Raw genomic sequence first — 56,979 nt, forward strand, 5'->3', positions numbered from 1 at the left:
TATGTAATAAATGTAACCTTGTGTATTTTACTGTCTTTTTACTGCCATGTGCTTAATGGAGTTTTGCATCTGTCCTTGGAGATAATTGGATTACTTCCCAATTATCTCCAGGATAGAAGACTCTGTAGAACTGGTTTTGGGCAGAAAAGCCATGCTTCATTTGGTCACAAAGGACTACGATCTATCTTTTGAACCACTGGACCAATTTGTATGATTTTGACGTATGTTTGTATTTGGAGTATGCTGATTCTAAAAATGTAAGTTTTATGTGAATGTGATGCATACTTTTAAAGTTATGAATAATGTGGAAAAACTGTATTTCTCTGCTTGTGATAATTACATTACCCATTTTGTAATGGCACCCCTTTATGCCCAGGGTGCCATTACAAAAGATGAGAGCGGAAAAGTGGGGGATTAGCTCAAATGGTAGAGTGCTCGCTTAGCATGTGAGAGGTAACGGGATCGATGCCCGCATTCTCCAGTGGCTGCTTCTTCTTTTAAATGAAGGGTGCTTAGTTGAACTTTTTGTTTACCTGGATGTCATTGCCACAGCAGCATGTTGCAAAATGTTTAACTGCTTACCTGATTCTTCAAAAATGTCCTACTTTGACATTGAGTGAACTCACGAATTACCTTCGATAGCTCAGCTGGTAGAGCGGAGGACTGTAGTTGGTATATGATAGCAATCCTTAGGTCGCTGGTTCAATTCTGGCTCGAAGGACATGTGTTTTTCTCTCTTGTAGAGCAGAGGACTGTATGTTGCATGTCTGTATTTTATGTAATAAATGTAACCTTGTGTATTTTACTGTCTTTTTACTGCCATGTGCTTAATGGAGTTTTGCATCTGTCCTTGGAGATAATTGGATTACTTCCCAATTATCTCCAGGATAGAAGACTCTGTAGAACTGGTTTTGGGCAGAAAAGCCATGCTTCATTTGGTCACAAAGGACTATGATCTATCTTTTGAACCACTGCACCAATTTGTATGATTTTGACGTATGTTTGTATTTGGAGTATGCTGATTCTGAAAATGTAAGTTTTATGTGAATGTGATGCATACTTTTAAAGTTATGAATAATGTGGAAAAACTGTATTTCTCTGCTTGTGATAATTACATTACCCATTTTGTAATGGCACCCCTTTATGCCCAAGTGCCATTACAAAAGATGAGAGCGGAAAAGTGGGGGATTAGCTCAAATGGTAGAGTGCTCGCTTAGCATGTGAGAGGTAGCGGGATCGATGCCCGCATTCTCCAGTGGCTGCTTCTTCTTTTAAATGAAGGGTGCTTAGACTGTATGTTGCATGTCTGTATTTTATGTAATAAATGTAACCTTGTGTATTTTACTGTCTTTTTACTGCCATGTGCTTAATGGAGTTTTGCATCTGTCCTTGGAGATAATTAGATTACTTCCCAATTATCTCCAGGATAGAAGACTCTGTAGAACTGGTTTTGGGCAGAAAAGCCATGCTTCATTTGGTCACAAAGGACTACGATCTATCTTTTGAACCACTGGACCAATTTGTATGATTTTGACGTATGTTTGTATTTGGAGTATGCTGATTCTAAAAATGTAAGTTTTATGTGAATGTGATGCATACTTTTAAAGTTATGAATAATGTGGAAAAACTGTATTTCTCTGCTTGTGATAATTACATTACCCATTTTGTAATGGCACCCCTTTATGCCCAGGGTGCCATTACAAAAGATGAGAGCGGAAAAGTGGGGGATTAGCTCAAATGGTAGAGTGCTCGCTTAGCATGTGAGAGGTAACGGGATCGATGCCCGCATTCTCCAGTGGCTGCTTCTTCTTTTAAATGAAGGGTGCTTAGTTGAACTTTTTGTTTACCTGGATGTCATTGCCACAGCAGCATGTTGCAAAATGTTTAACTGCTTACCTGATTCTTCAAAAATGTCCTACTTTGACATTGAGTGAACTCACGAATTACCTTCGATAGCTCAGCTGGTAGAGCGGAGGACTGTAGTTGGTATATGATAGCAATCCTTAGGTCGCTGGTTCAATTCTGGCTCGAAGGACATGTGTTTTTCTCTCTTGTAGAGCAGAGGACTGTATGTTGCATGTCTGTATTTTATGTAATAAATGTAACCTTGTGTATTTTACTGTCTTTTTACTGCCATGTGCTTAATGGAGTTTTGCATCTGTCCTTGGAGATAATTGGATTACTTCCCAATTATCTCCAGGATAGAAGACTCTGTAGAACTGGTTTTGGGCAGAAAAGCCATGCTTCATTTGGTCACAAAGGACTACGATCTATCTTTTGAACCACTGGACCAATTTGTATGATTTTGACGTATGTTTGTATTTGGAGTATGCTGATTCTAAAAATGTAAGTTTTATGTGAATGTGATGCATACTTTTAAAGTTATGAATAATGTGGAAAAACTGTATTTCTCTGCTTGTGATAATTACATTACCCATTTTGTAATGGCACCCCTTTATGCCCAGGGTGCCATTACAAAAGATGAGAGCGGAAAAGTGGGGGATTAGCTCAAATGGTAGAGTGCTCGCTTAGCATGTGAGAGGTAACGGGATCGATGCCCGCATTCTCCAGTGGCTGCTTCTTCTTTTAAATGAAGGGTGCTTAGTTGAACTTTTTGTTTACCTGGATGTCATTGCCACAGCAGCATGTTGCAAAATGTTTAACTGCTTACCTGATTCTTCAAAAATGTCCTACTTTGACATTGAGTGAACTCACGAATTACCTTCGATAGCTCAGCTGGTAGAGCGGAGGACTGTAGTTGGTATATGATAGCAATCCTTAGGTCGCTGGTTCAATTCTGGCTCGAAGGACATGTGTTTTTCTCTCTTGTAGAGCAGAGGACTGTATGTTGCATGTCTGTATTTTATGTAATAAATGTAACCTTGTGTATTTTACTGTCTTTTTACTGCCATGTGCTTAATGGAGTTTTGCATCTGTCCTTGGAGATAATTGGATTACTTCCCAATTATCTCCAGGATAGAAGACTCTGTAGAACTGGTTTTGGGCAGAAAAGCCATGCTTCATTTGGTCACAAAGGACTATGATCTATCTTTTGAACCACTGCACCAATTTGTATGATTTTGACGTATGTTTGTATTTGGAGTATGCTGATTCTGAAAATGTAAGTTTTATGTGAATGTGATGCATACTTTTAAAGTTATGAATAATGTGGAAAAACTGTATTTCTCTGCTTGTGATAATTACATTACCCATTTTGTAATGGCACCCCTTTATGCCCAAGTGCCATTACAAAAGATGAGAGCGGAAAAGTGGGGGATTAGCTCAAATGGTAGAGTGCTCGCTTAGCATGTGAGAGGTAGCGGGATCGATGCCCGCATTCTCCAGTGGCTGCTTCTTCTTTTAAATGAAGGGTGCTTAGACTGTATGTTGCATGTCTGTATTTTATGTAATAAATGTAACCTTGTGTATTTTACTGTCTTTTTACTGCCATGTGCTTAATGGAGTTTTGCATCTGTCCTTGGAGATAATTGGATTACTTCCCAATTATCTCCAGGATAGAAGACTCTGTAGAACTGGTTTTGGGCAGAAAAGCCATGCTTCATTTGGTCACAAAGGACTACGATCTATCTTTTGAACCACTGGACCAATTTGTATGATTTTGACGTATGTTTGTATTTGGAGTATGCTGATTCTAAAAATGTAAGTTTTATGTGAATGTGATGCATACTTTTAAAGTTATGAATAATGTGGAAAAACTGTATTTCTCTGCTTGTGATAATTACATTACCCATTTTGTAATGGCACCCCTTTATGCCCAGGGTGCCATTACAAAAGATGAGAGCGGAAAAGTGGGGGATTAGCTCAAATGGTAGAGTGCTCGCTTAGCATGTGAGAGGTAACGGGATCGATGCCCGCATTCTCCAGTGGCTGCTTCTTCTTTTAAATGAAGGGTGCTTAGTTGAACTTTTTGTTTACCTGGATGTCATTGCCACAGCAGCATGTTGCAAAATGTTTAACTGCTTACCTGATTCTTCAAAAATGTCCTACTTTGACATTGAGTGAACTCACGAATTACCTTCGATAGCTCAGCTGGTAGAGCGGAGGACTGTAGTTGGTATATGATAGCAATCCTTAGGTCGCTGGTTCAATTCTGGCTCGAAGGACATGTGTTTTTCTCTCTTGTAGAGCAGAGGACTGTATGTTGCATGTCTGTATTTTATGTAATAAATGTAACCTTGTGTATTTTACTGTCTTTTTACTGCCATGTGCTTAATGGAGTTTTGCATCTGTCCTTGGAGATAATTGGATTACTTCCCAATTATCTCCAGGATAGAAGACTCTGTAGAACTGGTTTTGGGCAGAAAAGCCATGCTTCATTTGGTCACAAAGGACTACGATCTATCTTTTGAACCACTGGACCAATTTGTATGATTTTGACGTATGTTTGTATTTGGAGTATGCTGATTCTGAAAATGTAAGTTTTATGTGAATGTGATGCATACTTTTAAAGTTATGAATAATGTGGAAAAACTGTATTTCTCTGCTTGTGATAATTACATTACCCATTTTGTAATGGCACCCCTTTATGCCCAAGTGCCATTACAAAAGATGAGAGCGGAAAAGTGGGGGATTAGCTCAAATGGTAGAGTGCTCGCTTAGCATGTGAGAGGTAGCGGGATCGATGCCCGCATTCTCCAGTGGCTGCTTCTTCTTTTAAATGAAGGGTGCTTAGACTGTATGTTGCATGTCTGTATTTTATGTAATAAATGTAACCTTGTGTATTTTACTGTCTTTTTACTGCCATGTGCTTAATGGAGTTTTGCATCTGTCCTTGGAGATAATTGGATTGCTTCCCAATTATCTCCAGGATAGAAGACTCTGTAGAACTGGTTTTGGGCAGAAAAGCCATGCTTCATTTGGTCACAAAGGACTACGATCTATCTTTTGAACCACTGGACCAATTTGTATGATTTTGACGTATGTTTGTATTTGGAGTATGCTGATTCTAAAAATGTAAGTTTTATGTGAATGTGATGCATACTTTTAAAGTTATGAATAATGTGGAAAAACTGTATTTCTCTGCTTGTGATAATTACATTACCCATTTTGTAATGGCACCCCTTTATGCCCAGGGTGCCATTACAAAAGATGAGAGCGGAAAAGTGGGGGATTAGCTCAAATGGTAGAGTGCTCGCTTAGCATGTGAGAGGTAACGGGATCGATGCCCGCATTCTCCAGTGGCTGCTTCTTCTTTTAAATGAAGGGTGCTTAGTTGAACTTTTTGTTTACCTGGATGTCATTGCCACAGCAGCATGTTGCAAAATGTTTAACTGCTTACCTGATTCTTCAAAAATGTCCTACTTTGACATTGAGTGAACTCACGAATTACCTTCGATAGCTCAGCTGGTAGAGCGGAGGACTGTAGTTGGTATATGATAGCAATCCTTAGGTCGCTGGTTCAATTCTGGCTCGAAGGACATGTGTTTTTCTCTCTTGTAGAGCAGAGGACTGTATGTTGCATGTCTGTATTTTATGTAATAAATGTAACCTTGTGTATTTTACTGTCTTTTTACTGCCATGTGCTTAATGGAGTTTTGCATCTGTCCTTGGAGATAATTGGATTACTTCCCAATTATCTCCAGGATAGAAGACTCTGTAGAACTGGTTTTGGGCAGAAAAGCCATGCTTCATTTGGTCACAAAGGACTATGATCTATCTTTTGAACCACTGCACCAATTTGTATGATTTTGACGTATGTTTGTATTTGGAGTATGCTGATTCTGAAAATGTAAGTTTTATGTGAATGTGATGCATACTTTTAAAGTTATGAATAATGTGGAAAAACTGTATTTCTCTGCTTGTGATAATTACATTACCCATTTTGTAATGGCACCCCTTTATGCCCAGGGTGCCATTACAAAAGATGAGAGCGGAAAAGTGGGGGATTAGCTCAAATGGTAGAGTGCTCGCTTAGCATGTGAGAGGTAACGGGATCGATGCCCGCATTCTCCAGTGGCTGCTTCTTCTTTTAAATGAAGGGTGCTTAGTTGAACTTTTTGTTTACCTGGATGTCATTGCCACAGCAGCATGTTGCAAAATGTTTAACTGCTTACCTGATTCTTCAAAAATGTCCTACTTTGACATTGAGTGAACTCACGAATTACCTTCGATAGCTCAGCTGGTAGAGCGGAGGACTGTAGTTGGTATATGATAGCAATCCTTAGGTCGCTGGTTCAATTCTGGCTCGAAGGACATGTGTTTTTCTCTCTTGTAGAGCAGAGGACTGTATGTTGCATGTCTGTATTTTATGTAATAAATGTAACCTTGTGTATTTTACTGTCTTTTTACTGCCATGTGCTTAATGGAGTTTTGCATCTGTCCTTGGAGATAATTGGATTACTTCCCAATTATCTCCAGGATAGAAGACTCTGTAGAACTGGTTTTGGGCAGAAAAGCCATGCTTCATTTGGTCACAAAGGACTATGATCTATCTTTTGAACCACTGCACCAATTTGTATGATTTTGACGTATGTTTGTATTTGGAGTATGCTGATTCTGAAAATGTAAGTTTTATGTGAATGTGATGCATACTTTTAAAGTTATGAATAATGTGGAAAAACTGTATTTCTCTGCTTGTGATAATTACATTACCCATTTTGTAATGGCACCCCTTTATGCCCAGGGTGCCATTACAAAAGATGAGAGCGGAAAAGTGGGGGATTAGCTCAAATGGTAGAGTGCTCGCTTAGCATGTGAGAGGTAACGGGATCGATGCCCGCATTCTCCAGTGGCTGCTTCTTCTTTTAAATGAAGGGTGCTTAGTTGAACTTTTTGTTTACCTGGATGTCATTGCCACAGCAGCATGTTGCAAAATGTTTAACTGCTTACCTGATTCTTCAAAAATGTCCTACTTTGACATTGAGTGAACTCACGAATTACCTTCGATAGCTCAGCTGGTAGAGCGGAGGACTGTAGTTGGTATATGATAGCAATCCTTAGGTCGCTGGTTCAATTCTGGCTCGAAGGACATGTGTTTTTCTCTCTTGTAGAGCAGAGGACTGTATGTTGCATGTCTGTATTTTATGTAATAAATGTAACCTTGTGTATTTTACTGTCTTTTTACTGCCATGTGCTTAATGGAGTTTTGCATCTGTCCTTGGAGATAATTGGATTACTTCCCAATTATCTCCAGGATAGAAGACTCTGTAGAACTGGTTTTGGGCAGAAAAGCCATGCTTCATTTGGTCACAAAGGACTATGATCTATCTTTTGAACCACTGCACCAATTTGTATGATTTTGACGTATGTTTGTATTTGGAGTATGCTGATTCTGAAAATGTAAGTTTTATGTGAATGTGATGCATACTTTTAAAGTTATGAATAATGTGGAAAAACTGTATTTCTCTGCTTGTGATAATTACATTACCCATTTTGTAATGGCACCCCTTTATGCCCAGGGTGCCATTACAAAAGATGAGAGCGGAAAAGTGGGTGATTAGCTCAAATTGTAGAGCGCTTGCTTAGCATGTGAGAGGTAGCGGGATCGATGCCCGCATTCTCCAGTGGCTGCTTCTTCTTTTAAATGAAGGGTGCTTAGACTGTATGTTGCATGTCTGTATTTTATGTAATAAATGTAACCTTGTGTATTTTACTGTCTTTTTACTGCCATGTGCTTAATGGAGTTTTGCATCTGTCCTTGGAGATAATTGGATTACTTCCCAATTATCTCCAGGATAGAAGACTCTGTGGAACTGGTTTTGGGCAGAAAAGCCATGCTTCATTTGGTCACAAAGGACTACGATCTATCTTTTGAACCACTGGACCAATTTGTATGATTTTGACGTATGTTTGTATTTGGAGTATGCTGATTCTAAAAATGTAAGTTTTATGTGAATGTGATGCATACTTTTAAAGTTATGAATAATGTGGAAAAACTGTATTTCTCTGCTTGTGATAATTACATTACCCATTTTGTAATGGCACCCCTTTATGCCCAGGGTGCCATTACAAAAGATGAGAGCGGGAAAGTGGGGGATTAGCTCAAATGGTAGAGCGCTCGCTTAGCATGTGAGAGGTAGCGGGATCGATGCCCGCATTCTCCAGTGGCTGCTTCTTCTTTTAAATGAAGGGTGCTTAGTTGAACTTTTTGTTTACCTGGATGTCATTGCCACAGCAGCATGTTGCAAAATGTTTAACTGCTTACCTGATTCTTCAAAAATGTCCTACTTTGACATTGAGTGAACTCACGAATTACCTTCGATAGCTCAGCTGGTAGAGCGGAGGACTGTAGTTGGTATATGATAGCAATCCTTAGGTCGCTGGTTCAATTCTGGCTCGAAGGACATGTGTTTTTCTCTCTTGTAGAGCAGAGGACTGTATGTTGCATGTCTGTATTTTATGTAATAAATGTAACCTTGTGTATTTTACTGTCTTTTTACTGCCATGTGCTTAATGGAGTTTTGCATCTGTCCTTGGAGATAATTGGATTACTTCCCAATTATCTCCAGGATAGAAGACTCTGTAGAACTGGTTTTGGGCAGAAAAGCCATGCTTCATTTGGTCACAAAGGACTACGATCTATCTTTTGAACCACTGGACCAATTTGTATGATTTTGACGTATGTTTGTATTTGGAGTATGCTGATTCTAAAAATGTAAGTTTTATGTGAATGTGATGCATACTTTTAAAGTTATGAATAATGTGGAAAAACTGTATTTCTCTGCTTGTGATAATTACATTACCCATTTTGTAATGGCACCCCTTTATGCCCAAGTGCCATTACAAAAGATGAGAGCGGAAAAGTGGGGGATTAGCTCAAATGGTAGAGCGCTCGCTTAGCATGTGAGAGGTAGCGGGATCGATGCCCGCATTCTCCAGTGGCTGCTTCTTTTTTACTGTCTTTTTACTGCCATGTGCTTAATGGAGTTTTGCATCTGTCCTTGGAGATAATTGGATTACTTCCCAATTATCTCCAGGATAGAAGACTCTGTGGAACTGGTTTTGGGCAGAAAAGCCATGCTTCATTTGGTCACAAAGGACTACGATCTATCTTTTGAACCACTGGACCAATTTGTATGATTTTGACGTATGTTTGTATTTGGAGTATGCTGATTCTGAAAATGTAAGTTTTATGTGAATGTGATGCATACTTTTAAAGTTATGAATAATGTGGAAAAACTGTATTTCTCTGCTTGTGATAATTACATTACCCATTTTGTAATGGCACCCCTTTATGCCCAGGGTGCCATTACAAAAGATGAGAGCGGAAAAGTGGGTGATTAGCTCAAATTGTAGAGCGCTTGCTTAGCATGTGAGAGGTAGCGGGATCGATGCCCGCATTCTCCAGTGGCTGCTTCTTCTTTTAAATGAAGGGTGCTTAGACTGTATGTTGCATGTCTGTATTTTATGTAATAAATGTAACCTTGTGTATTTTACTGTCTTTTTACTGCCATGTGCTTAATGGAGTTTTGCATCTGTCCTTGGAGATAATTGGATTACTTCCCAATTATCTCCAGGATAGAAGACTCTGTGGAACTGGTTTTGGGCAGAAAAGCCATGCTTCATTTGGTCACAAAGGACTACGATCTATCTTTTGAACCACTGGACCAATTTGTATGATTTTGACGTATGTTTGTATTTGGAGTATGCTGATTCTAAAAATGTAAGTTTTATGTGAATGTGATGCATACTTTTAAAGTTATGAATAATGTGGAAAAACTGTATTTCTCTGCTTGTGATAATTACATTACCCATTTTGTAATGGCACCCCTTTATGCCCAGGGTGCCATTACAAAAGATGAGAGCGGGAAAGTGGGGGATTAGCTCAAATGGTAGAGCGCTCGCTTAGCATGTGAGAGGTAGCGGGATCGATGCCCGCATTCTCCAGTGGCTGCTTCTTCTTTTAAATGAAGGGTGCTTAGTTGAACTTTTTGTTTACCTGGATGTCATTGCCACAGCAGCATGTTGCAAAATGTTTAACTGCTTACCTGATTCTTCAAAAATGTCCTACTTTGACATTGAGTGAACTCACGAATTACCTTCGATAGCTCAGCTGGTAGAGCGGAGGACTGTAGTTGGTATATGATAGCAATCCTTAGGTCGCTGGTTCAATTCTGGCTCGAAGGACATGTGTTTTTCTCTCTTGTAGAGCAGAGGACTGTATGTTGCATGTCTGTATTTTATGTAATAAATGTAACCTTGTGTATTTTACTGTCTTTTTACTGCCATGTGCTTAATGGAGTTTTGCATCTGTCCTTGGAGATAATTGGATTACTTCCCAATTATCTCCAGGATAGAAGACTCTGTAGAACTGGTTTTGGGCAGAAAAGCCATGCTTCATTTGGTCACAAAGGACTACGATCTATCTTTTGAACCACTGGACCAATTTGTATGATTTTGACGTATGTTTGTATTTGGAGTATGCTGATTCTAAAAATGTAAGTTTTATGTGAATGTGATGCATACTTTTAAAGTTATGAATAATGTGGAAAAACTGTATTTCTCTGCTTGTGATAATTACATTACCCATTTTGTAATGGCACCCCTTTATGCCCAGGGTGCCATTACAAAAGATGAGAGCGGAAAAGTGGGTGATTAGCTCAAATTGTAGAGCGCTTGCTTAGCATGTGAGAGGTAGCGGGATCGATGCCCGCATTCTCCAGTGGCTGCTTCTTCTTTTAAATGAAGGGTGCTTAGACTGTATGTTGCATGTCTGTATTTTATGTAATAAATGTAACCTTGTGTATTTTACTGTCTTTTTACTGCCATGTGCTTAATGGAGTTTTGCATCTGTCCTTGGAGATAATTGGATTACTTCCCAATTATCTCCAGGATAGAAGACTCTGTGGAACTGGTTTTGGGCAGAAAAGCCATGCTTCATTTGGTCACAAAGGACTACGATCTATCTTTTGAACCACTGGACCAATTTGTATGATTTTGACGTATGTTTGTATTTGGAGTATGCTGATTCTAAAAATGTAAGTTTTATGTGAATGTGATGCATACTTTTAAAGTTATGAATAATGTGGAAAAACTGTATTTCTCTGCTTGTGATAATTACATTACCCATTTTGTAATGGCACCCCTTTATGCCCAGGGTGCCATTACAAAAGATGAGAGCGGGAAAGTGGGGGATTAGCTCAAATGGTAGAGCGCTCGCTTAGCATGTGAGAGGTAGCGGGATCGATGCCCGCATTCTCCAGTGGCTGCTTCTTCTTTTAAATGAAGGGTGCTTAGTTGAACTTTTTGTTTACCTGGATGTCATTGCCACAGCAGCATGTTGCAAAATGTTTAACTGCTTACCTGATTCTTCAAAAATGTCCTACTTTGACATTGAGTGAACTCACGAATTACCTTCGATAGCTCAGCTGGTAGAGCGGAGGACTGTAGTTGGTATATGATAGCAATCCTTAGGTCGCTGGTTCAATTCCGGCTCGAAGGACATGTGTTTTTCTCTCTTGTAGAGCAGAGGACTGTATGTTGCATGTCTGTATTTTATGTAATAAATGTAACCTTGTGTATTTTACTGTCTTTTTACTGCCATGTGCTTAATGGAGTTTTGCATCTGTCCTTGGAGATAATTGGATTACTTCCCAATTATCTCCAGGATAGAAGACTCTGTGGAACTGGTTTTGGGCAGAAAAGCCATGCTTCATTTGGTCACAAAGGACTACGATCTATCTTTTGAACCACTGGACCAATTTGTATGATTTTGACGTATGTTTGTATTTGGAGTATGCTGATTCTGAAAATGTAAGTTTTATGTGAATGTGATGCATACTTTTAAAGTTATGAATAATGTGGAAAAACTGTATTTCTCTGCTTGTGATAATTACATTACCCATTTTGTAATGGCACCCCTTTATGCCCAGGGTGCCATTACAAAAGATGAGAGCGGAAAAGTGGGGGATTAGCTCAAATGGTAGAGTGCTCGCTTAGCATGTGAGAGGTAGCCATGTGCTTAATGGAGTTTTGCATCTGTCCTTGGAGATAATTGGATTACTTCCCAATTATCTCCAGGATAGAAGACTCTGTGCAACTGGTTTTGGGCAGAAAAGCCATGCTTCATTTGGTCACAAAGGACTACGATCTATCTTTTGAACCACTGGACCAATTTGAATGATTTTGACGTATGTTTGTATTTGGAGTATGCTGATTCTGAAAATGTAAGTTTTATGTGAATGTGATGCATACTTTTAAAGTTATGAATAATGTGGAAAAACTGTATTTCTCTGCTTGTGATAATTACATTACCCATTTTGTAATGGCACCCCTTTATGCCCAGGGTGCCATTACAAAAGATGAGAGCGGAAAAGTGGGTGATTAGCTCAAATTGTAGAGCGCTTGCTTAGCATGTGAGAGGTAGCGGGATCGATGCCCGCATTCTCCAGTGGCTGCTTCTTCTTTTAAATGAAGGGTGCTTAGACTGTATGTTGCATGTCTGTATTTTATGTAATAAATGTAACCTTGTGTATTTTACTGTCTTTTTACTGCCATGTGCTTAATGGAGTTTTGCATCTGTCCTTGGAGATAATTGGATTACTTCCCAATTATCTCCAGGATAGAAGACTCTGTGGAACTGGTTTTGGGCAGAAAAGCCATGCTTCATTTGGTCACAAAGGACTACGATCTATCTTTTGAACCACTGGACCAATTTGTATGATTTTGACGTATGTTTGTATTTGGAGTATGCTGATTCTAAAAATGTAAGTTTTATGTGAATGTGATGCATACTTTTAAAGTTATGAATAATGTGGAAAAACTGTATTTCTCTGCTTGTGATAATTACATTACCCATTTTGTAATGGCACCCCTTTATGCCCAGGGTGCCATTACAAAAGATGAGAGCGGGAAAGTGGGGGATTAGCTCAAATGGTAGAGCGCTCGCTTAGCATGTGAGAGGTAGCGGGATCGATGCCCGCATTCTCCAGTGGCTGCTTCTTCTTTTAAATGAAGGGTGCTTAGTTGAACTTTTTGTTTACCTGGATGTCATTGCCACAGCAGCATGTTGCAAAATGTTTAACTGCTTACCTGATTCTTCAAAAATGTCCTACTTTGACATTGAGTGAACTCACGAATTACCTTCGATAGCTCAGCTGGTAGAGCGGAGGACTGTAGTTGGTATATGATAGCAATCCTTAGGTCGCTGGTTCAATTCCGGCTCGAAGGACATGTGTTTTTCTCTCTTGTAGAGCAGAGGACTGTATGTTGCATGTCTGTATTTTATGTAATAAATGTAACCTTGTGTATTTTACTGTCTTTTTACTGCCATGTGCTTAATGGAGTTTTGCATCTGTCCTTGGAGATAATTGGATTACTTCCCAATTATCTCCAGGATAGAAGACTCTGTGGAACTGGTTTTGGGCAGAAAAGCCATGCTTCATTTGGTCACAAAGGACTACGATCTATCTTTTGAACCACTGGACCAATTTGTATGATTTTGACGTATGTTTGTATTTGGAGTATGCTGATTCTGAAAATGTAAGTTTTATGTGAATGTGATGCATACTTTTAAAGTTATGAATAATGTGGAAAAACTGTATTTCTCTGCTTGTGATAATTACATTACCCATTTTGTAATGGCACCCCTTTATGCCCAGGGTGCCATTACAAAAGATGAGAGCGGAAAAGTGGGGGATTAGCTCAAATGGTAGAGTGCTCGCTTAGCATGTGAGAGGTAGCCATGTGCTTAATGGAGTTTTGCATCTGTCCTTGGAGATAATTGGATTACTTCCCAATTATCTCCAGGATAGAAGACTCTGTGCAACTGGTTTTGGGCAGAAAAGCCATGCTTCATTTGGTCACAAAGGACTACGATCTATCTTTTGAACCACTGGACCAATTTGAATGATTTTGACGTATGTTTGTATTTGGAGTATGCTGATTCTGAAAATGTAAGTTTTATGTGAATGTGATGCATACTTTTAAAGTTATGAATAATGTGGAAAAACTGTATTTCTCTGCTTGTGATAATTACATTACCCATTTTGTAATGGCACCCCTTTATGCCCAGGGTGCCATTACAAAAGATGAGAGTGGAAAAGTGGGGGATTAGCTCAAATGGTAGAGTGCTCGCTTAGCATGTGAGAGGTAGCGGGATCGATGCCCGCATTCTCCAGTGGCTGCTTCTTCTTTTAAATGAAGGGTGCTTAGACTGTATGTTGCATGTCTGTATTTTATGTAATAAATGTAACCTTGTGTATTTTACTGTCTTTTTACTGCCATGTGCTTAATGGAGTTTTGCATCTGTCCTTGGAGATAATTGGATTACTTCCCAATTATCTCCAGGATAGAAGACTCTGTGCAACTGGTTTTGGGCAGAAAAGCCATGCTTCATTTGGTCACAAAGGACTACGATCTATCTTTTGAACCACTGGACCAATTTGAATGATTTTGACGTATGTTTGTATTTGGAGTATGCTGATTCTGAAAATGTAAGTTTTATGTGAATGTGATGCATACTTTTAAAGTTATGAATAATGTGGAAAAACTGTATTTCTCTGCTTGTGATAATTACATTACCCATTTTGTAATGGCACCCCTTTATGCCCAGGGTGCCATTACAAAAGATGAGAGCGGAAAAGTGGGGGATTAGCTCAAATGGTAGAGTGCTCGCTTAGCATGTGAGAGGTAGCGGGATCGATGCCCGCATTCTCCACTTGCTGCTTCTTCTTTTAAATGAAGGGTGCTTAGACTGTATGTTGCATGTCTGTATTTTATGTAATAAATGTAACCTTGTGTATTTTACTGTCTTTTTACTGCCATGTGCTTAATGGAGTTTTGCATCTGTCCTTGGAGATAATTGGATTACTTCCCAATTATCTCCAGGATAGAAGACTCTGTGCAACTGGTTTTGGGCAGAAAAGCCATGCTTCATTTGGTCACAAAGGACTACGATCTATCTTTTGAACCACTGGACCAATTTGTATGATTTTGACGTATGTTTGTATTTGGAGTATGCTGATTCTAAAAATGTAAGTTTTATGTGAATGTGATGCATACTTTTAAAGTTATGAATAATGTGGAAAAACTGTATTTCTCTGCTTGTGATAATTACATTACCCATTTTGTAATGGCACCCCTTTATGCCCAGGGTGCCATTACAAAAGATGAGAGCGGGAAAGTGGGGGATTAGCTCAAATGGTAGAGCGCTCGCTTAGCATGTGAGAGGTAGCGGGATCGATGCCCGCATTCTCCAGTGGCTGCTTCTTCTTTTAAATGAAGGGTGCTTAGTTGAACTTTTTGTTTACCTGGATGTCATTGCCACAGCAGCATGTTGCAAAATGTTTAACTGCTTACCTGATTCTTCAAAAATGTCCTACTTTGACATTGAGTGAACTCACGAATTACCTTCGATAGCTCAGCTGGTAGAGCGGAGGACTGTAGTTGGTATATGATAGCAATCCTTAGGTCGCTGGTTCAATTCCGGCTCGAAGGACATGTGTTTTTCTCTCTTGTAGAGCAGAGGACTGTATGTTGCATGTCTGTATTTTATGTAATAAATGTAACCTTGTGTATTTTACTGTCTTTTTACTGCCATGTGCTTAATGGAGTTTTGCATCTGTCCTTGGAGATAATTGGATTACTTCCCAATTATCTCCAGGATAGAAGACTCTGTGGAACTGGTTTTGGGCAGAAAAGCCATGCTTCATTTGGTCACAAAGGACTACGATCTATCTTTTGAACCACTGGACCAATTTGTATGATTTTGACGTATGTTTGTATTTGGAGTATGCTGATTCTGAAAATGTAAGTTTTATGTGAATGTGATGCATACTTTTAAAGTTATGAATAATGTGGAAAAACTGTATTTCTCTGCTTGTGATAATTACATTACCCATTTTGTAATGGCACCCCTTTATGCCCAGGGTGCCATTACAAAAGATGAGAGCGGAAAAGTGGGGGATTAGCTCAAATGGTAGAGTGCTCGCTTAGCATGTGAGAGGTAGCCATGTGCTTAATGGAGTTTTGCATCTGTCCTTGGAGATAATTGGATTACTTCCCAATTATCTCCAGGATAGAAGACTCTGTGCAACTGGTTTTGGGCAGAAAAGCCATGCTTCATTTGGTCACAAAGGACTACGATCTATCTTTTGAACCACTGGACCAATTTGAATGATTTTGACGTATGTTTGTATTTGGAGTATGCTGATTCTGAAAATGTAAGTTTTATGTGAATGTGATGCATACTTTTAAAGTTATGAATAATGTGGAAAAACTGTATTTCTCTGCTTGTGATAATTACATTACCCATTTTGTAATGGCACCCCTTTATGCCCAGGGTGCCATTACAAAAGATGAGAGTGGAAAAGTGGGGGATTAGCTCAAATGGTAGAGTGCTCGCTTAGCATGTGAGAGGTAGCGGGATCGATGCCCGCATTCTCCAGTGGCTGCTTCTTCTTTTAAATGAAGGGTGCTTAGACTGTATGTTGCATGTCTGTATTTTATGTAATAAATGTAACCTTGTGTATTTTACTGTCTTTTTACTGCCATGTGCTTAATGGAGTTTTGCATCTGTCCTTGGAGATAATTGGATTACTTCCCAATTATCTCCAGGATAGAAGACTCTGTGCAACTGGTTTTGGGCAGAAAAGCCATGCTTCATTTGGTCACAAAGGACTACGATCTATCTTTTGAACCACTGGACCAATTTGAATGATTTTGACGTATGTTTGTATTTGGAGTATGCTGATTCTGAAAATGTAAGTTTTATGTGAATGTGATGCATACTTTTAAAGTTATGAATAATGTGGAAAAACTGTATTTCTCTGCTTGTGATAATTACATTACCCATTTTGTAATGGCACCCCTTTATGCCCAGGGTGCCATTACAAAAGATGAGAGCGGAAAAGTGGGGGATTAGCTCAAATGGTAGAGTGCTCGCTTAGCATGTGAGAGGTAGCGGGATCGATGCCCGCATTCTCCAGTGGCTGCTTCTTCTTTTAAATGAAGGGTGCTTAGACTGTATGTTGCATGTCTGTATTTTATGTAATAAATGTAACCTTGTGTATTTTACTGTCTTTTTACTGCCATGTGCTTAATGGAGTTTTGCATCTGTCCTTGGAGATAATTGGATTACTTCCCAATTATCTCCAGGATAGAAGACTCTGTGCAACTGGTTTTGGGCAGAAAAGCCATGCTTCATTTGGTCACAAAGGACTACGATCTATCTTTTGAACCACTGGACCAATTTGAATGATTTTGACGTATGTTTGTATTTGGAGTATGCTGATTCTAAAAATGTAAGTTTTATGTGAATGTGATGCATACTTTTAAAGTTATGAATAATGTGGAAAAACTGTATTTCTCTGCTTGTGATAATTACATTACCCATTTTGTAATGGCACCCCTTTATGCCCAGGGTGCCATTACAAAAGATGAGAGTGGAAAAGTGGGGGATTAGCTCAAATGGTAGAGTGCTCGCTTAGCATGTGAGAGGTAGCGGGATCGATGCCCGCATTCTCCAGTGGCTGCTTCTTCTTTTAAATGAAGGGTGCTTAGACTGTATGTTGCATGTCTGTATTTTATGTAATAACTGTAACCTTGTGTATTTTACTGTCTTTTTACTGCCATGTGCTTAATGGAGTTTTGCATCTGTCCTTGGAGATAATTGGATTACTTCCCAATTATCTCCAGGATAGAAGACTCTGTGCAACTGGTTTTGGGCAGAAAAGCCATGCTTCATTTGGTCACAAAGGACTACGATCTATCTTTTGAACCACTGGACCAATTTGAATGATTTTGACGTATGTTTGTATTTGGAGTATGCTGATTCTGAAAATGTAAGTTTTATGTGAATGTGATGCATACTTTTAAAGTTATGAATAATGTGGAAAAACTGTATTTCTCTGCTTGTGATAATTACATTACCCATTTTGTAATGGCACCCCTTTATGCCCAGGGTGCCATTACAAAAGATGAGAGCGGAAAAGTGGGGGATTAGCTCAAATGGTAGAGCGCTCGCTTAGCATGTGAGAGGTAGCGGGATCGATGCCCGCATTCTCCAGTGGCTGCTTCTTCTTTTAAATGAAGGGTGCTTGGTTGAACTTTTTGTTTACCTGGATGTCATTGCCACAGCAGCATGTTGCAAAATGTTTAACTGCTTACCTGATTCTTCAAAAATGTCCTACTTTGACATTGAGTGAACTCACGAATTACCTTCGATAGCTCAGCTGGTAGAGCGGAGGACTGTAGTTGGTATATGATAGCAATCCTTAGGTCGCTGGTTCAATTCTGGCTCGAAGGACATGTGTTTTTCTCTCTTGTAGAGCAGAGGACTGTATGTTGCATGTCTGTATTTTATGTAATAAATGTAACCTTGTGTATTTTACTGTCTTTTTACTGCCATGTGCTTAATGGAGTTTTGCATCTGTCCTTGGAGATAATTGGATTACTTCCCAATTATCTCCAGGATAGAAGACTCTGTGGAACTGGTTTTGGGCAGAAAAGCCATGCTTCATTTGGTCACAAAGGACTACGATCTATCTTTTGAACCACTGGACCAATTTGTATGATTTTGACGTATGTTTGTATTTGGAGTATGCTGATTCTGAAAATGTAAGTTTTATGTGAATGTGATGCATACTTTTAAAGTTATGAATAATGTGGAAAAACTGTATTTCTCTGCTTGTGATAATTACATTACCCATTTTGTAATGGCACCCCTTTATGCCCAGGGTGCCATTACAAAAGATGAGAGCGGAAAAGTGGGGGATTAGCTCAAATGGTAGAGTGCTCGCTTAGCATGTGAGAGGTAGCCATGTGCTTAATGGAGTTTTGCATCTGTCCTTGGAGATAATTGGATTACTTCCCAATTATCTCCAGGATAGAAGACTCTGTGCAACTGGTTTTGGGCAGAAAAGCCATGCTTCATTTGGTCACAAAGGACTACGATCTATCTTTTGAACCACTGGACCAATTTGAATGATTTTGACGTATGTTTGTATTTGGAGTATGCTGATTCTGAAAATGTAAGTTTTATGTGAATGTGATGCATACTTTTAAAGTTATGAATAATGTGGAAAAACTGTATTTCTCTGCTTGTGATAATTACATTACCCATTTTGTAATGGCACCCCTTTATGCCCAGGGTGCCATTACAAAAGATGAGAGTGGAAAAGTGGGGGATTAGCTCAAATGGTAGAGTGCTCGCTTAGCATGTGAGAGGTAGCGGGATCGATGCCCGCATTCTCCAGTGGCTGCTTCTTCTTTTAAATGAAGGGTGCTTAGACTGTATGTTGCATGTCTGTATTTTATGTAATAAATGTAACCTTGTGTATTTTACTGTCTTTTTACTGCCATGTGCTTAATGGAGTTTTGCATCTGTCCTTGGAGATAATTGGATTACTTCCCAATTATCTCCAGGATAGAAGACTCTGTGCAACTGGTTTTGGGCAGAAAAGCCATGCTTCATTTGGTCACAAAGGACTACGATCTATCTTTTGAACCACTGGACCAATTTGAATGATTTTGACGTATGTTTGTATTTGGAGTATGCTGATTCTGAAAATGTAAGTTTTATGTGAATGTGATGCATACTTTTAAAGTTATGAATAATGTGGAAAAACTGTATTTCTCTGCTTGTGATAATTACATTACCCATTTTGTAATGGCACCCCTTTATGCCCAGGGTGCCATTACAAAAGATGAGAGCGGAAAAGTGGGGGATTAGCTCAAATGGTAGAGTGCTCGCTTAGCATGTGAGAGGTAGCGGGATCGATGCCCGCATTCTCCAGTGGCTGCTTCTTCTTTTAAATGAAGGGTGCTTAGACTGTATGTTGCATGTCTGTATTTTATGTAATAAATGTAACCTTGTGTATTTTACTGTCTTTTTACTGCCATGTGCTTAATGGAGTTTTGCATCTGTCCTTGGAGATAATTGGATTACTTCCCAATTATCTCCAGGATAGAAGACTCTGTGCAACTGGTTTTGGGCAGAAAAGCCATGCTTCATTTGGTCACAAAGGACTACGATCTATCTTTTGAACCACTGGACCAATTTGAATGATTTTGACGTATGTTTGTATTTGGAGTATGCTGATTCTAAAAATGTAAGTTTTATGTGAATGTGATGCATACTTTTAAAGTTATGAATAATGTGGAAAAACTGTATTTCTCTGCTTGTGATAATTACATTACCCATTTTGTAATGGCACCCCTTTATGCCCAGGGTGCCATTACAAAAGATGAGAGTGGAAAAGTGGGGGATTAGCTCAAATGGTAGAGTGCTCGCTTAGCATGTGAGAGGTAGCGGGATCGATGCCCGCATTCTCCAGTGGCTGCTTCTTCTTTTAAATGAAGGGTGCTTAGACTGTATGTTGCATGTCTGTATTTTATGTAATAACTGTAACCTTGTGTATTTTACTGTCTTTTTACTGCCATGTGCTTAATGGAGTTTTGCATCTGTCCTTGGAGATAATTGGATTACTTCCCAATTATCTCCAGGATAGAAGACTCTGTGCAACTGGTTTTGGGCAGAAAAGCCATGCTTCATTTGGTCACAAAGGACTACGATCTATCTTTTGAACCACTGGACCAATTTGAATGATTTTGACGTATGTTTGTATTTGGAGTATGCTGATTCTGAAAATGTAAGTTTTATGTGAATGTGATGCATACTTTTAAAGTTATGAATAATGTGGAAAAACTGTATTTCTCTGCTTGTGATAATTACATTACCCATTTTGTAATGGCACCCCTTTATGCCCAGGGTGCCATTACAAAAGATGAGAGCGGAAAAGTGGGGGATTAGCTCAAATGGTAGAGCGCTCGCTTAGCATGTGAGAGGTAGCGGGATCGATGCCCGCATTCTCCAGTGGCTGCTTCTTCTTTTAAATGAAGGGTGCTTGGTTGAACTTTTTGTTTACCTGGATGTCATTGCCACAGCAGCATGTTGCAAAATGTTTAACTGCTTACCTGATTCTTCAAAAATGTCCTACTTTGACATTGAGTGAACTCACGAATTACCTTCGATAGCTCAGCTGGTAGAGCGGAGGACTGTAGTTGGTATATGATAGTAATCCTTAGGTCGCTGGTTCAATTCTGGCTCGAAGGACATGTGTTTTTCTCTCTTGTAGAGCAGAGGACTGTATGTTGCATGTCTGTATTTTATGTAATAAATGTAACCTTGTGTATTTTACTGTCTTTTTACTGCCATGTGCTTAATGGAGTTTTGCATCTGTCCTTGGAGATAATTGGATTACTTCCCAATTATCTCCAGGATAGAAGACTCTGTGGAACTGGTTTTGGGCAGAAAAGCCATGCTTCATTTGGTCACAAAGGACTACGATCTATCTTTTGAACCACTGGACCAATTTGTATGATTTTGACGTATGTTTGTATTTGGAGTATGCTGATTCTGAAAATGTAAGTTTTATGTGAATGTGATGCATACTTTTAAAGTTATGAATAATGTGGAAAAACTGTATTTCTCTGCTTGTGATAATTACATTACCCATTTTGTAATGGCACCCCTTTATGCCCAGGGTGCCATTACAAAAGATGAGAGCGGAAAAGTGGGGGATTAGCTCAAATGGTAGAGTGCTCGCTTAGCATGTGAGAGGTAGCCATGTGCTTAATGGAGTTTTGCATCTGTCCTTGGAGATAATTGGATTACTTCCCAATTATCTCCAGGATAGAAGACTCTGTGCAACTGGTTTTGGGCAGAAAAGCCATGCTTCATTTGGTCACAAAGGACTACGATCTATCTTTTGAACCACTGGACCAATTTGAATGATTTTGACGTATGTTTGTATTTGGAGTATGCTGATTCTGAAAATGTAAGTTTTATGTGAATGTGATGCATACTTTTAAAGTTATGAATAATGTGGAAAAACTGTATTTCTCTGCTTGTGATAATTACATTACCCATTTTGTAATGGCACCCCTTTATGCCCAGGGTGCCATTACAAAAGATGAGAGTGGAAAAGTGGGGGATTAGCTCAAATGGTAGAGTGCTCGCTTAGCATGTGAGAGGTAGCGGGATCGATGCCCGCATTCTCCAGTGGCTGCTTCTTCTTTTAAATGAAGGGTGCTTAGACTGTATGTTGCATGTCTGTATTTTATGTAATAAATGTAACCTTGTGTATTTTACTGTCTTTTTACTGCCATGTGCTTAATGGAGTTTTGCATCTGTCCTTGGAGATAATTGGATTACTTCCCAATTATCTCCAGGATAGAAGACTCTGTGCAACTGGTTTTGGGCAGAAAAGCCATGCTTCATTTGGTCACAAAGGACTACGATCTATCTTTTGAACCACTGGACCAATTTGAATGATTTTGACGTATGTTTGTATTTGGAGTATGCTGATTCTGAAAATGTAAGTTTTATGTGAATGTGATGCATACTTTTAAAGTTATGAATAATGTGGAAAAACTGTATTTCTCTGCTTGTGATAATTACATTACCCATTTTGTAATGGCACCCCTTTATGCCCAGGGTGCCATTACAAAAGATGAGAGCGGAAAAGTGGGGGATTAGCTCAAATGGTAGAGTGCTCGCTTAGCATGTGAGAGGTAGCGGGATCGATGCCCGCATTCTCCAGTGGCTGCTTCTTCTTTTAAATGAAGGGTGCTTAGACTGTATGTTGCATGTCTGTATTTTATGTAATAAATGTAACCTTGTGTATTTTACTGTCTTTTTACTGCCATGTGCTTAATGGAGTTTTGCATCTGTCCTTGGAGATAATTGGATTACTTCCCAATTATCTCCAGGATAGAAGACTCTGTGCAACTGGTTTTGGGCAGAAAAGCCATGCTTCATTTGGTCACAAAGGACTACGATCTATCTTTTGAACCACTGGACCAATTTGAATGATTTTGACGTATGTTTGTATTTGGAGTATGCTGATTCTAAAAATGTAAGTTTTATGTGAATGTGATGCATACTTTTAAAGTTATGAATAATGTGGAAAAACTGTATTTCTCTGCTTGTGATAATTACATTACCCATTTTGTAATGGCACCCCTTTATGCCCAGGGTGCCATTACAAAAGATGAGAGTGGAAAAGTGGGGGATTAGCTCAAATGGTAGAGTGCTCGCTTAGCATGTGAGAGGTAGCGGGATCGATGCCCGCATTCTCCAGTGGCTGCTTCTTCTTTTAAATGAAGGGTGCTTAGACTGTATGTTGCATGTCTGTATTTTATGTAATAACTGTAACCTTGTGTATTTTACTGTCTTTTTACTGCCATGTGCTTAATGGAGTTTTGCATCTGTCCTTGGAGATAATTGGATTACTTCCCAATTATCTCCAGGATAGAAGACTCTGTGCAACTGGTTTTGGGCAGAAAAGCCATGCTTCATTTGGTCACAAAGGACTACGATCTATCTTTTGAACCACTGGACCAATTTGAATGATTTTGACGTATGTTTGTATTTGGAGTATGCTGATTCTGAAAATGTAAGTTTTATGTGAATGTGATGCATACTTTTAAAGTTATGAATAATGTGGAAAAACTGTATTTCTCTGCTTGTGATAATTACATTACCCATTTTGTAATGGCACCCCTTTATGCCCAGGGTGCCATTACAAAAGATGAGAGCGGAAAAGTGGGGGATTAGCTCAAATGGTAGAGCGCTCGCTTAGCATGTGAGAGGTAGCGGGATCGATGCCCGCATTCTCCAGTGGCTGCTTCTTCTTTTAAATGAAGGGTGCTTGGTTGAACTTTTTGTTTACCTGGATGTCATTGCCACAGCAGCATGTTGCAAAATGTTTAACTGCTTACCTGATTCTTCAAAAATGTCCTACTTTGACATTGAGTGAACTCACGAATTACCTTCGATAGCTCAGCTGGTAGAGCGGAGGACTGTAGTTGGTATATGATAGCAATCCTTAGGTCGCTGGTTCAATTCTGGCTCGAAGGACATGTGTTTTTCTCTCTTGTAGAGCAGAGGACTGTATGTTGCATGTCTGTATTTTATGTAATAAATGTAACCTTGTGTATTTTACTGTCTTTTTACTGCCATGTGCTTAATGGAGTTTTGCATCTGTCCTTGGAGATAATTGGATTACTTCCCAATTATCTCCAGGATAGAAGACTCTGTAGAACTGGTTTTGGGCAGAAAAGCCATGCTTCATTTGGTCACAAAGGACTACGATCTATCTTTTGAACCACTGGACCAATTTGTATGATTTTGACGTATGTTTGTATTTGGAGTATGCTGATTCTAAAAATGTAAGTTTTATGTGAATGTGATGCATACTTTTAAAGTTATGAATAATGTGGAAAAACTGTATTTCTCTGCTTGTGATAATTACATTACCCATTTTGTAATGGCACCCCTTTATGCCCAGGGTGCCATTACAAAAGATGAGAGCGGAAAAGTGGGTGATTAGCTCAAATTGTAGAGCGCTTGCTTAGCATGTGAGAGGTAGCGGGATCGATGCCCGCATTCTCCAGTGGCTGCTTCTTCTTTTAAATGAAGGGTGCTTAGACTGTATGTTGCATGTCTGTATTTTATGTAATAAATGTAACCTTGTGTATTTTACTGTCTTTTTACTGCCATGTGCTTAATGGAGTTTTGCATCTGTCCTTGGAGATAATTGGATTACTTCCCAATTATCTCCAGGATAGAAGACTCTGTGGAACTGGTTTTGGGCAGAAAAGCCATGCTTCATTTGGTCACAAAGGACTACGATCTATCTTTTGAACCACTGGACCAATTTGTATGATTTTGACGTATGTTTGTATTTGGAGTATGCTGATTCTAAAAATGTAAGTTTTATGTGAATGTGATGCATACTTTTAAAGTTATGAATAATGTGGAAAAACTGTATTTCTCTGCTTGTGATAATTACATTACCCATTTTGTAATGGCACCCCTTTATGCCCAGGGTGCCATTACAAAAGATGAGAGCGGGAAAGTGGGGGATTAGCTCAAATGGTAGAGCGCTCGCTTAGCATGTGAGAGGTAGCGGGATCGATGCCCGCATTCTCCAGTGGCTGCTTTTTCTTTTAAATGAAGGGTGCTTAGTTGAACTTTTTGTTTACCTGGATGTCATTGCCACAGCAGCATGTTGCAAAACTGGTTTAACTGCTTACCTGATTCTTCAAAAATGTCCTACTTTGACATTGAGTGAACTCACGAATTACCTTCGATAGCTCAGCTGGTAGAGCGGAGGACTGTAGTTGGTATATGATAGCAATCCTTAGGTCGCTGGTTCAATTCCGGCTCGAAGGACATGTGTTTTTCTCTCTTGTAGAGCAGAGGACTGTATGTTGCATGTCTGTATTTTATGTAATAAATGTAACCTTGTGTATTTTACTGTCTTTTTACTGCCATGTGCTTAATGGAGTTTTGCATCTGTCCTTGGAGATAATTGGATTACTTCCCAATTATCTCCAGGATAGAAGACTCTGTGGAACTGGTTTTGGGCAGAAAAGCCATGCTTCATTTGGTCACAAAGGACTACGATCTATCTTTTGAACCACTGGACCAATTTGTATGATTTTGACGTATGTTTGTATTTGGAGTATGCTGATTCTGAAAATGTAAGTTTTATGTGAATGTGATGCATACTTTTAAAGTTATGAATAATGTGGAAAAACTGTATTTCTCTGCTTGTGATAATTACATTACCCATTTTGTAATGGCACCCCTTTATGCCCAGGGTGCCATTACAAAAGATGAGAGCGGAAAAGTGGGGGATTAGCTCAAATGGTAGAGTGCTCGCTTAGCATGTGAGAGGTAGCGGGATCGATGCCCGCATTCTCCAGTGGCTGCTTCTTCTTTTAAATGAAGGGTGCTTAGTTGAACTTTTTGTTTACCTGGATGTCATTGCCACAGCAGCATGTTGCAAAATGTTTAACTGCTTACCTGATTCTTCAAAAATGTCCTACTTTGACATTGAGTGAACTCATGAATTACCTTCGATAGCTCAGCTGGTAGAGCGGAGGACTGTAGTTGGTATATGATAGCAATCCTTAGGTCGCTGGTTCAATTCCGGCTCGAAGGACATGTGTTTTTCTCTCTTGTAGAGCAGAGGACTGTATGTTGCATGTCTGTATTTTATGTAATAAATGTAACCTTGTGTATTTTACTGTCTTTTTACTGCCATGTGCTTAATGGAGTTTTGCATCTGTCCTTGGAGATAATTGGATTACTTCCCAATTATCTCCAGGATAGAAGACTCTGTGGAACTGGTTTTGGGCAGAAAAGCCATGCTTCATTTGGTCACAAAGGACTACGATCTATCTTTTGAACCACTGGACCAATTTGTATGATTTTGACGTATGTTTGTATTTGGAGTATGCTGATTCTGAAAATGTAAGTTTTATGTGAATGTGATGCATACTTTTAAAGTTATGAATAATGTGGAAAAACTGTATTTCTCTGCTTGTGATAATTACATTACCCATTTTGTAATGGCACCCCTTTATGCCCAGGGTGCCATTACAAAAGATGAGAGCGGAAAAGTGGGGGATTAGCTCAAATGGTAGAGTGCTCGCTTAGCATGTGAGAGGTAGCGGGATCGATGCCCGCATTCTCCAGTGGCTGCTTCTTCTTTTAAATGAAGGGTGCTTAGTTGAACTTTTTGTTTACCTGGATGTCATTGCCACAGCAGCATGTTGCAAAATGTTTAACTGCTTACCTGATTCTTCAAAAATGTCCTACTTTGACATTGAGTGAACTCACGAATTACCTTCGATAGCTCAGCTGGTAGAGCGGAGGACTGTAGTTGGTATATGATAGCAATCCTTAGGTCGCTGGTTCAATTCCGGCTCGAAGGACATGTGTTTTTCTCTCTTGTAGAGCAGAGGACTGTATGTTGCATGTCTGTATTTTATGTAATAAATGTAACCTTGTGTATTTTACTGTCTTTTTACTGCCATGTGCTTAATGGAGTTTTGCATCTGTCCTTGGAGATAATTGGATTACTTCCCAATTATCTCCAGGATAGAAGACTCTGTGGAACTGGTTTTGGGCAGAAAAGCCATGCTTCATTTGGTCACAAAGGACTACGATCTATCTTTTGAACCACTGGACCAATTTGTATGATTTTGACGTATGTTTGTATTTGGAGTATGCTGATTCTAAAAATGTAAGTTTTATGTGAATGTGATGCATACTTTTAAAGTTATGAATAATGTGGAAAAACTGTATTTCTCTGCTTGTGATAATTACATTACCCATTTTGTAATGGCACCCCTTTATGCCCAGGGTGCCATTACAAAAGATGAGAGCGGAAAAGTGGGTGATTAGCTCAAATTGTAGAGCGCTTGCTTAGCATGTGAGAGGTAGCGGGATCGATGCCCGCATTCTCCAGTGGCTGCTTCTTCTTTTAAATGAAGGGTGCTTAGACTGTATGTTGCATGTCTGTATTTTATGTAATAAATGTAACCTTGTGTATTTTACTGTCTTTTTACTGCCATGTGCTTAATGGAGTTTTGCATCTGTCCTTGGAGATAATTGGATTACTTCCCAATTATCTCCAGGATAGAAGACTCTGTGGAACTGGTTTTGGGCAGAAAAGCCATGCTTCATTTGGTCACAAAGGACTACGATCTATCTTTTGAACCACTGGACCAATTTGTATGATTTTGACGTATGTTTGTATTTGGAGTATGCTGATTCTAAAAATGTAAGTTTTATGTGAATGTGATGCATACTTTTAAAGTTATGAATAATGTGGAAAAACTGTATTTCTCTGCTTGTGATAATTACATTACCCATTTTGTAATGGCACCCCTTTATGCCCAGGGTGCCATTACAAAAGATGAGAGCGGAAAAGTGGGGGATTAGCTCAAATGGTAGAGCACTCGCTTAGCATGTGAGAGGTAGCGGGATCGATGCCCGCATTCTCCAGTGGCTGCTTCTTCTTTTAAATGAAGGGTGCTTAGTTGAACTTTTTGTTTACCTGGATGTCATTGCCACAGCAGCATGTTGCAAAATGTTTAACTGCTTACCTGATTCTTCAAAAATGTCCTACTTTGACATTGAGTGAACTCACGAATTACCTTCGATAGCTCAGCTGGTAGAGCGGAGGACTGTAGTTGGTATATGATAGCAATCCTTAGGTCGCTGGTTCAATTCCGGCTCGAAGGACATGTGTTTTTCTCTCTTGTAGAGCAGAGGACTGTATGTTGCATGTCTGTATTTTATGTAATAAATGTAACCTTGTGTATTTTACTGTCTTTTTACTGCCATGTGCTTAATGGAGTTTTGCATCTGTCCTTGGAGATAATTGGATTACTTCCCAATTATCTCCAGGATAGAAGACTCTGTGGAACTGGTTTTGGGCAGAAAAGCCATGCTTCATTTGGTCACAAAGGACTACGATCTATCTTTTGAACCACTGGACCAATTTGTATGATTTTGACGTATGTTTGTATTTGGAGTATGCTGATTCTGAAAATGTAAGTTTTATGTGAATGTGATGCATACTTTTAAAGTTATGAATAATGTGGAAAAACTGTATTTCTCTGCTTGTGATAATTACATTACCCATTTTGTAATGGCACCCCTTTATGCCCAGGGTGCCATTACAAAAGATGAGAGTGGAAAAGTGGGGGATTAGCTCAAATGGTAGAGTGCTCGCTTAGCATGTGAGAGGTAGCGGGATCGATGCCCGCATTCTCCAGTGGCTGCTTCTTCTTTTAAATGAAGGGTGCTTAGACTGTATGTTGCATGTCTGTATTTTATGTAATAAATGTAACCTTGTGTATTTTACTGTCTTTTTACTGCCATGTGCTTAATGGAGTTTTGCATCTGTCCTTGGAGATAATTGGATTACTTCCCAATTATCTCCAGGATAGAAGACTCTGTGCAACTGGTTTTGGGCAGAAAAGCCATGCTTCATTTGGTCACAAAGGACTACGATCTATCTTTTGAACCACTGGACCAATTTGAATGATTTTGACGTATGTTTGTATTTGGAGTATGCTGATTCTGAAAATGTAAGTTTTATGTGAATGTGATGCATACTTTTAAAGTTATGAATAATGTGGAAAAACTGTATTTCTCTGCTTGTGATAATTACATTACCCATTTTGTAATGGCACCCCTTTATGCCCAGGGTGCCATTACAAAAGATGAGAGCGGAAAAGTGGGGGATTAGCTCAAATGGTAGAGCGCTTGCTTAGCATGTGAGAGGTAGCGGGATCGATGCCCGCATTCTCCAGTGGCTGCTTCTTCTTTTAAATGAAGGGTGCTTAGACTGTATGTTGCATGTCTGTATTTTATGTAATAAATGTAACCTTGTGTATTTTACTGTCTTTTTACTGCCATGTGCTTAATGGAGTTTTGCATCTGTCCTTGGAGATAATTGGATTACTTCCCAATTATCTCCAGGATAGAAGACTCTGTGGAACTGGTTTTGGGCAGAAAAGCCATGCTTCATTTGGTCACAAAGGACTACGATCTATCTTTTGAACCACTGGACCAATTTGTATGATTTTGACGTATGTTTGTATTTGGAGTATGCTGATTCTGAAAATGTAAGTTTTATGTGAATGTGATGCATACTTTTAAAGTTATGAATAATGTGGAAAAACTGTATTTCTCTGCTTGTGATAATTACATTACCCATTTTGTAATGGCACCCCTTTATGCCCAGGGTGCCATTACAAAAGATGAGAGCGGAAAAGTGGGGGATTAGCTCAAATGGTAGAGCGCTCGCTTAGCATGTGAGAGGTAGCGGGATCGATGCCCGCATTCTCCAGTGGCTGCTTCTTCTTTTAAATGAAGGGTGCTTAGTTGAACTTTTTGTTTACCTGGATGTCATTGCCACAGCAGCATGTTGCAAAATGTTTAACTGCTTACCTGATTCTTCAAAAATGTCCTACTTTGACATTGAGTGAACTCACGAATTACCTTCGATAGCTCAGCTGGTAGAGCGGAGGACTGTAGTTGGTATATGATAGCAATCCTTAGGTCGCTGGTTCAATTCCGGCTCGAAGGACATGTGTTTTTCTCTCTTGTAGAGCAGAGGACTGTATGTTGCATGTCTGTATTTTATGTAATAAATGTAACCTTGTGTATTTTACTGTCTTTTTACTGCCATGTGCTTAATGGAGTTTTGCATCTGTCCTTGGAGATAATTGGATTACTTCCCAATTATCTCCAGGATAGAAGACTCTGTGGAACTGGTTTTGGGCAGAAAAGCCATGCTTCATTTGGTCACAAAGGACTACGATCTATCTTTTGAACCACTGGACCAATTTGTATGATTTTGACGTATGTTTGTATTTGGAGTATGCTGATTCTGAAAATGTAAGTTTTATGTGAATGTGATGCATACTTTTAAAGTTATGAATAATGTGGAAAAACTGTATTTCTCTGCTTGTGATAATTACATTACCCATTTTGTAATGGCACCCCTTTATGCCCAGGGTGCCATTACAAAAGATGAGAGTGGAAAAGTGGGGGATTAGCTCAAATGGTAGAGTGCTCGCTTAGCATGTGAGAGGTAGCGGGATCGATGCCCGCATTCTCCAGTGGCTGCTTCTTCTTTTAAATGAAGGGTGCTTAGACTGTATGTTGCATGTCTGTATTTTATGTAATAAATGTAACCTTGTGTATTTTACTGTCTTTTTACTGCCATGTGCTTAATGGAGTTTTGCATCTGTCCTTGGAGATAATTGGATTACTTCCCAATTATCTCCAGGATAGAAGACTCTGTGCAACTGGTTTTGGGCAGAAAAGCCATGCTTCATTTGGTCACAAAGGACTACGATCTATCTTTTGAACCACTGGACCAATTTGAATGATTTTGACGTATGTTTGTATTTGGAGTATGCTGATTCTGAAAATGTAAGTTTTATGTGAATGTGATGCATACTTTTAAAGTTATGAATAATGTGGAAAAACTGTATTTCTCTGCTTGTGATAATTACATTACCCATTTTGTAATGGCACCCCTTTATGCCCAGGGTGCCATTACAAAAGATGAGAGCGGAAAAGTGGGGGATTAGCTCAAATGGTAGAGCGCTCGCTTAGCATGTGAGAGGTAGCGGGATCGATGCCCGCATTCTCCAGTGGCTGCTTCTTCTTTTAAATGAAGGGTGCTTAGTTGAACTTTTTGTTTACCTGGATGTCATTGCCACAGCAGCATGTTGCAAAATGTTTAACTGCTTACCTGATTCTTCAAAAATGTCCTACTTTGACATTGAGTGAACTCACGAATTACCTTCGATAGCTCAGCTGGTAGAGCGGAGGACTGTAGTTGGTATATGATAGCAATCCTTAGGTCGCTGGTTCAATTCTGGCTCGAAGGACATGTGTTTTTCTCTCTTGTAGAGCAGAGGACTGTATGTTGCATGTCTGTATTTTATGTAATAAATGTAACCTTGTGTATTTTACTGTCTTTTTACTGCCATGTGCTTAATGGAGTTTTGCATCTGTCCTTGGAGATAATTGGATTACTTCCCAATTATCTCCAGGATAGAAGACTCTGTGGAACTGGTTTTGGGCAGAAAAGCCATGCTTCATTTGGTCACAAAGGACTATGATCTATCTTTTGAACCACTGGACCAATTTGTATGATTTTGACGTATGTTTGTATTTGGAGTATGCTGATTCTGAAAATGTAAGTTTTATGTGAATGTGATGCATACTTTTAAAGTTATGAATAATGTGGAAAAACTGTATTTCTCTGCTTGTGATAATTACATTACCCATTTTGTAATGGCACCCCTTTATGCCCAGGGTGCCATTACAAAAGATGAGAGCGGAAAAGTGGGGGATTAGCTCAAATGGTAGAGTGCTCGCTTAGCATGTGAGAGGTAGCGGGATCGATGCCCGCATTCTCCAGTGGCTGCTTCTTCTTTTAAATGAAGGGTGCTTAGACTGTATGTTGCATGTCTGTATTTTATGTAATAAATGTAACCTTGTGTATTTTACTGTCTTTTTACTGCCATGTGCTTAATGGAGTTTTGCATCTGTCCTTGGAGATAATTGGATTACTTCCCAATTATCTCCAGGATAGAAGACTCTGTGCAACTGGTTTTGGGCAGAAAAGCCATGCTTCATTTGGTCACAAAGGACTATGATCTATCTTTTGAACCACTGGACCAATTTGTATGATTTTGACGTATGTTTGTATTTGGAGTATGCTGATTCTGAAAATGTAAGTTTTATGTGAATGTGATGCATACTTTTAAAGTTATGAATAATGTGGAAAAACTGTATTTCTCTGCTTGTGATAATTACATTACCCATTTTGTAATGGCACCTCTTTATGCCCAGGGTGCCATTACAAAAGATGAGAGCGGAAAAGTGGGGGATTAGCTCAAATGGTAGAGTGCTCGCTTAGCATGTGAGAGGTAGCGGGATCGATGCCCGCATTCTCCAGTGGCTGCTTCTTCTTTTAAATGAAGGGTGCTTAGACTGTATGTTGCATGTCTGTATTTTATGTAATAAATGTAACCTTGTGTATTTTACTGTCTTTTTACTGCCATGTGCTTAATGGAGTTTTGCATCTGTCCTTGGAGATAATTGGATTACTTCCCAATTATCTCCAGGATAGAAGACTCTGTGGAACTGGTTTTGGGCAGAAAAGCCATGCTTCATTTGGTCACAAAGGACTATGATCTATCTTTTGAACCACTGGACCAATTTGTATGATTTTGACGTATGTTTGTATTTGGAGTATGCTGATTCTGAAAATGTAAGTTTTATGTGAATGTGATGCATACTTTTAAAGTTATGAATAATGTGGAAAAACTGTATTTCTCTGCTTGTGATAATTACATTACCCATTTTGTAATGGCACCCCTTTATGCCCAGGGTGCCATTACAAAAGATGAGAGCGGAAAAGTGGGGGATTAGCTCAAATGGTAGAGTGCTCGCTTAGCATGTGAGAGGTAGCGGGATCGATGCCCGCATTCTCCAGTGGCTGCTTCTTCTTTTAAATGAAGGGTGTTTAGTTGAACTTTTTGTTTACCTGGATGTCATTGCCACAGCAGCATGTTGCAAAATGTTTAACTGCTTACCTGATTCTTCAAAAATGTCCTACTTTGACATTGAGTGAACTCACGAATTACCTTCGATAGCTCAGCTGGTAGAGCGGAGGACTGTAGTTGGTATATGATAGCAATCCTTAGGTCGCTGGTTCAATTCCGGCTCGAAGGACATGTGTTTTTCTCTCTTGTAGAGCAGAGGACTGTATGTTGCATGTCTGTATTTTATGTAATAAATGTAACCTTGTGTATTTTACTGTCTTTTTACTGCCATGTGCTTAATGGAGTTTTGCATCTGTCCTTGGAGATAATTGGATTACTTCCCAATTATCTCCAGGATAGAAGACTCTGTGGAACTGGTTTTGGGCAGAAAAGCCATGCTTCATTTGGTCACAAAGGACTATGATCTATCTTTTGAACCACTGGACCAATTTGTATGATTTTGACGTATGTTTGTATTTGGAGTATGCTGATTCTGAAAATGTAAGTTTTATGTGAATGTGATGCATACTTTTAAAGTTATGAATAATGTGGAAAAACTGTATTTCTCTGCTTGTGATAATTACATTACCCATTTTGTAATGGCACCCCTTTATGCCCAGGGTGCCATTACAAAAGATGAGAGCGGAAAAGTGGGGGATTAGCTCAAATGGTAGAGTGCTCGCTTAGCATGTGAGAGGTAGCGGGATCGATGCCCGCATTCTCCAGTGGCTGCTTCTTCTTTTAAATGAAGGGTGCTTAGACTGTATGTTGCATGTCTGTATTTTATGTAATAAATGTAACCTTGTGTATTTTACTGTCTTTTTACTGCCATGTGCTTAATGGAGTTTTGCATCTGTCCTTGGAGATAATTGGATTACTTCCCAATTATCTCCAGGATAGAAGACTCTGTGCAACTGGTTTTGGGCAGAAAAGCCATGCTTCATTTGGTCACAAAGGACTATGATCTATCTTTTGAACCACTGGACCAATTTGTATGATTTTGACGTATGTTTGTATTTGGAGTATGCTGATTCTGAAAATGTAAGTTTTATGTGAATGTGATGCATACTTTTAAAGTTATGAATAATGTGGAAAAACTGTATTTCTCTGCTTGTGATAATTACATTACCCATTTTGTAATGGCACCTCTTTATGCCCAGGGTGCCATTACAAAAGATGAGAGCGGAAAAGTGGGGGATTAGCTCAAATGGTAGAGTGCTCGCTTAGCATGTGAGAGGTAGCGGGATCGATGCCCGCATTCTCCAGTGGCTGCTTCTTCTTTTAAATGAAGGGTGCTTAGACTGTATGTTGCATGTCTGTATTTTATGTAATAAATGTAACCTTGTGTATTTTACTGTCTTTTTACTGCCATGTGCTTAATGGAGTTTTGCATCTGTCCTTGGAGATAATTGGATTACTTCCCAATTATCTCCAGGATAGAAGACTCTGTGGAACTGGTTTTGGGCAGAAAAGCCATGCTTCATTTGGTCACAAAGGACTATGATCTATCTTTTGAACCACTGGACCAATTTGTATGATTTTGACGTATGTTTGTATTTGGAGTATGCTGATTCTGAAAATGTAAGTTTTATGTGAATGTGATGCATACTTTTAAAGTTATGAATAATGTGGAAAAACTGTATTTCTCTGCTTGTGATAATTACATTACCCATTTTGTAATGGCACCCCTTTATGCCCAGGGTGCCATTACAAAAGATGAGAGCGGAAAAGTGGGGGATTAGCTCAAATGGTAGAGTGCTCGCTTAGCATGTGAGAGGTAGCGGGATCGATGCCCGCATTCTCCAGTGGCTGCTTCTTCTTTTAAATGAAGGGTGCTTAGTTGAACTTTTTGTTTACCTGGATGTCATTGCCACAGCAGCATGTTGCAAAATGTTTAACTGCTTACCTGATTCTTCAAAAATGTCCTACTTTGACATTGAGTGAACTCACGAATTACCTTCGATAGCTCAGCTGGTAGAGCGGAGGACTGTAGTTGGTATATGATAGCAATCCTTAGGTCGCTGGTTCAATTCCGGCTCGAAGGACATGTGTTTTTCTCTCTTGTAGAGCAGAGGACTGTATGTTGCATGTCTGTATTTTATGTAATAAATGTAACCTTGTGTATTTTACTGTCTTTTTACTGCCATGTGCTTAATGGAGTTTTGCATCTGTCCTTGGAGATAATTGGATTACTTCCCAATTATCTCCAGGATAGAAGACTCTGTGGAACTGGTTTTGGGCAGAAAAGCCATGCTTCATTTGGTCACAAAGGACTACGATCTATCTTTTGAACCACTGGACCAATTTGTATGATTTTGACGTATGTTTGTATTTGGAGTATGCTGATTCTGAAAATGTAAGTTTTATGTGAATGTGATGCATACTTTTAAAGTTATGAATAATGTGGAAAAACTGTATTTCTCTGCTTGTGATAATTACATTACCCATTTTGTAATGGCACCCCTTTATGCCCAGGGTGCCATTACAAAAGATGAGAGCGGAAAAGTGGGGGATTAGCTCAAATGGTAGAGTGCTCGCTTAGCATGTGAGAGGTAGCGGGATCGATGCCCGCATTCTCCAGTGGCTGCTTCTTCTTTTAAATGAAGGGTGCTTAGACTGTATGTTGCATGTCTGTATTTTATGTAATAAATGTAACCTTGTGTATTTTACTGTCTTTTTACTGCCATGTGCTTAATGGAGTTTTGCATCTGTCCTTGGAGATAATTGGATTACTTCCCAATTATCTCCAGGATAGAAGACTCTGTGCAACTGGTTTTGGGCAGAAAAGCCATGCTTCATTTGGTCACAAAGGACTACGATCTATCTTTTGAACCACTGGACCAATTTGAATGATTTTGACGTATGTTTGTATTTGGAGTATGCTGATTCTGAAAATGTAAGTTTTATGTGAATGTGATGCATACTTTTAAAGTTATGAATAATGTGGAAAAACTGTATTTCTCTGCTTGTGATAATTACATTACCCATTTTGTAATGGCACCCCTTTATGCCCAGGGTGCCATTACAAAAGATGAGAGCGGAAAAGTGGGGGATTAGCTCAAATGGTAGAGTGCTCGCTTAGCATGTGAGAGGTAGCGGGATCGATGCCCGCATTCTCCAGTGGCTGCTTCTTCTTTTAAATGAAGGGTGCTTAGACTGTATGTTGCATGTCTGTATTTTATGTAATAAATGTAACCTTGTGTATTTTACTGTCTTTTTACTGCCATGTGCTTAATGGAGTTTTGCATCTGTCCTTGGAGATAATTGGATTACTTCCCAATTATCTCCAGGATAGAAGACTCTGTGCAACTGGTTTTGGGCAGAAAAGCCATGCTTCATTTGGTCACAAAGGACTACGATCTATCTTTTGAACCACTGGACCAATTTGAATGATTTTGACGTATGTTTGTATTTGGAGTATGCTGATTCTGAAAATGTAAGTTTTATGTGAATGTGATGCATACTTTTAAAGTTATGAATAATGTGGAAAAACTGTATTTCTCTGCTTGTGATAATTACATTACCCATTTTGTAATGGCACCCCTTTATGCCCAGGGTGCCATTACAAAAGATGAGAGCGGAAAAGTGGGGGATTAGCTCAAATGGTAGAGTGCTCGCTTAGCATGTGAGAGGTAGCGGGATCGATGCCCGCATTCTCCAGTGGCTGCTTCTTCTTTTAAATGAAGGGTGCTTAGACTGTATGTTGCATGTCTGTATTTTATGTAATAAATGTAACCTTGTGTATTTTACTGTCTTTTTACTGCCATGTGCTTAATGGAGTTTTGCATCTGTCCTTGGAGATAATTGGATTACTTCCCAATTATCTCCAGGATAGAAGACTCTGTGCAACTGGTTTTGGGCAGAAAAGCCATGCTTCATTTGGTCACAAAGGACTACGATCTATCTTTTGAACCACTGGACCAATTTGAATGATTTTGACGTATGTTTGTATTTGGAGTATGCTGATTCTGAAAATGTAAGTTTTATGTGAATGTGATGCATACTTTTAAAGTTATGAATAATGTGGAAAAACTGTATTTCTCTGCTTGTGATAATTACATTACCCATTTTGTAATGGCACCCCTTTATGCCCAGGGTGCCATTACAAAAGATGAGAGCGGAAAAGTGGGGGATTAGCTCAAATGGTAGAGCGCTCGCTTAGCATGTGAGAGGTAGCGGGATCGATGCCCGCATTCTCCAGTGGCTGCTTCTTCTTTTAAATGAAGGGTGCTTAGTTGAACTTTTTGTTTACCTGGATGTCATTGCCACAGCAGCATGTTGCAAAATGTTTAACTGCTTACCTGATTCTTCAAAAATGTCCTACTTTGACATTGAGTGAACTCACGAATTACCTTCGATAGCTCAGCTGGTAGAGCGGAGGACTGTAGTTGGTATATGATAGCAATCCTTAGGTCGCTGGTTCAATTCCGGCTCGAAGGACATGTGTTTTTCTCTCTTGTAGAGCAGAGGACTGTATGTTGCATGTCTGTATTTTATGTAATAAATGTAACCTTGTGTATTTTACTGTCTTTTTACTGCCATGTGCTTAATGGAGTTTTGCATCTGTCCTTGGAGATAATTGGATTACTTCCCAATTATCTCCAGGATAGAAGACTCTGTGGAACTGGTTTTGGGCAGAAAAGCCATGCTTCATTTGGTCACAAAGGACTACGATCTATCTTTTGAACCACTGGACCAATTTGTATGATTTTGACGTATGTTTGTATTTGGAGTATGCTGATTCTGAAAATGTAAGTTTTATGTGAATGTGATGCATACTTTTAAAGTTATGAATAATGTGGAAAAACTGTATTTCTCTGCTTGTGATAATTACATTACCCATTTTGTAATGGCACCCCTTTATGCCCAGGGTGCCATTACAAAAGATGAGAGCAGAAAAGTGGGGGATTAGCTCAAATGGTAGAGTGCTCGCTTAGCATGTGAGAGGTAGCGGGATCGATGCCCGCATTCTCCAGTGGCTGCTTCTTCTTTTAAATGAAGGGTGCTTAGACTGTATGTTGCATGTCTGTATTTTATGTAATAAATGTAACCTTGTGTATTTTACTGTCTTTTTACTGCCATGTGCTTAATGGAGTTTTGCATCTGTCCTTGGAGATAATTGGATTACTTCCCAATTATCTCCAGGATAGAAGACTCTGTGCAACTGGTTTTGGGCAGAAAAGCCATGCTTCATTTGGTCACAAAGGACTATGATCTATCTTTTGAACCACTGGACCAATTTGAATGATTTTGACGTATGTTTGTATTTGGAGTATGCTGATTCTGAAAATGTAAGTTTTATGTGAATGTGATGCATACTTTTAAAGTTATGAATAATGTGGAAAAACTGTATTTCTCTGCTTGTGATAATTACATTACCCATTTTGTAATGGCACCCCTTTATGCCCAGGGTGCCATTACAAAAGATGAGAGCGGAAAAGTGGGGGATTAGCTCAAATGGTAGAGTGCTCGCTTAGCATGTGAGAGGTAGCGGGATCGATGCCCGCATTCTCCAGTGGCTGCTTCTTCTTTTAAATGAAGGGTGCTTAGACTGTATGTTGCATGTCTGTATTTTATGTAATAAATGTAACCTTGTGTATTTTACTGTCTTTTTACTGCCATGTGCTTAATGGAGTTTTGCATCTGTCCTTGGAGATAATTGGATTACTTCCCAATTATCTCCAGGATAGAAGACTCTGTGCAACTGGTTTTGGGCAGAAAAGCCATGCTTCATTTGGTCACAAAGGACTACGATCTATCTTTTGAACCACTGGACCAATTTGAATGATTTTGACGTATGTTTGTATTTGGAGTATGCTGATTCTGAAAATGTAAGTTTTATGTGAATGTGATGCATACTTTTAAAGTTATGAATAATGTGGAAAAACTGTATTTCTCTGCTTGTGATAATTACATTACCCATTTTGTAATGGCACCCCTTTATGCCCAGGGTGCCATTACAAAAGATGAGAGCGGAAAAGTGGGGGATTAGCTCAAATGGTAGAGCGCTCGCTTAGCATGTGAGAGGTAGCGGGATCGATGCCCGCATTCTCCAGTGGCTGCTTCTTCTTTTAAATGAAGGGTGCTTAGACTGTATGTTGCATGTCTGTATTTTATGTAATAAATGTAACCTTGTGTATTTTACTGTCTTTTTACTGCCATGTGCTTAATGGAGTTTTGCATCTGTCCTTGGAGATAATTGGATTACTTCCCAATTATCTCCAGGATAGAAGACTCTGTGCAACTGGTTTTGGGCAGAAAAGCCATGCTTCATTTGGTCACAAAGGACTACGATCTATCTTTTGAACCACTGGACCAATTTGAATGATTTTGACGTATGTTTGTATTTGGAGTATGCTGATTCTGAAAATGTAAGTTTTATGTGAATGTGATGCATACTTTTAAAGTTATGAATAATGTGGAAAAACTGTATTTCTCTGCTTGTGATAATTACATTACCCATTTTGTAATGGCACCCCTTTATGCCCAGGGTGCCATTACAAAACATGAGAGCGGAAAAGTGGGGGATTAGCTCAAATGGTAGAGCGCTCGCTTAGCATGTGAGAGGTAGCGGGATCGATGCCCGCATTCTCCAGTGGCTGCTTCTTCTTTTAAATGAAGGGTGCTTAGTTGAACTTTTTGTTTACCTGGATGTCATTGCCACAGCAGCATGTTGCAAAATGTTTAACTGCTTACCTGATTCTTCAAAAATGTCCTACTTTGACATTGAGTGAACTCACGAATTACCTTCGATAGCTCAGCTGGTAGAGCGGAGGACTGTAGTTGGTATATGATAGCAATCCTTAGGTCGCTGGTTCAATTCTGGCTCGAAGGACATGTGTTTTTCTCTCTTGTAGAGCAGAGGACTGTATGTTGCATGTCTGTATTTTATGTAATAAATGTAACCTTGTGTATTTTACTGTCTTTTTACTGCCATGTGCTTAATGGAGTTTTGCATCTGTCCTTGGAGATAATTGGATTACTTCCCAATTATCTCCAGGATAGAAGACTCTGTGGAACTGGTTTTGGGCAGAAAAGCCATGCTTCATTTGGTCACAAAGGACTATGATCTATCTTTTGAACCACTGGACCAATTTGTATGATTTTGACGTATGTTTGTATTTGGAGTATGCTGATTCTGAAAATGTAAGTTTTATGTGAATGTGATGCATACTTTTAAAGTTATGAATAATGTGGAATAACTGTATTTCTCTGCTTGTGATAATTACATTACCCATTTTGTAATGGCACCCCTTTATGCCCAGGGTGCCATTACAAAAGATGAGAGCGGAAAAGTGGGGGATTAGCTCAAATGGTAGAGCGCTCGCTTAGCATGTGAGAGGTAGCGGGATCGATGCCCGCATTCTCCAGTGGCTGCTTCTTCTTTTAAATGAAGGGTGCTTAGACTGTATGTTGCATGTCTGTATTTTATGTAATAAATGTAACCTTGTGTATTTTACTGTCTTTTTACTGCCATGTGCTTAATGGAGTTTTGCATCTGTCCTTGGAGATAATTGGATTACTTCCCAATTATCTCCAGGATAGAAGACTCTGTGCAACTGGTTTTGGGCAGAAAAGCCATGCTTCATTTGGTCACAAAGGACTATGATCTATCTTTTGAACCACTGGACCAATTTGTATGATTTTGACGTATGTTTGTATTTGGAGTATGCTGATTCTGAAAATGTAAGTTTTATGTGAATGTGATGCATACTTTTAAAGTTATGAATAATGTGGAAAAACTGTATTTCTCTGCTTGTGATAATTACATTACCCATTTTGTAATGGCACCCCTTTATGCCCAGGGTGCCATTACAAAAGATGAGAGCGGAAAAGTGGGGGATTAGCTCAAATGGTAGAGTGCTCGCTTAGCATGTGAGAGGTAGCGGGATCGATGCCCGCATTCTCCAGTGGCTGCTTCTTCTTTTAAATGAAGGGTGCTTAGTTGAACTTTTTGTTTACCTGGATGTCATTGCCACAGCAGCATGTTGCAAAATGTTTAACTGCTTACCTGATTCTTCAAAAATGTCCTACTTTGACATTGAGTGAACTCACGAATTACCTTCGATAGCTCAGCTGGTAGAGCGGAGGACTGTAGTTGGTATATGATAGCAATCCTTAGGTCGCTGGTTCAATTCCGGCTCGAAGGACATGTGTTTTTCTCTCTTGTAGAGCAGAGGACTGTATGTTGCATGTCTGTATTTTATGTAATAAATGTAACCTTGTGTATTTTACTGTCTTTTTACTGCCATGTGCTTAATGGAGTTTTGCATCTGTCCTTGGAGATAATTGGATTACTTCCCAATTATCTCCAGGATAGAAGACTCTGTGGAACTGGTTTTGGGCAGAAAAGCCATGCTTCATTTGGTCACAAAGGACTACGATCTATCTTTTGAACCACTGGACCAATTTGTATGATTTTGACGTATGTTTGTATTTGGAGTATGCTGATTCTGAAAATGTAAGTTTTATGTGAATGTGATGCATACTTTTAAAGTTATGAATAATGTGGAAAAACTGTATTTCTCTGCTTGTGATAATTACATTACCCATTTTGTAATGGCACCCCTTTATGCCCAGGGTGCCATTACAAAAGATGAGAGCGGAAAAGTGGGGGATTAGCTCAAATGGTAGAGTGCTCGCTTAGCATGTGAGAGGTAGCGGGATCGATGCCCGCATTCTCCAGTGGCTGCTTCTTCTTTTAAATGAAGGGTGCTTAGACTGTATGTTGCATGTCTGTATTTTATGTAATAAATGTAACCTTGTGTATTTTACTGTCTTTTTACTGCCATGTGCTTAATGGAGTTTTGCATCTGTCCTTGGAGATAATTGGATTACTTCCCAATTATCTCCAGGATAGAAGACTCTGTGCAACTGGTTTTGGGCAGAAAAGCCATGCTTCATTTGGTCACAAAGGACTACGATCTATCTTTTGAACCACTGGACCAATTTGAATGATTTTGACGTATGTTTGTATTTGGAGTATGCTGATTCTGAAAATGTAAGTTTTATGTGAATGTGATGCATACTTTTAAAGTTATGAATAATGTGGAAAAACTGTATTTCTCTGCTTGTGATAATTACATTACCCATTTTGTAATGGCACCCCTTTATGCCCAGGGTGCCATTACAAAAGATGAGAGCGGAAAAGTGGGGGATTAGCTCAAATGGTAGAGCGCTCGCTTAGCATGTGAGAGGTAGCGGGATCGATGCCCGCATTCTCCAGTGGCTGCTTCTTCTTTTAAATGAAGGGTGCTTAGTTGAACTTTTTGTTTACCTGGATGTCATTGCCACAGCAGCATGTTGCAAAATGTTTAACTGCTTACCTGATTCTTCAAAAATGTCCTACTTTGACATTGAGTGAACTCACGAATTACCTTCGATAGCTCAGCTGGTAGAGCGGAGGACTGTAGTTGGTATATGATAGCAATCCTTAGGTCGCTGGTTCAATTCCGGCTCGAAGGACATGTGTTTTTCTCTCTTGTAGAGCAGAGGACTGTATGTTGCATGTCTGTATTTTATGTAATAAATGTAACCTTGTGTATTTTACTGTCTTTTTACTGCCATGTGCTTAATGGAGTTTTGCATCTGTCCTTGGAGATAATTGGATTACTTCCCAATTATCTCCAGGATAGAAGACTCTGTGGAACTGGTTTTGGGCAGAAAAGCCATGCTTCATTTGGTCACAAAGGACTACGATCTATCTTTTGAACCACTGGACCAATTTGTATGATTCTGACCTATGTTTGTATTTGGAGTATGCTGATTCTGAAAATGTAAGTTTTATGTGAATGTGATGCATACTTTTAAAGTTATGAATAATGTGGAAAAACTGTATTTCTCTGCTTGTGATAATTACATTACCCATTTTGTAATGGCACCCCTTTATGCCCAGGGTGCCATTACAAAAGATGAGAGCGGAAAAGTGGGGGATTAGCTCAAATGGTAGAGTGCTCGCTTAGCATGTGAGAGGTAGCGGGATCGATGCCCGCATTCTCCAGTGGCTGCTTCTTCTTTTAAATGAAGGGTGCTTAGACTGTATGTTGCATGTCTGTATTTTATGTAATAAATGTAACATTGTGTATTTTACTGTCTTTTTACTGCCATGTGCTTAATGGAGTTTTGCATCTGTCCTTGGAGATAATTGGATTACTTCCCAATTATCTCCAGGATAGAAGACTCTGTGCAACTGGTTTTGGGCAGAAAAGCCATGCTTCATTTGGTCACAAAGGACTACGATCTATCTTTTGAACCACTGGACCAATTTGAATGATTTTGACGTATGTTTGTATTTGGAGTATGCTGATTCTGAAAATGTAAGTTTTATGTGAATGTGATGCATACTTTTAAAGTTATGAATAATGTGGAAAAACTGTATTTCTCTGCTTGTGATAATTACATTACCCATTTTGTAATGGCACCCCTTTATGCCCAGGGTGCCATTACAAAAGATGAGAGCGGAAAAGTGGGGGATTAGCTCAAATGGTAGAGCGCTCGCTTAGCATGTGAGAGGTAGCGGGATCGATGCCCGCATTCTCCAGTGGCTGCTTCTTCTTTTAAATGAAGGGTGCTTAGTTGAACTTTTTGTTTACCTGGATGTCATTGCCACAGCAGCATGTTGCAAAATGTTTAACTGCTTACCTGATTCTTCAAAAATGTCCTACTTTGACATTGAGTGAACTCACGAATTACCTTCGATAGCTCAGCTGGTAGAGCGGAGGACTGTAGTTGGTATATGATAGCAATCCTTAGGTCGCTGGTTCAATTCTGGCTCGAAGGACATGTGTTTTTCTCTCTTGTAGAGCAGAGGACTGTATGTTGCATGTCTGTATTTTATGTAATAAATGTAACCTTGTGTATTTTACTGTCTTTTTACTGCCATGTGCTTAATGGAGTTTTGCATCTGTCCTTGGAGATAATTGGATTACTTCCCAATTATCTCCAGGATAGAAGACTCTGTGGAACTGGTTTTGGGCAGAAAAGCCATGCTTCATTTGGTCACAAAGGACTATGATCTATCTTTTGAACCACTGGACCAATTTGTATGATTTTGACGTATGTTTGTATTTGGAGTATGCTGATTCTGAAAATGTAAGTTGTATGTGAATGTGATGCATACTTTTAAAGTTATGAATAATGTGGAAAAACTGTATTTCTCTGCTTGTGATAATTACATTACCCATTTTGTAATGGCACCCCTTTATGCCCAGGGTGCCATTACAAAAGATGAGAGCGGAAAAGTGGGGGATTAGCTCAAATGGTAGAGCGCTCGCTTAGCATGTGAGAGGTAGCGGGATCGATGCCCGCATTCTCCAGTGGCTGCTTCTTCTTTTAAATGAAGGGTGCTTAGTTGAACTTTTTGTTTACCTGGATGTCATTGCCACAGCAGCATGTTGCAAAATGTTTAACTGCTTACCTGATTCTTCAAAAATGTCCTACTTTGACATTGAGTGAACTCACGAATTACCTTCGATAGCTCAGCTGGTAGAGCGGAGGACTGTAGTTGGTATATGATAGCAATCCTTAGGTCGCTGGTTCAATTCTGGCTCGAAGGACATGTGTTTTTCTCTCTTGTAGAGCAGAGGACTGTATGTTGCATGTCTGTATTTTATGTAATAAATGTAACCTTGTGTATTTTACTGTCTTTTTACTGCCATGTGCTTAATGGAGTTTTGCATCTGTCCTTGGAGATAATTGGATTACTTCCCAATTATCTCCAGGATAGAAGACTCTGTGGAACTGGTTTTGGGCAGAAAAGCCATGCTTCATTTGGTCACAAAGGACTATGATCTATCTTTTGAACCACTGGACCAATTTGTATGATTTTGACGTATGTTTGTATTTGGAGTATGCTGATTCTGAAAATGTAAGTTTTATGTGAATGTGATGCATACTTTTAAAGTTATGAATAATGTGGAATAACTGTATTTCTCTGCTTGTGATAATTACATTACCCATTTTGTAATGGCACCCCTTTATGCCCAGGGTGCCATTACAAAAGATGAGAGCGGAAAAGTGGGGGATTAGCTCAAATGGTAGAGCGCTCGCTTAGCATGTGAGAGGTAGCGGGATCGATGCCCGCATTCTCCAGTGGCTGCTTCTTCTTTTAAATGAAGGGTGCTTAGACTGTATGTTGCATGTCTGTATTTTATGTAATAAATGTAACCTTGTGTATTTTACTGTCTTTTTACTGCCATGTGCTTAATGGAGTTTTGCATCTGTCCTTGGAGATAATTGGATTACTTCCCAATTATCTCCAGGATAGAAGACTCTGTGCAACTGGTTTTGGGCAGAAAAGCCATGCTTCATTTGGTCACAAAGGACTACGATCTATCTTTTGAACCACTGGACCAATTTGAATGATTTTGACGTATGTTTGTATTTGGAGTATGCTGATTCTGAAAATGTAAGTTTTATGTGAATGTGATGCATACTTTTAAAGTTATGAATAATGTGGAAAAACTGTATTTCTCTGCTTGTGATAATTACATTACCCATTTTGTAATGGCACCCCTTTATGCCCAGGGTGCCATTACAAAAGATGAGAGCGGAAAAGTGGGGGATTAGCTCAAATGGTAGAGCGCTCGCTTAGCATGTGAGAGGTAGCGGGATCGATGCCCGCATTCTCCAGTGGCTGCTTCTTCTTTTAAATGAAGGGTGCTTAGTTGAACTTTTTGTTTACCTGGATGTCATTGCCACAGCAGCATGTGGCAAAATGTTTAACTGCTTAACTGATTCTTCAAAAATGTCCTACTTTGACATTGAGTGAACTCACGAATTACCTTCGATAGCTCAGCTGGTAGAGCGGAGGACTGTAGTTGGTATATGATAGCAATCCTTAGGTCGCTGGTTCAATTCTGGCTCGAAGGACATGTGTTTTTCTCTCTTGTAGAGCAGAGGACTGTATGTTGCATGTCTGTATTTTATGTAATAAATGTAACCTTGTGTATTTTACTGTCTTTTTACTGCCATGTGCTTAATGGAGTTTTGCATCTGTCCTTGGAGATAATTGGATTACTTCCCAATTATCTCCAGGATAGAAGACTCTGTGGAACTGGTTTTGGGCAGAAAAGCCATGCTTCATTTGGTCACAAAGGACTATGATCTATCTTTTGAACCACTGGACCAATTTGTATGATTTTGACGTATGTTTGTATTTGGAGTATGCTGATTCTGAAAATGTAAGTTTTATGTGAATGTGATGCATACTTTTAAAGTTATGAATAATGTGGAAAAACTGTATTTCTCTGCTTGTGATAATTACATTACCCATTTTGTAATGGCACCCCTTTATGCCCAGGGTGCCATTACAAAAGATGAGAGCGGAAAAGTGGGGGATTAGCTCAAATGGTAGAGCGCTCGCTTAGCATGTGAGAGGTAGCGGGATCGATGCCCGCATTCTCCAGTGGCTGCTTCTTCTTTTAAATGAAGGGTGCTTAGTTGAACTTTTTGTTTACCTGGATGTCATTGCCACAGCAGCATGTTGCAAAATGTTTAACTGCTTACCTGATTCTTCAAAAATGTCCTACTTTGACATTGAGTGAACTCACGAATTACCTTCGATAGCTCAGCTGGTAGAGCGGAGGACTGTAGTTGGTATATGATAGCAATCCTTAGGTCGCTGGTTCAATTCTGGCTCGAAGGACATGTGTTTTTCTCTCTTGTAGAGCAGAGGACTGTATGTTGCATGTCTGTATTTTATGTAATAAATGTAACCTTGTGTATTTTACTGTCTTTTTACTGCCATGTGCTTAATGGAGTTTTGCATCTGTCCTTGGAGATAATTGGATTACTTCCCAATTATCTCCAGGATAGAAGACTCTGTGGAACTGGTTTTGGGCAGAAAAGCCATGCTTCATTTGGTCACAAAGGACTATGATCTATCTTTTGAACCACTGGACCAATTTGTATGATTTTGACGTATGTTTGTATTTGGAGTATGCTGATTCTGAAAATGTAAGTTTTATGTGAATGTGATGCATACTTTTAAAGTTATGAATAATGTGGAAAAACTGTATTTCTCTGCTTGTGATAATTACATTACCCATTTTGTAATGGCACCCCTTTATGCCCAGGGTGCCATTACAAAAGATGAGAGCGGAAAAGTGGGGGATTAGCTCAAATGGTAGAGCGCTCGCTTAGCATGTGAGAGGTAGCGGGATCGATGCCCGCATTCTCCAGTGGCTGCTTCTTCTTTTAAATGAAGGGTGCTTAGTTGAACTTTTTGTTTACCTGGATGTCATTGCCACAGCAGCATGTTGCAAAATGTTTAACTGCTTACCTGATTCTTCAAAAATGTCCTACTTTGACATTGAGTGAACTCACGAATTACCTTCGATAGCTCAGCTGGTAGAGCGGAGGACTGTAGTTGGTATATGATAGCAATCCTTAGGTCGCTGGTTCAATTCTGGCTCGAAGGACATGTGTTTTTCTCTCTTGTAGAGCAGAGGACTGTATGTTGCATGTCTGTATTTTATGTAATAAATGTAACCTTGTGTATTTTACTGTCTTTTTACTGCCATGTGCTTAATGGAGTTTTGCATCTGTCCTTGGAGATAATTGGATTACTTCCCAATTATCTCCAGGATAGAAGACTCTGTGGAACTGGTTTTGGGCAGAAAAGCCATGCTTCATTTGGTCACAAAGGACTATGATCTATCTTTTGAACCACTGGACCAATTTGTATGATTTTGACGTATGTTTGTATTTGGAGTATGCTGATTCTGAAAATGTAAGTTTTATGTGAATGTGATGCATACTTTTAAAGTTATGAATAATGTGGAAAAACTGTATTTCTCTGCTTGTGATAATTACATTACCCATTTTGTAATGGCACCCCTTTATGCCCAGGGTGCCATTACAAAAGATGAGAGCGGAAAAGTGGGGGATTAGCTCAAATGGTAGAGTGCTCGCTTAGCATGTGAGAGGTAGCGGGATCGATGCCCGCATTCTCCAGTGGCTGCTTCTTCTTTTAAATGAAGGGTGCTTAGACTGTATGTTGCATGTCTGTATTTTATGTAATAAATGTAACATTGTGTATTTTACTGTCTTTTTACTGCCATGTGCTTAATGGAGTTTTGCATCTGTCCTTGGAGATAATTGGATTACTTCCCAATTATCTCCAGGATAGAAGACTCTGTGCAACTGGTTTTGGGCAGAAAAGCCATGCTTCATTTGGTCACAAAGGACTACGATCTATCTTTTGAACCACTGGACCAATTTGAATGATTTTGACGTATGTTTGTATTTGGAGTATGCTGATTCTGAAAATGTAAGTTTTATGTGAATGTGATGCATACTTTTAAAGTTATGAATAATGTGGAAAAACTGTATTTCTCTGCTTGTGATAATTACATTACCCATTTTGTAATGGCACCCCTTTATGCCCAGGGTGCCATTACAAAAGATGAGAGCGGAAAAGTGGGGGATTAGCTCAAATGGTAGAGCGCTCGCTTAGCATGTGAGAGGTAGCGGGATCGATGCCCGCATTCTCCAGTGGCTGCTTCTTCTTTTAAATGAAGGGTGCTTAGTTGAACTTTTTGTTTACCTGGATGTCATTGCCACAGCAGCATGTTGCAAAATGTTTAACTGCTTACCTGATTCTTCAAAAATGTCCTACTTTGACATTGAGTGAACTCACGAATTACCTTCGATAGCTCAGCTGGTAGAGCGGAGGACTGTAGTTGGTATATGATAGCAATCCTTAGGTCGCTGGTTCAATTCTGGCTCGAAGGACATGTGTTTTTCTCTCTTGTAGAGCAGAGGACTGTATGTTGCATGTCTGTATTTTATGTAATAAATGTAACCTTGTGTATTTTACTGTCTTTTTACTGCCATGTGCTTAATGGAGTTTTGCATCTGTCCTTGGAGATAATTGGATTACTTCCCAATTATCTCCAGGATAGAAGACTCTGTGGAACTGGTTTTGGGCAGAAAAGCCATGCTTCATTTGGTCACAAAGGACTATGATCTATCTTTTGAACCACTGGACCAATTTGTATGATTTTGACGTATGTTTGTATTTGGAGTATGCTGATTCTGAAAATGTAAGTTGTATGTGAATGTGATGCATACTTTTAAAGTTATGAATAATGTGGAAAAACTGTATTTCTCTGCTTGTGATAATTACATTACCCATTTTGTAATGGCACCCCTTTATGCCCAGGGTGCCATTACAAAAGATGAGAGCGGAAAAGTGGGGGATTAGCTCAAATGGTAGAGCGCTCGCTTAGCATGTGAGAGGTAGCGGGATCGATGCCCGCATTCTCCAGTGGCTGCTTCTTCTTTTAAATGAAGGGTGCTTAGTTGAACTTTTTGTTTACCTGGATGTCATTGCCACAGCAGCATGTTGCAAAATGTTTAACTGCTTACCTGATTCTTCAAAAATGTCCTACTTTGACATTGAGTGAACTCACGAATTACCTTCGATAGCTCAGCTGGTAGAGCGGAGGACTGTAGTTGGTATATGATAGCAATCCTTAGGTCGCTGGTTCAATTCTGGCTCGAAGGACATGTGTTTTTCTCTCTTGTAGAGCAGAGGACTGTATGTTGCATGTCTGTATTTTATGTAATAAATGTAACCTTGTGTATTTTACTGTCTTTTTACTGCCATGTGCTTAATGGAGTTTTGCATCTGTCCTTGGAGATAATTGGATTACTTCCCAATTATCTCCAGGATAGAAGACTCTGTGGAACTGGTTTTGGGCAGAAAAGCCATGCTTCATTTGGTCACAAAGGACTATGATCTATCTTTTGAACCACTGGACCAATTTGTATGATTTTGACGTATGTTTGTATTTGGAGTATGCTGATTCTGAAAATGTAAGTTTTATGTGAATGTGATGCATACTTTTAAAGTTATGAATAATGTGGAATAACTGTATTTCTCTGCTTGTGATAATTACATTACCCATTTTGTAATGGCACCCCTTTATGCCCAGGGTGCCATTACAAAAGATGAGAGCGGAAAAGTGGGGGATTAGCTCAAATGGTAGAGCGCTCGCTTAGCATGTGAGAGGTAGCGGGATCGATGCCCGCATTCTCCAGTGGCTGCTTCTTCTTTTAAATGAAGGGTGCTTAGACTGTATGTTGCATGTCTGTATTTTATGTAATAAATGTAACCTTGTGTATTTTACTGTCTTTTTACTGCCATGTGCTTAATGGAGTTTTGCATCTGTCCTTGGAGATAATTGGATTACTTCCCAATTATCTCCAGGATAGAAGACTCTGTGCAACTGGTTTTGGGCAGAAAAGCCATGCTTCATTTGGTCACAAAGGACTACGATCTATCTTTTGAACCACTGGACCAATTTGAATGATTTTGACGTATGTTTGTATTTGGAGTATGCTGATTCTGAAAATGTAAGTTTTATGTGAATGTGATGCATACTTTTAAAGTTATGAATAATGTGGAAAAACTGTATTTCTCTGCTTGTGATAATTACATTACCCATTTTGTAATGGCACCCCTTTATGCCCAGGGTGCCATTACAAAAGATGAGAGCGGAAAAGTGGGGGATTAGCTCAAATGGTAGAGCGCTCGCTTAGCATGTGAGAGGTAGCGGGATCGATGCCCGCATTCTCCAGTGGCTGCTTCTTCTTTTAAATGAAGGGTGCTTAGTTGAACTTTTTGTTTACCTGGATGTCATTGCCACAGCAGCATGTGGCAAAATGTTTAACTGCTTAACTGATTCTTCAAAAATGTCCTACTTTGACATTGAGTGAACTCACGAATTACCTTCGATAGCTCAGCTGGTAGAGCGGAGGACTGTAGTTGGTATATGATAGCAATCCTTAGGTCGCTGGTTCAATTCTGGCTCGAAGGACATGTGTTTTTCTCTCTTGTAGAGCAGAGGACTGTATGTTGCATGTCTGTATTTTATGTAATAAATGTAACCTTGTGTATTTTACTGTCTTTTTACTGCCATGTGCTTAATGGAGTTTTGCATCTGTCCTTGGAGATAATTGGATTACTTCCCAATTATCTCCAGGATAGAAGACTCTGTGGAACTGGTTTTGGGCAGAAAAGCCATGCTTCATTTGGTCACAAAGGACTATGATCTATCTTTTGAACCACTGGACCAATTTGTATGATTTTGACGTATGTTTGTATTTGGAGTATGCTGATTCTGAAAATGTAAGTTTTATGTGAATGTGATGCATACTTTTAAAGTTATGAATAATGTGGAAAAACTGTATTTCTCTGCTTGTGATAATTACATTACCCATTTTGTAATGGCACCCCTTTATGCCCAGGGTGCCATTACAAAAGATGAGAGCGGAAAAGTGGGGGATTAGCTCAAATGGTAGAGCGCTCGCTTAGCATGTGAGAGGTAGCGGGATCGATGCCCGCATTCTCCAGTGGCTGCTTCTTCTTTTAAATGAAGGGTGCTTAGTTGAACTTTTTGTTTACCTGGATGTCATTGCCACAGCAGCATGTTGCAAAATGTTTAACTGCTTACCTGATTCTTCAAAAATGTCCTACTTTGACATTGAGTGAACTCACGAATTACCTTCGATAGCTCAGCTGGTAGAGCGGAGGACTGTAGTTGGTATATGATAGCAATCCTTAGGTCGCTGGTTCAATTCTGGCTCGAAGGACATGTGTTTTTCTCTCTTGTAGAGCAGAGGACTGTATGTTGCATGTCTGTATTTTATGTAATAAATGTAACCTTGTGTATTTTACTGTCTTTTTACTGCCATGTGCTTAATGGAGTTTTGCATCTGTCCTTGGAGATAATTGGATTACTTCCCAATTATCTCCAGGATAGAAGACTCTGTGGAACTGGTTTTGGGCAGAAAAGCCATGCTTCATTTGGTCACAAAGGACTATGATCTATCTTTTGAACCACTGGACCAATTTGTATGATTTTGACGTATGTTTGTATTTGGAGTATGCTGATTCTGAAAATGTAAGTTTTATGTGAATGTGATGCATACTTTTAAAGTTATGAATAATGTGGAAAAACTGTATTTCTCTGCTTGTGATAATTACATTACCCATTTTGTAATGGCACCCCTTTATGCCCAGGGTGCCATTACAAAAGATGAGAGCGGAAAAGTGGGGGATTAGCTCAAATGGTAGAGCGCTCGCTTAGCATGTGAGAGGTAGCGGGATCGATGCCCGCATTCTCCAGTGGCTGCTTCTTCTTTTAAATGAAGGGTGCTTAGTTGAACTTTTTGTTTACCTGGATGTCATTGCCACAGCAGCATGTTGCAAAATGTTTAACTGCTTACCTGATTCTTCAAAAATGTCCTACTTTGACATTGAGTGAACTCACGAATTACCTTCGATAGCTCAGCTGGTAGAGCGGAGGACTGTAGTTGGTATATGATAGCAATCCTTAGGTCGCTGGTTCAATTCTGGCTCGAAGGACATGTGTTTTTCTCTCTTGTAGAGCAGAGGACTGTATGTTGCATGTCTGTATTTTATGTAATAAATGTAACCTTGTGTATTTTACTGTCTTTTTACTGCCATGTGCTTAATGGAGTTTTGCATCTGTCCTTGGAGATAATTGGATTACTTCCCAATTATCTCCAGGATAGAAGACTCTGTGGAACTGGTTTTGGGCAGAAAAGCCATGCTTCATTTGGTCACAAAGGACTATGATCTATCTTTTGAACCACTGGACCAATTTGTATGATTTTGACGTATGTTTGTATTTGGAGTATGCTGATTCTGAAAATGTAAGTTTTATGTGAATGTGATGCATACTTTTAAAGTTATGAATAATGTGGAAAAACTGTATTTCTCTGCTTGTGATAATTACATTACCCATTTTGTAATGGCACCCCTTTATGCCCAGGGTGCCATTACAAAAGATGAGAGCGGAAAAGTGGGGGATTAGCTCAAATGGTAGAGCGCTCGCTTAGCATGTGAGAGGTAGCGGGATCGATGCCCGCATTCTCCAGTGGCTGCTTCTTCTTTTAAATGAAGGGTGCTTAGTTGAACTTTTTGTTTACCTGGATGTCATTGCCACAGCAGCATGTTGCAAAATGTTTAACTGCTTAACTGATTCTTCAAAAATGTCCTACTTTGACATTGAGTGAACTCACGAATTACCTTCGATAGCTCAGCTGGTAGAGCGGAGGACTGTAGTTGGTATATGATAGCAATCCTTAGGTCGCTGGTTCAATTCTGGCTCGAAGGACATGTGTTTTTCTCTCTTGTAGAGCAGAGGACTGTATGTTGCATGTCTGTATTTTATGTAATAAATGTAACCTTGTGTATTTTACTGTCTTTTTACTGCCATGTGCTTAATGGAGTTTTGCATCTGTCCTTGGAGATAATTGGATTACTTCCCAATTATCTCCAGGATAGAAGACTCTGTGGAACTGGTTTTGGGCAGAAAAGCCATGCTTCATTTGGTCACAAAGGACTATGATCTATCTTTTGAACCACTGGACCAATTTGTATGATTTTGACGTATGTTTGTATTTGGAGTATGCTGATTCTGAAAATGTAAGTTTTATGTGAATGTGATGCATACTTTTAAAGTTATGAATAATGTGGAAAAACTGTATTTCTCTGCTTGTGATAATTACATTACCCATTTTGTAATGGCACCCCTTTATGCCCAGGGTGCCATTACAAAAGATGAGAGCGGAAAAGTGGGGGATTAGCTCAAATGGTAGAGCGCTCGCTTAGCATGTGAGAGGTAGCGGGATCGATGCCCGCATTCTCCAGTGGCTGCTTCTTCTTTTAAATGAAGGGTGCTTAGTTGAACTTTTTGTTTACCTGGATGTCATTGCCACAGCAGCATGTTGCAAAATGTTTAACTGCTTACCTGATTCTTCAAAAATGTCCTACTTTGACATTGAGTGAACTCACGAATTACCTTCGATAGCTCAGCTGGTAGAGCGGAGGACTGTAGTTGGTATATGATAGCAATCCTTAGGTCGCTGGTTCAATTCTGGCTCGAAGGACATGTGTTTTTCTCTCTTGTAGAGCAGAGGACTGTATGTTGCATGTCTGTATTTTATGTAATAAATGTAACCTTGTGTATTTTACTGTCTTTTTACTGCCATGTGCTTAATGGAGTTTTGCATCTGTCCTTGGAGATAATTGGATTACTTCCCAATTATCTCCAGGATAGAAGACTCTGTGGAACTGGTTTTGGGCAGAAAAGCCATGCTTCATTTGGTCACAAAGGACTACGATCTATCTTTTGAACCACTGGACCAATTTGTATGATTTTGACGTATGTTTGTATTTGGAGTATGCTGATTCTGAAAATGTAAGTTTTATGTGAATGTGATGCATACTTTTAAAGTTATGAATAATGTGGAAAAACTGTATTTCTCTGCTTGTGATAATTACATTACCCATTTTGTAATGGCACCCCTTTATGCCCAGGGTGCCATTAAAAAAGATGAGAGCGGAAAAGTGGGGGATTAGCTCAAATGGTAGAGTGCTCGCTTAGCATGTGAGAGGTAGCGGGATCGATGCCCGCATTCTCCAGTGGCTGCTTCTTCTTTTAAATGAAGGGTGCTTAGACTGTATGTTGCATGTCTGTATTTTATGTAATAAATGTAACCTTGTGTATTTTACTGTCTTTTTACTGCCATGTGCTTAATGGAGTTTTGCATCTGTCCTTGGAGATAATTGGATTACTTCCCAATTATCTCCAGGATAGAAGACTCTGTGCAACTGGTTTTGGGCAGAAAAGCCATGCTTCATTTGGTCACAAAGGACTACGATCTATCTTTTGAACCACTGGACCAATTTGAATGATTTTGACGTATGTTTGTATTTGGAGTATGCTGATTCTGAAAATGTAAGTTTTATGTGAATGTGATGCATACTTTTAAAGTTATGAATAATGTGGAAAAACTGTATTTCTCTGCTTGTGATAATTACATTACCCATTTTGTAATGGCACCCCTTTATGCCCAGGGTGCCATTACAAAAGATGAGAGCGGAAAAGTGGGGGATTAGCTCAAATGGTAGAGCGCTCGCTTAGCATGTGAGAGGTAGCGGGATCGATGCCCGCATTCTCCAGTGGCTGCTTCTTCTTTTAAATGAAGGGTGCTTAGTTGAACTTTTTGTTTACCTGGATGTCATTGCCACAGCAGCATGTTGCAAAATGTTTAACTGCTTACCTGATTCTTCAAAAATGTCCTACTTTGACATTGAGTGAACTCACGAATTACCTTCGATAGCTCAGCTGGTAGAGCGGAGGACTGTAGTTGGTATATGATAGCAATCCTTAGGTCGCTGGTTCAATTCTGGCTCGAAGGACATGTGTTTTTCTCTCTTGTAGAGCAGAGGACTGTATGTTGCATGTCTGTATTTTATGTAATAAATGTAACCTTGTGTATTTTACTGTCTTTTTACTGCCATGTGCTTAATGGAGTTTTGCATCTGTCCTTGGAGATAATTGGATTACTTCCCAATTATCTCCAGGATAGAAGACTCTGTGGAACTGGTTTTGGGCAGAAAAGCCATGCTTCATTTGGTCACAAAGGACTATGATCTATCTTTTGAACCACTGGACCAATTTGTATGATTTTGACGTATGTTTGTATTTGGAGTATGCTGATTCTGAAAATGTAAGTTTTATGTGAATGTGATGCATACTTTTAAAGTTATGAATAATGTGGAATAACTGTATTTCTCTGCTTGTGATAATTACATTACCCATTTTGTAATGGCACCCCTTTATGCCCAGGGTGCCATTACAAAAGATGAGAGCGGAAAAGTGGGGGATTAGCTCAAATGGTAGAGCGCTCGCTTAGCATGTGAGAGGTAGCGGGATCGATGCCCGCATTCTCCAGTGGCTGCTTCTTCTTTTAAATGAAGGGTGCTTAGACTGTATGTTGCATGTCTGTATTTTATGTAATAAATGTAACCTTGTGTATTTTACTGTCTTTTTACTGCCATGTGCTTAATGGAGTTTTGCATCTGTCCTTGGAGATAATTGGATTACTTCCCAATTATCTCCAGGATAGAAGACTCTGTGGAACTGGTTTTGGGCAGAAAAGCCATGCTTCATTTGGTCACAAAGGACTATGATCTATCTTTTGAACCACTGGACCAATTTGTATGATTTTGACGTATGTTTGTATTTGGAGTATGCTGATTCTGAAAATGTAAGTTTTATGTGAATGTGATGCATACTTTTAAAGTTATGAATAATGTGGAATAACTGTATTTCTCTGCTTGTGATAATTACATTACCCATTTTGTAATGGCACCCCTTTATGCCCAGGGTGCCATTACAAAAGATGAGAGCGGAAAAGTGGGGGATTAGCTCAAATGGTAGAGCGCTCGCTTAGCATGTGAGAGGTAGCGGGATCGATGCCCGCATTCTCCAGTGGCTGCTTCTTCTTTTAAATGAAGGGTGCTTAGTTGAACTTTTTGTTTACCTGGATGTCATTGCCACAGCAGCATGTTGCAAAATGTTTAACTGCTTAACTGATTCTTCAAAAATGTCCTACTTTGACATTGAGTGAACTCACGAATTACCTTCGATAGCTCAGCTGGTAGAGCGGAGGACTGTAGTTGGTATATGATAGCAATCCTTAGGTCGCTGGTTCAATTCTGGCTCGAAGGACATGTGTTTTTCTCTCTTGTAGAGCAGAGGACTGTATGTTGCATGTCTGTATTTTATGTAATAAATGTAACCTTGTGTATTTTACTGTCTTTTTACTGCCATGTGCTTAATGGAGTTTTGCATCTGTCCTTGGAGATAATTGGATTACTTCCCAATTATCTCCAGGATAGAAGACTCTGTGGAACTGGTTTTGGGCAGAAAAGCCATGCTTCATTTGGTCACAAAGGACTATGATCTATCTTTTGAACCACTGGACCAATTTGTATGATTTTGACGTATGTTTGTATTTGGAGTATGCTGATTCTGAAAATGTAAGTTTTATGTGAATGTGATGCATACTTTTAAAGTTATGAATAATGTGGAAAAACTGTATTTCTCTGCTTGTGATAATTACATTACCCATTTTTTAATGGCACCTCTTTATGCCCAGGGTGCCATTACAAAAGATGAGAGCGGAAAAGTGGGGGATTAGCTCAAATGGTAGAGTGCTCGCTTAGCATGTGAGAGGTAGCGGGATCGATGCCCGCATTCTCCAGTGGCTGCTTCTTCTTTTAAATGAAGGGTGCTTAGACTGTATGTTGCATGT

At 39.4% G+C, this 56,979-nt stretch overlaps 13 non-coding genes across 13 annotated transcripts; all 13 read left to right on the plus strand.

Moving 5' to 3' along the window:
- Window positions 1-11,312: 11,312 nt before the first annotated feature.
- On the plus strand, window positions 11,313-11,401 carry TRNAY-GUA (transfer RNA tyrosine (anticodon GUA)). Its single transcript is given in 2 exon segments — window positions 11,313-11,349; window positions 11,366-11,401. It is a non-coding gene; the product is annotated as a tRNA-Tyr (tRNA).
- Window positions 11,402-13,040: 1,639 nt separating this feature from the next.
- Window positions 13,041-13,129, plus strand: TRNAY-GUA (transfer RNA tyrosine (anticodon GUA)). Its single transcript is given in 2 exon segments — window positions 13,041-13,077; window positions 13,094-13,129. It is a non-coding gene; the product is annotated as a tRNA-Tyr (tRNA).
- Window positions 13,130-15,308: 2,179 nt separating this feature from the next.
- On the plus strand, window positions 15,309-15,397 carry TRNAY-GUA (transfer RNA tyrosine (anticodon GUA)). The gene is given in 2 exon segments: window positions 15,309-15,345; window positions 15,362-15,397. It is a non-coding gene; the product is annotated as a tRNA-Tyr (tRNA).
- Window positions 15,398-25,049: 9,652 nt separating this feature from the next.
- On the plus strand, window positions 25,050-25,138 carry TRNAY-GUA (transfer RNA tyrosine (anticodon GUA)). The gene is given in 2 exon segments: window positions 25,050-25,086; window positions 25,103-25,138. It is a non-coding gene; the product is annotated as a tRNA-Tyr (tRNA).
- A 686-nt stretch (window positions 25,139-25,824) lies between these two features.
- On the plus strand, window positions 25,825-25,913 carry TRNAY-GUA (transfer RNA tyrosine (anticodon GUA)). Its single transcript is given in 2 exon segments — window positions 25,825-25,861; window positions 25,878-25,913. It is a non-coding gene; the product is annotated as a tRNA-Tyr (tRNA).
- A 686-nt stretch (window positions 25,914-26,599) lies between these two features.
- Window positions 26,600-26,688, plus strand: TRNAY-GUA (transfer RNA tyrosine (anticodon GUA)). The gene is given in 2 exon segments: window positions 26,600-26,636; window positions 26,653-26,688. It is a non-coding gene; the product is annotated as a tRNA-Tyr (tRNA).
- A 1,226-nt stretch (window positions 26,689-27,914) lies between these two features.
- Window positions 27,915-28,003, plus strand: TRNAY-GUA (transfer RNA tyrosine (anticodon GUA)). The gene is given in 2 exon segments: window positions 27,915-27,951; window positions 27,968-28,003. It is a non-coding gene; the product is annotated as a tRNA-Tyr (tRNA).
- A 1,766-nt stretch (window positions 28,004-29,769) lies between these two features.
- Window positions 29,770-29,858, plus strand: TRNAY-GUA (transfer RNA tyrosine (anticodon GUA)). Its single transcript is given in 2 exon segments — window positions 29,770-29,806; window positions 29,823-29,858. It is a non-coding gene; the product is annotated as a tRNA-Tyr (tRNA).
- Window positions 29,859-32,939: 3,081 nt separating this feature from the next.
- On the plus strand, window positions 32,940-33,028 carry TRNAY-GUA (transfer RNA tyrosine (anticodon GUA)). Its single transcript is given in 2 exon segments — window positions 32,940-32,976; window positions 32,993-33,028. It is a non-coding gene; the product is annotated as a tRNA-Tyr (tRNA).
- A 1,766-nt stretch (window positions 33,029-34,794) lies between these two features.
- TRNAY-GUA (transfer RNA tyrosine (anticodon GUA)) lies at window positions 34,795-34,883 on the plus strand. The gene is given in 2 exon segments: window positions 34,795-34,831; window positions 34,848-34,883. It is a non-coding gene; the product is annotated as a tRNA-Tyr (tRNA).
- A 2,306-nt stretch (window positions 34,884-37,189) lies between these two features.
- On the plus strand, window positions 37,190-37,278 carry TRNAY-GUA (transfer RNA tyrosine (anticodon GUA)). Its single transcript is given in 2 exon segments — window positions 37,190-37,226; window positions 37,243-37,278. It is a non-coding gene; the product is annotated as a tRNA-Tyr (tRNA).
- A 3,621-nt stretch (window positions 37,279-40,899) lies between these two features.
- On the plus strand, window positions 40,900-40,988 carry TRNAY-GUA (transfer RNA tyrosine (anticodon GUA)). The gene is given in 2 exon segments: window positions 40,900-40,936; window positions 40,953-40,988. It is a non-coding gene; the product is annotated as a tRNA-Tyr (tRNA).
- A 1,226-nt stretch (window positions 40,989-42,214) lies between these two features.
- TRNAY-GUA (transfer RNA tyrosine (anticodon GUA)) lies at window positions 42,215-42,303 on the plus strand. Its single transcript is given in 2 exon segments — window positions 42,215-42,251; window positions 42,268-42,303. It is a non-coding gene; the product is annotated as a tRNA-Tyr (tRNA).
- Window positions 42,304-56,979: the final 14,676 nt, after the last annotated feature.

Source organism: Pelobates fuscus, chromosome 4, assembly GCF_036172605.1.
Source record: "Pelobates fuscus isolate aPelFus1 chromosome 4, aPelFus1.pri, whole genome shotgun sequence".
Classification (NCBI taxonomy): Eukaryota; Metazoa; Chordata; class Amphibia; order Anura; family Pelobatidae; genus Pelobates; species Pelobates fuscus.